The sequence below is a fragment of the Pollachius pollachius genome (assembly GCF_949987615.1).
Source record: "Pollachius pollachius genome assembly, chromosome: 6".
Taxonomy (NCBI): domain Eukaryota; kingdom Metazoa; phylum Chordata; class Actinopteri; order Gadiformes; family Gadidae; genus Pollachius; species Pollachius pollachius.
In genome coordinates this window covers 20,975,649-21,042,313 of record NC_136939.1, presented here as the reverse complement: position 1 = coordinate 21,042,313, position 66,665 = coordinate 20,975,649, and the positions used below count along the sequence as shown (strand labels likewise).

The 66,665-nt window shown below is 43.7% G+C and overlaps 4 protein-coding genes across 5 annotated transcripts; 1 reads left to right on the top strand and 3 right to left on the bottom strand.

The window, feature by feature from the left end:
• Positions 1-2,043: 2,043 nt before the first annotated feature.
• On the top strand, positions 2,044-3,498 carry pou4f3 (POU class 4 homeobox 3; the record flags this gene model as incomplete). Its single annotated transcript, XM_079738036.1, has 2 exons — positions 2,044-2,163; positions 2,557-3,498. The coding sequence occupies 2 exons, from the start codon at positions 2,044-2,046 to the stop codon at positions 3,496-3,498; spliced, it is 1,062 nt and encodes a 353-aa protein (XP_079594162.1).
• Positions 3,499-9,819: 6,321 nt separating this feature from the next.
• Positions 9,820-11,466, bottom strand: LOC307076726 (uncharacterized protein). The gene is made up of 4 exons (XM_079737816.1): positions 11,266-11,466; positions 10,948-10,989; positions 10,511-10,618; positions 9,820-10,214 (listed from the first exon to the last, which is right to left on the bottom strand). Exons 1-4 carry the CDS (start codon positions 11,407-11,409, stop codon positions 10,101-10,103), a joined length of 408 nt encoding a protein of 135 aa, XP_079593942.1. The 5' UTR covers positions 11,410-11,466; the 3' UTR covers positions 9,820-10,100.
• Positions 11,467-11,788: 322 nt separating this feature from the next.
• Positions 11,789-48,716, bottom strand: rad50 (RAD50 homolog, double strand break repair protein). Its single transcript, XM_079738945.1, has 28 exons — positions 48,605-48,716; positions 48,054-48,227; positions 47,753-47,836; positions 47,090-47,241; positions 46,498-46,683; positions 46,025-46,229; positions 45,504-45,632; positions 44,655-44,820; positions 44,094-44,152; positions 43,863-43,997; positions 43,536-43,742; positions 42,937-43,119; positions 40,890-41,047; positions 39,118-39,293; positions 38,341-38,578; positions 36,255-36,444; positions 35,427-35,553; positions 34,738-34,931; positions 34,089-34,199; positions 33,776-33,868; positions 33,539-33,652; positions 33,006-33,133; positions 30,882-30,983; positions 30,069-30,191; positions 15,895-15,980; positions 15,068-15,210; positions 14,183-14,316; positions 11,789-12,396 (listed from the first exon to the last, which is right to left on the bottom strand). Exons 2-28 carry the CDS (start codon positions 48,180-48,182, stop codon positions 12,210-12,212), a joined length of 3,939 nt encoding a protein of 1,312 aa, XP_079595071.1. The 5' UTR covers positions 48,183-48,227; positions 48,605-48,716; the 3' UTR covers positions 11,789-12,209.
• A 489-nt stretch (positions 48,717-49,205) lies between these two features.
• Positions 49,206-53,024, bottom strand: taf9 (TAF9 RNA polymerase II, TATA box binding protein (TBP)-associated factor). 2 transcript variants are annotated; one of them, XM_079737639.1, is made up of 7 exons: positions 52,963-53,024; positions 52,303-52,384; positions 52,012-52,148; positions 51,523-51,657; positions 51,181-51,262; positions 50,610-50,756; positions 49,206-50,203 (listed from the first exon to the last, which is right to left on the bottom strand). In XM_079737639.1, exons 1-7 carry the CDS (start codon positions 52,996-52,998, stop codon positions 50,046-50,048), a joined length of 777 nt encoding a protein of 258 aa, XP_079593765.1. In that variant the 5' UTR covers positions 52,999-53,024; the 3' UTR covers positions 49,206-50,045. The 2 variants fall into 2 exon arrangements, with proteins under 2 accessions (XP_079593765.1, XP_079593766.1); XM_079737640.1 differs by having other exon boundaries at positions 50,655-50,756.
• Positions 53,025-66,665: the final 13,641 nt, after the last annotated feature.

The window sequence follows — 66,665 nt, the reverse complement described above, 5'->3', positions numbered from 1 at the left end:
AATGAATCTCGTTATACGCCTAGGGTCTACTTTGATTAAGAAGTAAAGTGAGGCAAAGAATGAAATAAAATAAAAGAGTAGCCTATATCTAGGTCTTCTTGACTGATCGAGGGAAACATAAAGATGCATGAAAAGCTCACGCGTCAAACCATTAATGTTTACAGTCGTCAAAAGTGATTTGAAATAGGCCTAACCAATGCATATCCAGGTATATATGACTTTACAGGTATACTGCAAGAAGGAATGCTTTCATTCCTCCAGAGCAAAGGAGGGGTCAAGATTTTATCCGATGTCAGGATTTAACCAGAGTTCATCTACCCAACCTGCACGCAGGTTTACACAGAGAGAGGAGATCTTCGGCTGGTTTAATCTGTATAATGAATAAGGACATGCCAACGTGGTAATGGATGCCTGCCACCACGTCTGTAAATTATTTACAGTCTGGGGAACCGGAGAGGGGACCGTGAGGATCGGGTGGATCTGCTGTGTCATCGGCCCCCCTCATGTTCCCCTACGGCCGCCCCTGGCTCCTCTTACCGGGCAGCGGAGGTGCTGGAGTATATATAACAGGTGAGAGAGAGAGAGAGAGAGAGAGAGAGAGAGAGAGAGAGAGAGAGAGAGAGAGAGAGAGAAAAAATAGTTTTTACGGCATTACCATCATTCAAACCCACCCACAGTACGCCATTAGAGCAAAAGAGAGAGAGAGGACAGAGAGAGATTACAGAGAGAGACCTAAGATGTGCGAGGGCGGGGCCACTATGCTGCCCCGGGTCAAACGGAGAGGAAAAGGAGGAACTCATAGAGAATGAAGTGCTGAACATTTTGATGTTGAATGGTTCCTATAGCTGAAAGTATACAGAAAGAGGCGGGAGAATAATAGTAAAGATTTCAATATCTAGGGTGGGAATGCTTATACAGCATTCAGCTGAGTTGAGTTCTCAATAAACGGTCTTCTAGTTCAGCACAGGCATATTTATCCTTGAATATTGTTTTTGGAATTGAAGCCTATTCTCATCGCAAATGGAACAGATAACCACATTTTACATAAAGCATACAATACAAAACAATACAAGAGATTAATAATTGCATATAGTCATGATCATTTGTCTACATACATACATTCCCAAACTATTAAATATATATATATATGATATATTACTAATGATATATTTTATATATATATATATATATATATATATATATATATATATATATATATATATATATATATATATATATATATATATATATAGCGAGTTTAACTTTAAGGACTATATTATTTAATTTGAATGAGGTTAGGGTTAGAAGAGCCTATCGAAGGGAGCCGCTGTCCGAGGTTCTGAATATCTGTTGCAATATCTGTACAACCTTGAATGGGCCTAATCCTAAATGACCTGCTGCGTCCATTCAATTATCAATCTAGTGGGCTATTGCCTGTATTCCTTATCACTCCTATTCAAAAGCTTTTAGGCATGTAGGCCATAGTTGTTTGGCATAAATAAACTCTGCATATAATCTATATGCTTCATCCTGCTCACATATAGTCTATTACAGACATTTAAAATGATACAATTAACTGAATCAATACATCTTTGGGCTAGGCTGCTATGCTCGAGCTGGGAACCAGTCCACGCCTGCGCATCAAAGTCCAGACGTGGGACTTGTAAAGTGAGCAGGCTAAAGGCAGGTTGGGTTAAGAGAGAGCGAGAGAGAGAGAGAGAGAGAGAGAGAGAGAGAGAGAGAGAGAGAGAGAGAGAGAGAGAGAGAGAGAGAGAGAGAGAGAGAGAGAGAGAGAGAGAGAGAGAGAGAGAGAGAGAAAGAGAGAGGGGGGAGAGAGAGGGAGAGAGGGAGAGAGAGAGAGAGAGAGAGAGAGAGAGAGAGAGAGAGAGAGAGAGAGAGAGAGGAGGCGCAAGGCGCTGCCAATGTTAATCGCTCAGTGTGGTGAGGAGAGAGGAGAGAAGGTAGCGCCAGAGACGCTCCCGCCGGCCATTCTCCGGGTTTCATGTCAGGGCCACAGTGTTGCAGGCGAGGTGCGCGAGGAGGATGATGACCATGAACGGCAAGCAGCATTTCTCCATGCACGCGGCCCTGCACGAGCCCAAATATTCCGGCCTGCACGCGGGCTCGGAGGGCATGCGCAGAGTGTGTCTGTCTGCCCCACAGGTACGTTAAGTTCGGGAGAGAATTTGAATTTTTTTCGTTGAGGGAGGAAGATATATTGGCAAAATGTGGGTAAAGTAGGTTTGACAGGACTTTGTTCTCCCCTGTTCACTCCCCTCCCTATACTCTCTGTGCCCCCCTCCTCCCCACATCCCGGTCTCTCTCTCTCCCCCCCCCCCCCCCCCTTCCCTCCCAGTCCTCATCCTCCCCCCTCCCCTTCCTCCTCTCATCCACATGTCTATTCAAGCATTGCTCCTGCTTTCAAATTAATTTTTATGACCCGTGCGCTTTGAGGAGGGTTCTCCTCCTCGGCGCCTTTGGAAAAAAAAATGCTTTTTTAAATCCTGCAGAATTCCCCACTGACTCCAACACGCGCGCTCTCTCTTCCCGCTCCAGGGCAATCTATTCGGCGGCTTTGATGAGAGCCTGCTGGCACGCGCAGAGGCGCTGGCGGCTGCTGACGGCATCGTCCCGCACGGCAAGAGCCACCCGTTCAAAGCAGACGTGACTTACCATACGATGAGCAGTGTCCCGTGCACCTCCTCCTCCGCCACCACCGTGCCCGTGTCCCACAGCATCTCCTCCCACCACCACCACCACCACCTCCTCGGACCTCAGAGCCTGGAGGCCGCAGACCTGCTGGACCACCTCTCCTCCAGCCTGTCCGTCACGGGGATGGGGGCCCCCCCGGAGGTGCCGCCGGCCCACCACCACCACCACCACCACCCGCAGCACCAGCAGCACCACCACCACCACCTTCAGACCATGGGCCAGTTGCACCAGGCGATGGCCAGCATGCATCCACACGCGCTCTCCGTGCACGGCAACGGCGGCGGCATGGCGTGCAGCGTCAACGACGTGGAGTCGGACCCGCGCGAGCTGGAGGCGTTCGCGGAGCGGTTCAAACAGAGACGGATCAAACTCGGGGTGACGCAGGCGGACGTGGGGTCTGCGCTCGCCAACCTGAAGATCCCTGGCGTGGGCTCCCTGAGCCAGAGCACGATCTGCAGGTTCGAGTCCCTCACACTGTCTCATAACAACATGATAGCACTGAAGCCCGTGCTGCAGGCCTGGCTCGAGGAGGCCGAGGCGGCGTACCGGGAGAAGAACAGCAAACCGGACCTTTTCAACGGGAGCGAGAGGAAACGGAAGCGCACGTCGATCGCCGCGCCCGAGAAGCGCTCGCTGGAGGCGTACTTCGCCATCCAGCCTCGGCCCTCGAGCGAGAAGATCGCCGCGATCGCGGAGAAGCTGGAGCTGAAGAAGAACGTGGTGCGCGTGTGGTTCTGCAACCAGCGGCAGAAGCAGAAGAGGATGAAATACTCTGCGGTGCACTGAGGTGATGGACCAAGTCATGAATCAATACGTTTTGACCGAGTGATCGTTAGAAAAAACCACCACAGGGAATTTACAATCCGTCTGGGATTATTATCACAGACTTCGTATTTATTCCGATTTCTATTGGGGTTGATTCCGATTCGTTCACCCTTTTCGTCTTTCCTACAACAGGTGCACAGGTGCGATGTGTCCGTCGTTGTTGGAGAGGTTATATCGTGCTGAAGGAGATTGATGTTTTATTCACACCCTCCTTTTCACTCACCGTTTATCAGGGAACCTGTCTTTCTCGCCAGTCTTGGACTGCACTATTTGTCAATATTTGTGTGCTCAACACTTTTCACACATTCGTTTAATCCGATGTGATTTTTTTTGTTATGTTATACGTGGGAAAAAACCGTACAATGTGAACTATAGTTTGTTGAACGTGATGGACACGGGCATGAGGTTTGGACTCATCCACTTTGCAGACAACCCACAACGAATCTAGCCTAGGCCTTGTGCACGCAACGCGCAGTGGATATCGACACAATGTCTGTCACAATGTTTTAATCAATGTTAATGTTGGTCAATGCTGCACATCCATGGGGTCCTGTTAAAGGCTGCTGCTAATGATGTTGTGTATTTTTGATGTGACATGTTTTGGAGTATTACAGGTGAATATAGCTATAGCCCACATGGACGTATTGTAGCACTCACACTCTGGAGTATTTTTCTCTCACTCTTGGCTTTCACTTTATAAATTGTGTGTTTTACCTTAATAAATGATTGACTATTTTTTAAGATTTCTCTCAGCCAGACACGTGCTTATTTTAAGTCTTAGTACACACTTTAGTAACTGATATTTGTTACATTTGCTTGTATTTAATAGGACCTACAAAATAGACATTTAACCAATAAATGTTTTCATACTCACACTTTTCGTACTTACACACTATCCGGGCACATTTGTAGGCATATTCATGGCCCAAATATTGCATTGTCTCAAATTGGGATGTAAATAATGGCATATAGTCGTAACTAAAGTAGTGTTAATATTGGTCTCATAAAGCGAAACGATGAGAGTTATTACAATAAACATAGTCCTTTTATTTGTAGGCCTATTATTGATCATCGGTCTTATCTTCTTTTTGATACGGAAATACGGATGGGGTAGGCCTTTTACTGGCTTTAATCTTTTCAGTTACAAACCATTCCTTAGCAAAAAAAAAAGAAGTTTACCACGATATTTGGATAAGGACACGGCCTTATCCAACAACAAATTTTAAGGTATAATAATTTATTGGCTGATCATTTTGGTAGAAATGTTTTAAATGTAACAGTTTAAGACCACAATATCCATATAGCGTGAGAATTAAGCCATAGGCCTGTCTATAATGTAGGCTATTATTTATTTATCACGTAATGAGGTCTTTGTCTCGTTTACATTTTTGGGTTATTCCAAAAATTCCAAAAATGCAGTTCATTTTGGCCCAAGTATAGTTATTCTATAAGAGCTCAAAACAGAAACATTGATGATCTGTCCCCGTTTAAATATAACAGAACAAGTATTTTTTTTAATTATGAAGCGAGCATAAGAGGGGTAGAATGAACTAAAATCCTCTTTGTGTTGGACCACATTTATCCCACGAGAATGGGCCTTGTGGCGTTTTCACCCGTCCTTATTTATTCTGTATTTTTTTTTATTTTATATCGCCATGGGATCAACAGTTTACAATCGCAACATCAATTGCAATAATTAATATTCTCTTTGATGTCGAGCCCTGATAGGCTATTGCTTAATTAGCCTTAATTAGGGACGTTGTAACACAACAGCAAATGAGATGCAAACGATGCTATTCATTAATGTAGTTTTCCCACATTTATATAGGCCTAGGTCTGATATTGTATGTCCTGGGCTAAGCGTGAAGGAGGTGTGTCAGGGAGAAATAAAATCTTTAAATTAACATGTTCTCTATTTTATTTGATATTGCCATGGGATCAACAGTTTATATTTGTTGTATCATATAAACCCCATACATAAAAAGTAAATATAGGCTAAAAAGCTCGTAAATATTTTGGCACGACCTGCGCTCCGCAGTGTGAATTATTGATTGTTATAATATCACAATTGATATCATAACTCATTTGCTATGCGGTAAGTCGAGCTGAATGCCAGCTCACTCTCAGGCATGTGGCGAGTGGGTGGCGCCTCAATTATTCATCAGCAGATGAAAGGTATATTCTCATGCAATAGGTGAGGCCAGCGGCCCAACCGGCCATTAGAAACACCATTAGACCATCTAATTCCATCAATGTATTTAACACGTAGGCCTACTATGTAACCATGCCGCTAACAAATAATACATTTAACCGAACAATGAGAATAAGAATAGATCTTGAATCCCCTATGCTGGTCGAGAGGGGGAATGGCAACGTCTTACGTGGGTCTGCTTGAGATGTATTCACGCAGAGAACCTTTCTTGACAGAATGAGGATGGAAGTTGTGTCTCATTGCTGAGGAGAACACACGCGTGTGTGTGTGTGTGTGTGTGTGTGTGTGTGTGTGTGTGTGTGTGTGTGTGTGTGTGTGTGTGTGTGTGTGTGTGTGTGTGTGTGTGTGTGTGTGTGTGTGTGTGTGTGTGTGTGTGCGTGTGTGAGGGAAGGGGGTGGGAGTGGGGGTGGGGCTTAATCGGGCCAATGGTAAAGCCAAGACAGCCCACATTTAATAATTAATCAAATGCCAGCAGCAACAAATGAGAATGCGACCAGGGTGCAGGAAGACAGCTACCTCAGTGCGATCCGTTCTATCGCCTTCTATTATCATCACACGCCAAGCCAACTCAGGACACTTACTTCTCCACAGTGAAGTCAAGCCTATAGCTTAGCATTTAGCACGGGAGGCACGCAGACTACACAGACACACAGTAGAGTAAGGGAAGACAGGACGGCCATTTGTGAAGGCGCCACAGCACGTGTTGTTGGTCCTGACCTGTCCCAGTAAGACCCTTCCCAATAAGAACTGTCCCAATAAGACCTATCCCAGTAAGACCTATCCCAATAAGACCCTATCCCCATAAGACCTGTCCCAGTAAGGCCTGTCCCCATAAGACCTGTCCCATTAAGACATGTCCCAATAAGACCTGTCCCAGTAAGACCTTTCCCCATAAAACCTGAGCCAATAAGACCGGTCCCAATAAGACCTGACTCCATAAGACCGGTCCCAATAAGGCCTGTCCCAACAAGTCTTCTCTTCATGGCAGCAGATGAGTCACCTGACGGACAATTTCAGGTTGCGGGAATCATCTTACCTTCCCGGTTGACCCATTTCATACATCAGCTGTGTATGCTACAACCTCTGGGAATTGGTTTATTAGAACCGAAAAAATAATATGATAGCCTGAATATATGTGGAAGATCCAACAGGACAGTTGGCTAAGGGGAAACTAACAAAAGTGTTTTGTGAATTCGCCTTTTCATGTACATTTTCTACAAGGCTTCATCTGTTAAATGATGACATTGGGTGATAAGCATACTGTATACCTACCCCTTGTCTTTTTGACCTATTCCCTTCCAATATACCCTTTTCTCTCTAAGAGGGCCATCTTGGGACAAACAGAAGTTTCCTCATAACACTCATCATGGGTCTGCTTCTTTGATGCACCAGGGCACGGCTAGTAGACTAAACTAGCGAAGATGAGTCTACTGCCCATGCTCTATATCAGTCGTAGTCATGAGGACACCGGGCTTTGTCTTAGGATGACACCTCTGTGGAAAGGGTCTTCTATTCCTTGAGTAAGGAACCTTAAAACCCAAAATAGTAAAGCTATCCTCATTACTTTATATCAGGGATGGGTTATGGACATTTGCTTCAGTGGCGGTGGTGCGGGCCTAAAGAAAAGTATTATACACGGCATTCATTATTCAGCGCTCTCCATTATCAGAGTGCTCAGAGATATACGGCGAACCCAGCCAGAAATAACTGGCAGTGGCGTGATTTCCTCCCTACTACTAAGCACTTAGTCGGGCAGGAGCAGGCTTTCACACAGACCTGGATTAAAGTTCATTGTCGTCCTGCAGTCTGCTGAACATAATAATCCTCTCTAGGAAAATGCAGTTGCGGTGTAAGCAGACGATGGAGCCTGGTGGGAGGAAGTACAGAACAAAAAGATAGAGTCGAAGGAGGAAACAAAGAGAGAGAACGTAAACAATGTTAAGAGAAAGAGGCACAGAAACAGGACGGATGATAAATGAAGTGAAATATGTTTAGGGAGAAATGGACAAAGGTAAGAGGCAAGAGGAAGAGGCTTTAGTGAGGAGTGTGAAAAGAAGAAAGGTTTAAAACAGGTATTTGATTTGAAAAAGATAAAATGTATTAAATAAACTGGTATTCAGTGACTACTTCTTTTTGACGTAAGCCAGGTTTTGCACTTTTTTTTTACACCAAGGAAAACTCAAGCTGAACCGGCGAGGGTTGACACTAAGTTTCTGTGACAACAGAGAAGGGGGGGGAACGAACATGAGTAAGGCGTGGGCAGGAATAGATCTGTTTAAAAAAAACTCAACGCTGCTGAAGTGTTGCTTTGTTGAGGTACACCACCATGCACAGAACGGGGTCAACGTGATGACATCACATTCCATATATGATGTCATCGCACTTATGATTAGAACGTTTCAACAGTTAACCGTTATGATTATGGGCTTGTGCTCTCTTCTTCTAGCATGGCTCAGGCACACACACACACACACACACACACACACACACACAAACACACACACACACACACACACACACACACACACACACACACACACACACACACTTTGATGAGCCAGGGCACGGGATAGGCTCCTCGAGAAAGTCTCCAAGTGGAACACCCCCTACCACCCACACACACACACACACACACACCCACTCACCCACCCACCCCCCCCACGGGCCAAGTGCCCGAGGACTGCCCCGGGGCACATAGACCAGGAACACAGTCACCAGGCATCCTCTTCTCTGCAGCAGGGATCAAGGGAAGAGCTTTCAGCAAAATACTTCATCTACCGACTATGACATCAATTGATCGGCACATCTAAACCAATGAAAAGCTTGGCTACAAACTGCTTATGGGGCCTCAGTGAGGTACATTATTGGGTTTATATATTAGGCAATTTCAAACAAAAAGGCGGCGGAGTGGCTAAGGTGGGAGCAGGGGATAAAAGGTTCTACTGCCTGGGGGCGTTCAGGCTCGTTAGCATATCGCGAGCATCAGCTTTTGGGAAGACAATGATAGGTTAGTAAGTGAGGAATATTAAGCAGAAGTCCTCCAAAGACCTGCAATAAAAATGTTTCATTTTATGTATTATCAAGCGCAAGACCATTGACCCTAATTTATTAAAATTAAAAAAGGTTTTGCGATCTGTAAAATAAATGATGGCTGAGAGTTGAATAATGTGGTCGAATTTGTGGATTTATACATAGAGAACATTGTTCAATTACTAAAACAATACACTTTCATTATGGTTTCTGCAGGGATTCTACTCCCATTACAATCATAACCATAATCATTCAACCTCACTGGGTCTACCTTGAATAAATGATAGAATACTAAAACATAAATCATTTAAATATTTTCTCATGAATAGTCATGAAGATACACAGCTATAGGTTGGAAGCCGGACTAGGATTTTGAACTCAAAGGAAGCATGTTAATATGAATAAAGGAACAAGGATAATTTCCCATTAAATAAATCAATAAACCAGACAAACTGGTGTAATATGTAGTAAAATAGTCTTTCTCCTTCGATTAGTAATCCATTAGCCATCTCTAGAAAAAGCTTACACTGAAAGTTAACCCCTAACAACTCAATATTTGAGGAACATTTGGTGCGTCAAAAAGGGAAAAGAAAAGTCAGCATCACATAGAATATTTTAAGGAGCAAGTGCACAATACCAAGAAGGATTCACACATCAGCACAGCAGAAACCCTATACATTTCGACATATATACATCTTCATATATATACATTTTCAGTCGCAGAAAGCAGTTTGCATCTGACCCATGAAAAAAACGCCCTTCTCTATCTCTCGTTTCTGAAAAAGTATAATTTGAAGCAGTATGCCTATTTGATGAAGTGCAATCAGCTAAATAAATGTTATGAAATGGTAACTTTCTGCTCTGGAGAGACCCATATAGCATAGCTTAATGGAACAAGTATTTGTCAAACACATCTTTGTTTTCTTAATCTTTATTTTTGTGTGATTAAATATCAAAAAAAGAATTGTTTGAGTACATATATTAAAAAAACAGTTTTTCATTAATAAAACATTTGAATAAAATACTTAAATATATGGGAAACAATATAAATATATAGATAATACTGATACAATGAAACAACTATTTTAACTATACTTGTTTGCTACAATTGTCGGATTTTGGCAGCAGAACATTGCTGTGTGGCAGTAAAGTAACTCTTTGAAAACCAGTTAACCCCGCCAACTCTTGGAAGCAGTTAACAAGATTGCATCCACATGACCGGAACACACATCCCAGTGTAAACGACCCTGAACATTCTAGAAAGACTCACATTAAACATCCATATCGATATATGTCTACATGGCATTTCTGAAACATCTAATTACCGTTGACTAATAATTTCCACACTGATACAGTGAATAAAATCGAGAAAGAGGTCCTGGAGTTCATAGGTGACAGTGTCGTCTGTCATCTGCAGCTCAGCATTGGTGCAGTTCTGAAAAAACATTGAGTAAATATTCATGTTCATCAACAACTAATGATAACTGTTACCTGAATATTATGCTAAAATTAAGAGTGTAATAATTCCAACTCCATTTCATTATTTTAAATGTAATTTCATGACTGAATATAAAAATAGTTCCAACTGATATTGTATATTGAGATAACATATCATTTTATATTACTTTTTCTCAACCATTCTTGGCAAAGAAAAAAGTAACTGACTATGTGAAATGGTGGCACAGTAGAAGAGGCAATGGACAACGACGATAGTATGCATTGTGTTCTTACCTTGTGGGTGTGATTATTGTATTGGACCAGGCTACGGCAGAGTTGCTGGACTTCATTATTTCCTGCAAACTTGAGCAAGACGTCTTGTACTACGCAGAATGCTTTTTCCTGTGAATAAAAAACAGGCTTTGGTAAGTCATGGCCACATTCATGGACTTTTGTTATAATTGGGTGTTGGGTTGTTGGGTGTTTGGCTGTAGCTCTCTAATTCTTTACTACTACTGTACATTGCATTGATCACTAATGGCCAACATAATGACCATATAAATCTTGCTGTAACAATATCTATAGTAGCACAAAAGTAATTAAAACACTAATCGAGGACCAGTCCCTAGTGTGTAAACATCACACATTGTTATTTATTCTCTGTTTTCTCTGTCGGTCTTTATAGAAGGGACATAAAAGAAGACATTTCTTTGAAGTTCTGTTGTACTCACATCACACCTTTCTATCGTCGGCACTGAGGCGTTCCGCAGGCGCTAAAACAGGAAACACCAAAGAAAGACCATGAACGCCTGAACGTACATCTAACCCAAAAACAAAGAGAGTGAACACAGTGGAAGAATAATGAGCCTAGGTCGGAGGCTAACCGAGTGGTCCTGGGTTCAAAACCCCAGCGTTCAGCCCGAACCGCAGCGTCACTGGGCCAGTTCATTCATTGCATCTAATGAATCGTCAAGTCCCTCCGGGTGGAAGCGTCAATGAGCTCAAAGATAAACAGCACGGGGCAAATGATTGAAATGACCCGCTCTTACCTCAGGGACTGTGGCATTGGATTTTACGGCCAAATTATACATCTCGTTCAGCGCGCCGGTGACGTTGCAGGGCAGCCGCATGGCGGACAGTAGACACACCAGCTGCAGCAGGACCAGAGTCGGGGCGACCAGATGCACCTTCATTGTAGTGAACTCTTCAAGCAGCAGACGCCTTGTGGATGGTGAAAGGTGCCGAAGTGTGGCTCTGTGGATGATCAGATGTGTGCTGGGAGGCTGTGGTTATGACCTGCAGACCTGCGACCCAGGCTTTATGTACAACAGGGCCCACGCTTTACTCATGTTGGGCTTTCTTGTGAAAAAAATATATATAGAGATGAGGTTTGATTAGCTTCGTAAGAGTCAAGTTCTTTGAACAGCAGATTAAAACCCCTTAGATAAGCATCAGAGCCTTATTTATCTAACCAATAGAAACCCGCTCACAGCATCCTTAATACTCAGAATGAGAAAAGAGATAGCGGATGGAATGCTTTGTAAAGTAGTTTATTGATTTTACCACAGTGGGAACAGCATGGGACATGTCAACTGAGAGTTACAAAACCCCCATTACACATCAAAGCCTTCTGGTTGACTGACAAGTATGAAGTCTCAGTCGAAAAGCAGCTCCGCAGAAAATATCGATTTTGACAGTGACACTCTGACAAGATATATATATATATATATATATATATTATTACTGTTAACATTAGAACGTGCGAGTCCCAGAAAATGAACCCTTTAACGAAGGGCTCAGTATGGTCTCTTAATGACAGCAACAACCTCTTTTAGAACCGGTTTTAACCATCAGATGCATGAAAATAAGAACAATTGAAACATTCCAGGCCTTGAGAGCAGCTCTACGGACCGCGTCTTCTTTACAAACCCATCCAGTTGATATCATTTCAGACTTGTATTAACCATCACAAAAAACAGCCTCCACGCATGGTTCAGTGGAGGTGGGAGGAGAGGGAGGTAATGCTGCACTTAATGATCTCAGAGTTCTGCTCCTGGTTCTTGCGGATGCGGTAGAAGTGCTCCACGTAGCTGGAGCGTCCCAGCAGCTCCACAAAGTCCTCATCGTGGGTGATGATCAGCAGCTGGAAGTTGCGCTGGCGGGAGCGGCTCTTGATGATCCTGGGTGACCAGAGGGGACATGCGATTCACTGAGCATTTGAGGATTTTGCTGACGCTTTTCTCCAAAGCGACTCACCCCATTCATTCACCCATTCACACACTGACCCCCCCCCCCCCCCCCCCCCCCCCGCAGGGCGACAGCCAGCTCGTCAGGGGCAAGTCAGGGTGAGGCGTCAGGGGGGACACCGCAACGCGGTAGCCAGGGGGAGCCGGGGAACGAACGAGCAACCTACCGTTTGCGGTCTACACGCTCTACCTCCTGATTCAGCTCGGTGTGGTCGCGCACACCAACGTGCACACCAACGTGTACACCAACGTGTACACCGACGTGTACACCGACGTGTACACAAGCACACAGACGTCGGGTCCTTGCTCGACCAATCAGCGAAAGGCCAAGGCGTTCCTGTGCAGGGGGGCGATGCGTAGCTCCCCTCTTCAGAGGAGTGCCTGTCTACAGGTGGGTCGGCGGCCCGCTGAACGGGCGTGTACAGCTTTCTGCGCAGTGGCTTCATTGAGCTGTGCGGATCAAGGCCAATGTGTTCTTTCATTTGGGCTTGAAACGCGAACAACTACGTCACACGTGTATTGGACTTGTATCAGCTACGTTCGGGGTCCGATACGGCTCGTGTCACTGAAAGCTCTTCTGGATACACAGATTATTACTGATTACATTTGAATAAATGATACATTGTTAATATAGTTGAATTTACACAATCAATCCCAATTATCAATCTACAGAGATTTCTAATAGAGGATGAATTGGTTATTCGTTCACAAAGTTACTAAGCTGACAAGATATTTAAAAATGTTGCATATTTGATAGAATTTAATTTATTTCCACTTTATTTGTTTTATGATTTAACTTTAGTATTTTCTGAAGTCAGAGGAAGTCAATATTCTTGTGTGAATGCTTAGCAAACTATTCTCAGCACTATAAGAATCTTTAAACCTCATTTCCATTATTCATTGACTATTTTTATTGACCATCATCATCATCATGTTATTGTTGATGAATGTCAATGTTATCATTATGCATTTTTAGACATCTTTATAGATGTCTAAATATTTTTTTTTGGTATCTTCGGTGATTCTTCTGCATCTTAATGATCAATGAAATGCAAGTTGTGCCCGGCATAAGAATAATCTCTTTCTGCCAAACTCCCACATCTGTGGGAGTTTGCCAGCTCCCATGTATGGGAGCTGGCAAACTGTGGCATCCTCCCATCCAACTTGAAAACTCCCTTGTCCTGGATGACATTAATAGATTGGGTTATGGTGTAGTGAATACAGCCCTGTCGTAGGTTGTGGTTTGACGATTTTCTAATCATAATCGTCACATTATGAAACCCAGTTTGAGTAGGGGAACTTACGCTGACTAATAATGACTCAGAAAATGCGACTTGAGTGACATTGTGATTAACAACGTCAAAGCCCACATCCCACTCGCTAGGCTGTGCAGCCAATAGCAAACCACCACACTGGAGAAGGGCTTTGAGCCAGACTTAGCCCACTTCTTGTATTTACAGAGTCTTCCACGTTTAACAACCTCATACATATCAGTCCAACATAATACTGAAATGACCAACACTTTGTCAGACCCAAAATAAACCCCAAAAAGATGATGAATGTTTTTGGGCTTTATCCCGCTTAAGGATATTTTCATAGGAGATAAGCAATCAGGAACCAAACCAGGGCTGCTCACTGGCTTTGTTCTGCCTCTGGGGGGGACGGGACTTATAGCGGTGGACATGTGTCAATATGTGTGTGCGTGTGTTGGCACACTCACTCGACGAGGGCGTGGGCCAGGGACTCGATGTTCTCTCGGTCCAGGTTGGTGGTGGGTTCATCCAGCGCCAGGATGCCACAGTTCAGACAGAACGTCTCGGCCAGGGCCAGGCGGATGATCAGGGACGCCAGCACCTAGAGACACACACACACACACAATCAACATGTGGATTATTGATTTTAAACCAGATCCAGGCCTACATCAGCACCCTTCTGTACGTGAAACCTTGTATTTTAAACACTCGCTCCAGGCCGACATCAGCACCCTTCGGCAATGGACACCTGGCGTTTTAAACACTCGCTCCAGCGAAGAAGAGGCGCCGGAACCGAGAGCCTCAACTGAACTTGGGAAACTGCTTTTAAAGTTTATGCCAAACAGTCTCAGAGTGAACTGCAACACATTTTTATCTTTGACATGTTGATGCCTTTGGGCCTTTTGAAGACTAAACTAAATCACCTTCATACAGTGGACTGGAATTGTTTATGATTTAATCTTTTTCATACAAAATAGTCTGTTATTTATTAGCTGACTGAATTCCATTGTGATTCTTGTGGCCGTGGGTAAAGGTTTATTTTTCTGGCAATTATTCTTTTTTTAATTGAAAGAACTAAATTGATGATGAAAGAGCAGACACATCAAATAAGTCATCGAGAGAGACGAGAGACGGATAATATAAAGATTATCAACAATAAAATGCATGTACACATTAAGGACGATCATTTGTTTTGTTGTTATTGAATTTACTTTGCTTTTCTTTCTTGAACGTTGATTTTTGTTTTGATATTGTTGTTTTTGTGGGCTTTGGCAACACAAAAATATCTTTGCCAAGCATATATGAGCGAGAGAGAGCGAGAGAGAGAGCGAGAGAGAGCGAGAGACACCGACCTTCTGTCCAGCGCTGCAGCGGCCCCTCATGTCCAGGGCCGTTTCTCCCTTCATCATCACCACCCGGTAGTTGTAGGTTCTTCTCTTCACCCCCGCCGACGAGTTCTCGTCCACGTCAGACCTGATCTCCACGTACTCTATGTCTACACAGAGAGACACTCAGACCTGACCTCCACGTACTCTATGTCTACACAGAGAGATACACACTAAAAGACAGACGCAGCGACAGAGAGGGAGAGAGACAGAGAGACAGGGAGAGAGACAGAGACTGGGAGAGAAAGACAGAGAGACAGAGACAGGGAGAGAGACAGAGACTGGGAGAGAAATACAAACAGAGAGACAGGGAGAGAGACAGAGACTGGGAGAGAAAGACAGAGAGACAGAGACAGGGAGAGCGACGGGGAGAGAGAGACGGAGACAGAGAGACAGGGAGAGAGAAAAAGGGACAGGGCGAGAGACATAGATAGAGAGAGAGAGAGAGAGAGACAGGCAGGGAGAGAAAGACAGACAGAGAAAACCGCAGTGAAAGATGAGGAAAGATTTGGAAGAATGGGAGAAGTATGGGGAAGGGAGGTATAGATAGGGGAGAGGAAGGGTAGGAGGATGAGAGAGGGAGAGGAGTTAAGAGAAAGAAGGTAGAGAAAAATAAGAGGATTGAAGGCAGTGTTGTCCTTTCAATAAATGTGAACTATTTGACCACCAGGCGAGGGTATACATAGAATAGATAGAAACATGGAGGAATGTAACGAGACAGAGAAAGAGGTGGTGGATGGAAGGCAGAGAGAGGTACAGGGGGAAGGGCCGTTGGTGTAGCATGAGGCCCTCACCTTGACCCCTGTACGTGCTACGCCACAGGTCTCGGATGATCTTGTTGATCTCGTCCATTTTCATACTGTGAAACTTCATGATAGTTCTGAAAACCAAAACGGTCACAAAAATAGGATCAAAAACAGGACTTAGCAATACAGACTTGTACTGAAAGGATAGGGCTTATCAACATTAGCGCTGTCCTATCCTCATAACATCGAATTCAGTCCGAATTCTGACTTTAATCTCAGAATTCTGACTTTAAACTCAGAACTCCAAATACATGCAGATGCTGCCCTAATGCTCTTCCGTGTCTTCCATAGGTCAGCTTGTGGTTCCCATCCTGTGTGTTGCACAGTAGGGTTCTCTAGGGACTCTCACTGACCTCGGTTCCTTAAAGGTTCCTTACTCGGTTCCCATAATTCAGATTTTAAACTCAGAATTCAGATTTAATTCTCAGAACTCTAAAATAATTATCACAGGTGGGCCTGATCCCTTTTCGTATGATCTAATCCAGTTCATGACTGTTCTTTTAGTTTTGTTTTAATTCAGAAGACATAATGATATAATCACATGTTTTAGGTGACTTTAATGTAGAACTCAACACATACCTATTTACAACCATAACGAGATACAACACATAAAATAAAATCAGGTTTGTGGGATTTAGACAAATATTCTGACGTGAGCTCCACTTCATCTGGTCCATCTGGGTAAGTATGCTCGTGCCCGCCACATGCACGCCATCGGGAACCGGAGTGGCAGGAGTCGTTGTTAGTGCAGTGTGGGTTGCGCTGTGACTGAACTCCCGATGTGAATACTGGACAATATAGGGTGTTGGTGTTTTCGTGCACACGGGTCAGCCAGAATCTGGTTGACGATCAGCCAGAATCTGGCTGTTCTCGAGCCAGATTTACCCATAGTAGGTTCAATGAAAATCAGCAGAAACAAGTAGCTGGTATTTGACAAGAGGAGACGCCACTAGTCCCCACGACTCATTAGCTGGGGGGGGGCTCAGATCAATTCTAACCGGGCTGCACAGTTTGTATTAGTGGTTTTTGGTTCCATAATCCAATACATTTTTAAGACCTGTCACAAAATCGTATTTAAGACTTTTTAAGACTTTTCTAAGCCGAAACCCTGTTCTAAAGAATGAGGGATAAACCCTCAGTGCTACCATGTATTCATACAATATAACTAACATCCAAGCCCGCTTTGCTCCAACATTTGGCGTCATGATGTATAAACCCTATAATCAAATATACACATTATGATTCAAAATCCAAGTATGAAGAATATTTCAGAAATGTATATTGCACCTAAATAAATACAAACCATCATGACATAAGAATGACTTAACTTCATGCAAACATATAATATATTTCTAGTTGCACAAATATTAAACTACATGATTCATGTGCAATCAAAACAAATACCAATCACTGACAACATTGTTGCCTTCATCTTCATGTCGCCTGCTAACTTTGGTTTTGGTGACATACATAGATGGTCTAGATATTACTCATGGCTAACACTGTCATTTCCGCGTTTCACTTCCTTAGGTTTTTAGGCATTTCCTCTTCAAGCTGATGAAACTGTTGATATACTACCTGTACTGTTGCACTGAGGTGTGCCTTGAGAAAAGCACTAGGAATGAAATATAAATAAAAAACAAGATGGCCTTCTATGTATAGTGGCATGAGTACGCTCAAGACTTCTTCACCTGAATGACAGATCACACATTCAGTCGTGATTTAGTTTCAAGAAACAGGGGTAGTCCATTTTATGTTTTTACAATGATTACAGTAAGTTGACATTCACAACGGCATGTTTGCATTTATAAAGCACATCCATGTTTGCTTATTGGCATGTGTGGAGACAGATATGTTGAAATTACAGTTCCATGAATGTCATGGGCAACTACATGCACTTATATGTACCTAGGGAAATATGACCGCCGCTGCTAAACTTTTTTTTTTAACAAGAGAAGAGGAGAGGAGAGGAATCCCCCCAGATGCGCACCATTCAGTAGTATCTGCAAGCCAAATCGCCCACTTTTCCCTTAGGCTGGTGAAGCCATGACCCACGCTACTCTGCCTTTTATTGGCTAATACTCGCTGCCTTTACTGATTAGATTGGTTAACTGTAGGCCTGACGACGAATGAGCCAATCGGAGGGAGAGAAGGGCGGGTCATGCCGAGGTAAATATTGCGAAAGACAAATTTATTTTTACAAGTTTACTTTAAATGATTTGCTATAATAATCCGGTAAGATGAAGCGAGCGATCCAAACAAAAAATTCATTTGACAATTTCAAACGTCCTCGCGAATCAATATCAGCCAGCAGCTCAGCTAATCTTAGCGATGCTACACCGGTGCAGTTAATGTCGACACCCGCTCTGCCCCCCACCCCCGTCGGAGAGGATGCTATCAGTGAAGGAGATGCTGCCTCTCCGCCCACAGCCAAAGATGCCGGTACAACTTCGTATGAAGACGTCAACTACAGTAGGTGGGCGTGGGCCCTTTTTTTTTTTATTGCTGGACCTTGTAAATGATGTTGATAACATATCAGGGCTCGACAGTCACGGATATAGCTACAGCTACTTCATGTGTAAGTTAGAACGGGGGGGGAATAATAAATAAAACAAAATGGATTATGCAACTTTAAACTTTCGAATGGGTTGTGGTCATTGTTTCCCTTGTAACATTTATAGCCTGTTATTCAATCACTTTAGTTATTTTATAACCTGTAATTCAATCACTTTAGTTATTTTATAGCCTGTAATTCAATCACTTTAGTTATTTTATAACCTGTAATTCAATCACTTTTGTTGTTTTTCTGTAGATATTAATAACGACTGGCCAAACTTGTGGACTGCCAAACAAAAAGACGATTTTAAATTTTTAAATTTTAAAGAACCCCTGGTTGGGATCCAAAAACAAAAAAATGGGTAAGTTTAGGTAGATTGCTAGTTTGGGTAACTTCTGAAACAGTGGACACAGAGAAATATTGTCTGTGTGTCTGTGTGTGTGTGTGTGCGTGTGTGTGTGTGTGTGTGTGTGTGTGTGTGTGTGTGTGTGTGTGTGTGTGTGTGTGTGTCCTTGGATGTATGTGGAAGAAATGGACCATGCACACATACAGCTGTGGATAAAGTACTTCAAGTTATCTCAGGACACTTTTCAAATAGAGAAGGTCTAGACTGAACTCCTAACATTTACAGAGACCCAACAGTACCACCATGAGCAAGCATTTGGTGACAGGGGCAAGGAAAAACTGCCTTTTAAGAGGCAGAAACCTAGGACAGATCCTTCGGCTCTAGGTGGGTGGGAGAGAGAGAGAGAGAGAGAGAGAGAGAGACAGACAGTTGCACAGCAACGACACTAGCAACAACTACACTAATAGTAGATGATGACGATGACAACAGCAACGATGGGGGACAAAAAGCAGTGTCAATAGTAACTGTAGTGCTACATTTTTGTACTGTCTGTATGTATTTTTGCATTGTTTGTTTATGCTTCACAGGATGTCTGGTCTGTAGAAGTGTGAACTCCATTGGGATCAACAAGGAGCAAGGTGTATCACTCTCAAGAGAATGGATGAACTTTGAAATTCAAGTGTCTGGCCAGGGAAGTAGAACAACAAGTCTGTCTACCTTGAGAAATAAGGTGAGGAAACATGCTTTGTCCAAGGCCCACACTCAGGCAGTGAACGTGGCAGAGCAACAGGACAAAGCTGCCATTGAGAATGCAATGGAGGCTATGACTGAGTCCTACATGAAGGAAACCGAAGCTGTGTTTCAAACAGCCTACCATATTGCCGAAAAAACCAGACCCTTTTCTGACCATGAGAGCCTCATCAAGCTGCAGGAACTGAATGGTCTAAAAATGGGCACAATACTTCATTCACCTTACAGTGCAACACAAATAATACAACATATTGCCAGTGAGATGCAGAGCAAAATCGGCAGTGACATTATGGCATCATCCAGTAAGTTGGCTGTCCTAATTGACGAGGCATCTTCTTTAAGTCACAAAGCTGTCATGACAGTTTCAATTAAAGCATCAATTCAAGAAGAAAGCCCTGAGTTCATATTCATTGAACTTGTTGAACTGGAAAATCAGAGAGCAGATGGCATAGAACAGGCGTTACTCACCTGTTTAACTAATGCTGGCTTTACAGAAGAGTGGCTACATGAAAACTGGGTAACATTTGTATCTGATGGAGCCAGTGTCATGTTAGGAAAGAAGTCAGTAGTAGCAACCAGGCTGACCTCGAGATTCCCAAAGCTTTTTGTATGGCACTGTATGAACCATAGACTTGAACTCGCTGTGTCAGATGCAGTTGATGAGGTTAACTCTGTCAATCACTTCAAAACTTTTATCCAGAAGCTATATTCTCTGTATAGTACGTCAAACAAAAATGAGCGTGAACTTATAAATGCAGCAGCTGAAGTAGGCACACAACTTCTTTGCATTGGCAGAATCTTGGATGTACGCTGGGTGGCCAGTAGCTTTCGGACTGTTCGTGCTGTTTGGACATCCCTGGGAGCTCTTGTGCAGCACTTTAAAAATGCTTGCTGTGATGAGACGAGTTCCACCAAAGACAGGCAAATGTACAGAGGTTTACTAGACCGTGTTCAAAGTCCAGAATTTATTTGTGACCTTGGGCTCATGTATGACACACTCCATGAACTAAGTCTCCTGTCACAGGAGCTTCAGTCTCGTTCAAAGAGAGTGCAGGTGAGAAATATAGGGAGGCTTTAGAAGCAAAAAAGACTAGGGAGTATCGGTCTACAACACTGAAAACAATGGCAAAGCTGAAGTCTATCAATCCAGGCCAGTTCTTACAAAGCCTTGTGAACAATCTGGAGAGACGCTTGTCTTTTGAGGATGAGACCATCAAGGACCTCAGCATCCTTGATCAGAGTAAATGGCCATCAAAGCCCAGCATCCGCCATGGTGAAGAACAAATTAAGCGACTGTGCAAGCGATTTAACCTGTGCACAGACCAAGCACTAAATGGGATGCGGGACCTACTGGAACAGCCCACTAGTGAGCCCAAGGACCTAAAACCACTCCTGAACTGTATGAAAACACTCCCTGTCAGTACAGCAGAGTGTGAGAGGAACTTTAGCCTTATGAATAATATAAGCTCAGACAAAAGGGCTGTCCTACTGATCTCAAACATATCAAACTTGATGATTAATATCAAACTTGATGATGATTAATATCAACGGCCCGCTTACTTCCAAGTTTGATCCTAGAAAGTATACAAGGACCTGGTTGAAGAGCCATCGTGCTGCCTCTTCTGTGCGTTCTAGACAGTGCAGTGTGAAACCTCCTGGAGAAAGCAAGTCTGTCTGGAAAGTACTGTAGTATGAGCAAGGTTAGAAACCCAGTACTGGGTTCAGAGAGTATATCACTGTTGAGGTGTTGTGAATGCATTTATTTTTTCTTTGTAAACTAAATATTGTTGTTTTGTTACATATTGTTTTGTTGAATAATTTCAATGATGATGTTCAATCATCATATGATATTTATATATATATTGATATTATATATATCTAACCAGATGATTGATGTGGAAGAGAATGATGTGCGTTTTTTTTAATCTAAGGTGAAATATGAACAAGGATGCATTGTCAAATTCAGATCTGAAGTATTTTATTTAAATAAATGTTCAAAAAAATACTGAAACACCATGTTTGCCTCATCTATATTTTACATTCATGCAGGCTGCCTGTGGGACCAGTAATACCTACAAACTGCTCCTGATCAAGTCATGTTAATTTTATAATAGTGGCACACTCTGGCCCATGCTATGTGTTGCAAATCAGCTCTTCAAAGACACAGTTTACAAAAGAAATTACTGACTTGCCAAGTGAGAGAATAGGTGTCATTCCAGGAATAAGGAATAGTTCACTCAAAATGCATAGTTGTCTCTCACTAGTCTGTGGGCCAGTATTGGTTTAGTAATTTCATAATCCTTCCTCCCTGAGATCAAGCAGCAGAAATTATGTGACAATGAGCAAATACTACTGACGGATTTTTGGGTAAACTAAATAGAGTAGTCTCACATGTCACTGTTTCTAAAACAGGGCGTTTTTCTGGGCTGCGTTAAAAAAGGGCAAGCATTTAGACGGTTTCGGGGCGCCCTGGCGATTGCTCCCGCGCCCCCTCCCTTCTCCGTTTGTTTCGTATATTTTAATTGACTAATTAAGGGCGCCGCCCCCAACGCATTTGCCGCCCTAGGCGGTCGCCTAGGTCGCCTATGCCGAGCGCCGGCCCTGAGTGAAACATTGTTGCGACACAATTGAAACCTCTAGCTAAATGTAGTAACCAAGAGCAGCGGTCCCCAACCACCGGGTTAGGGTTAGGGTTAAAAAAAATTCATGCAAAATGCATGCATACTTAATAAACTCAATTTACTTCGCAATACTGTCACTCTTTTACATGCCATAAGTCTATATGCAGTTGTTAGATTGCATATAACATGTTTGCATTTTTGGCAAGGTCTTAACTTCTTTTCTTAGGCATAACTGTCTGTCTGTCCCGCCCTCAACACATATTGGCTTCAGTGGCTGACGATAATGAGCAAGAAACCGCAAAGAAAAAGAAAGGGTCTTTCAATCGAAAGTATGACGAGTCGTACCTAAAATATGGGTTTATAGAGACCGGTGAGTCACATGCACCAAGTCCGTTATGTGTGGTATGTGGCGATACGTTGTCGAATGAAGCTATGAAACCGTCAAAGCTTATTCGACATTTAGAATCCAAGCATCCTACATCCTCCAATGACTGGATCCGCAACCCATTTGTCAATGTCCCGAATCACTTGTCAGTGCAGGAGGAAGATCAATTGATTGAAATAGCTAATGATGGTGGTCTTAAAAGTGTGTTTGAGCAAACCTCTCTGGCGGGTTTTTGGATCAAAACCAAAGCGGAGTATCCAGAGATATCCGTAAAAGCGCTGAAAACGTTGCTTCCATTTCCCACCACGTACCTATGCGAGGGCGGGTTTTCGGCAATGACTGCCACTAAAACAAAATTGCGCAATTGATTTGACATTTCAAACACGCTAAGGGTGTCACTGTCTTCCAGTCTACCCCCAGATGGAACCTTTTTGTTGCAGGGAAACAATTACAGGGCTCCCACTGATTAAAATGAATTGTAGCCTATTCTGTGGCCTCACAAACGCGTATTAAGTTCCCTTACTGACAATTTGTGTTGTGCATGTTTACACTTGATAGATGTTACTTCAAGTTTAGTTCAATATATTTATGTTCATAGTTATTCATTTTTCACTTGTTCAAGTTCACGTTCTTTTTTAAGAGTTTGTTACCTTCACTGTTCATTAATAACTGTAACTAGTTATTTTAAATTAATGCATGCACAACACTATATGAAAATATCAACAAATTGGCAACCCCTGCGCGGGGGGGGGGGGGGGGGGGGGGCAAATGCATTGGGGGCGCCCTCTTGTGGCGCTCTTAATTAGTCAATTAAAATATACGAAACAAATGGAGAAGGGAGGGGGCGCGGGAGCAATCGCCAGGGCGCCCCGAGACCATCACCGTAGTACGCAGGACCAGTGGTCCCTGGAGAAGTGGGTATACTGTAAATGCTTTTTTTAACGCAGGAGAATCAAACCAGTCCTTGGTGCTGAAAAGGTTGGGGACCCCTGACCTAGAGAACCAGCTACAACATTGTTTTCATCCAAACGAGCCGTCTTTAGCGAACGGTGAATTGCATTGGCTTCTATGAGCTGTCGGCTTTAAGCCGCGAGTTTAGGGACCGTCTGCAAAGTGCAAAACTGAAAACGACCACAATGGTAAAATTTCAATAGTGTCGCCATAATTTACTCTAGAGCCCCAAAACTCGTTCCATAGAGGCATGGCCTCTTTATGGTCCTACTGCAACCTTTAGTTTTGAAAAATATATCTCTTCTTATTTTTGAGGATTCTTTATTTAGGAACAATTTCAATAGCGTTGCCATTATTGACTCTAGAGCCCCAAAACGTTTTCCATATAAGCATGGGCTCTTTATGGTCTTACTGCAACCTTAAGTTTTGAAAAATATATCTCAACTTATTTTTAAGGAATATCTTTTTAGCCAAAAGGTCAATATTCATTTTTTTGCGTCGCCATTATTGACTGGAGCCCCAAAACTTGTTCATAGAGGTATGGCCTCTCCATATTTCTTATTACTGTGCTCATTGCTGTGCACAAATGTACTGTATGTACTTAGGCCTCAAGAGCCCTTCTGGTGCCGGCAGACACATAGAAACCTCCCGGCAGGGTGCGCTTTGCGAGCACACAAAAAAAATTGTGAGCCGAAAAAAAAACATTTCACCTCCGCTGCCGCTACTCCGTCCTAGGGGAAACGCTGCAGTGGATTGTGGTACAACCTAGAGGAGGTTGTTCTCTTGTTAAACACTACTTTATTTGACTTCACTGTCAGCTTTAGTGGCAGCAGCCCTATTACATAGTTTGTTTTTTATTATTATTAGGCTCAACTACAACATATTACATGTTAAATCTAGCATGTTAAATCTAAACTGTCAAGAAGCATCTCAGTCGTGTATAAAGCAAAGCATATATTGGATCACAAATCATTGCATATGATTTGCAATGGTAGCAGTGAGATCTTACCTTATTTAAATGACTGTGGAGGTCTGGGGAACACGTACAAAATCTCACTGCTACCACTGGTCATGCTTCAAAAACGAGCAATAAGAATAATTCATAAAGAAGGATATAATGCCCACAGCCATCTACTGTTTTTACATTCCCGTATTATAAAGTTCAACGACCAGGTTGACTATCATGTCGCACAAATAATGTTTAAAGCAAGAATTAAAGTGCTACCAGGTCATATTCAAAAACTTTTTTTGACATAGAGGGGGGTTATAATTCGAGGGAAAAGTTACATTTTAAGACGTAAGCAGTTTGCACGACTTTAAAAAGGCACCTAAAACAATGTCCAAACATGAAGAAAAATTCAAAGCAATGATTTTCAAAAGGTATAGGGATGAGGGAGAGCTTTAACAAAAGGGTTTTCTTTATTAGAAAATAATATTAATAATATATGTAAATTGGACATATAGTACCCCATATCAAATTGTATACATACTGTACCAAACTGTATAGATATAAGGATTGTATAAATAGATAAAGTGTAAATATAGTACATCAAATTGTACAAGTAGATATATGGATATATGGATTGTATAAATATATAAATATAAAATATAGTATATCAAATTGTATATATGTATAGATTGTATAGATATATAAATATAATATAGTATAGCAAATTGTATATAGATAGATTGTATATATAAAGAGATTATAACATAAGGAACACAGGAAGTTAATTTAATAAATATTGTTTATTGAGCTGTGGAAAAGGGGTAGGATTAAATAAGTTTTATACTTCTTCCTGCTCGTTTTCAGGGATATCAATTGAATATAAGTAATGCTTTTTTATTTAATTTTTCTTAATTATGAAATAATTTGAGCATCGTATTTGTTCATTGATTTATTTTGCTTTGTATTTTTGATATGTTGGACCCTACTCCTTCCACCATTTTTCACGTAGAGACTCCATTACATTTAAAATGTTCACATAAGTTTGGAATTTAAAAAAAAAATAATTGATAATTTTTTAAATATCCAACTTTTAAAAACTAAAATTCATCTGTCCATTTAGCCTTTTAGGAAAATCCCAAAACCTTTCTCAACGAATCCATCCCTTATCCCAATTTACAGGACATGGGTTGACAGGGAATCCATGTTACCCCGATTCTCCCCAAGCACATGCTAGGTTCCACTCAGTGCTTCGGGAATGAACGCAAATAAAAACAAATCACTATTACTAAGCCAACTACTACGTACATCTGATAAGCCCAAACCTTCTCAGCAATCTCTAGAGACCATGTGATAAGACAGCATATGGTAGACTTGCTTCTGAACTCCAAATACGGGCAAGGATCAACTAGGGGGGTAGCAGACTAATCTTTACTTAGTTTTTTCTACATCCTGTTCCCTCGTACATCATAGGAGAAGACCACCAATGAGTGTTATGGGCAACACCATAGTCCCGTCGCCTCTGTGAACAGGTTCTGATGGCACAATTTATAATCAGAACCAATGAGCTCACTGAAAGCTGCATGCTCAGGGTTTGAAATTTGGAGACTTTCCAAATGTGAGTACATGGCTGTAAAAGCCAAGAGTTCTGCTTCATTTTCTCTGTTTGCACTAGTTAGAAAAAAGCAAGCACTGCAGTCAGTTTTTGTCTGTGCTTCTTGTGTAAATGAAAGATATTAATATTAAAGGATATTCTAAGTCTTATCTCATAGTAGTTTTTATTAAAGGGGGGAGGGGAAACTATCAAAAGTGATGCTTTAATTTTGCCCTCAATTTGTACGTGCTGCAAACAGATCCTTCCATTACTTTGGTGGTGTAGACACCACTTGGGGTAGACCCCCAAAACACTTGAACACGGGAAATTAATTGTGAATCTAAATATTCTGCACAGGACGGAATTCTGCGCAAAATGTTTTAATATTATAACTGAAACGCCCCACGGAAAGGAAAACACAACAAGCTCAGTATGACAAGTGAACCATATTTTTGATAATCTCACTCTGAGTCACATGTTTTGACTTTGGTATTATAACGGTGAGTCAGCTGCTCTCATATCATCTCACATCACCTATCAGGATGCTGATAGGTTTTTGTCTGTGGTAACCCCGCTTTTTCGTAACTAGAAATGGGTCTGAAAACACTTCAACCGAACTGATCATGTTTCCTGCCTGTGGTCTACAGATGGCCGATGTTGGCATTGTATCTGACCTCTTTTCCTTTCTTGTCCGTTATAATTTAAGCTCAGCTACGGGTTTCCCCGAATTTGAAAAACCTGCTGAAGCGGAGAAGGAATACATTGATATCATCCCACGCCGTAACGTGGGATGATATCAATGTATTCCTTCTCTGCTGAGAAAAAAAAAAGAGAATTGACCAACAGTGTGTGTGTGTGTGCGTGTACAGTATCTATGTACAGTATGTATGCATGTATTAGGGATACACCGATACCAATACTCAGGCTCGACCCGATACTGTGCGCATGTACGTTACGGGGTTATTTGTCTTGTAGTTAACTTAGTAATCTATGTCATTTTATCACAGTAACTGAAATAAGTCCACAATTTAGAGAGAAAGGGGGTGAAATCCTATGTTCTCCTCAAACGCTATGTGAACCAGGGATGGAATTAACACCTGCCACACGCCATTTGCGGGTGGATTTGTATGGTGGCGGGTGAATTGTGCCACTTCACCCGCCGCTGTGTCGGGTAATACTTTCCAGTCAGGTCCGATCAAATTTGCATATTTAATACATTCATCATACGGCGCTGCACAGTTCCACAACCATTACTGTCAACATCCGGCCCCCTTCTTCTTCTATGCCTCCGCTGAACTGCGACTGTCAACATCCGGGATAATATACCGGTAACCATAGAGATAATATGCCGGTATCAACATTCGGTATAGTATGCTAGGCTAATTATTGACATATAAAAAAAAAATACTAGAGAAAGCAATGCTGCATTTCCTCACCGGAGGAAAGAGAACAGCTGAGGAGAGTGTAGGCCAGGTACAGGTGGCGGATGATAGTACGGCTGTCATCCCCAAAAAGAAGCGTTGTTTTAATAAGAGATGGCGAACATCGGACAGTGGGCAACACCGTGACTGGCTGGTGTTTGACGGGATGAGCCAGACAATGTTCTGTGCTCTCTGTCGTAAACATGCTTCGGATGGCCACAGGTCCAATAGTTTAGTGAGTGGGACACAAAACCTAAAATTGGAAGCCGTGGAGGACCACGAGTCCTCAAAAAGTCACCTTCACGTTTTGAAAATGTGTCTTGCACTTATTAAGTCATTGTTTCTTGTTCTTGTTTCTTCATGGTCTGTTTTCAAATGTTTAATTTCGAAAGCATAGGCAGAGTATGAGTCTTCCTATACCGAGAGGATACATCTGTTGCATTATAGGGGCAGATTTCATTATACATCTGGTTGAATTGAAGAAATTAAAAGGCCAGTGCACTGAAAAAACAAATGTTCCTATTGACTTATGAAGGTGTAGCCATGCATGTTGTTTTATTGTTAATATGTCAATTTGTTTTTATTGAAAATACTTTGTATAGATGAATTATCCCCAAACTTGTCATCGTAACACCTTTGAAATAAACATGACTTAACATGGCAGATACCTGTGTATTGTTTATCATATGCGGTAAGAGTGTAACATTTTCAACTCAGTTCCTTGGTAGCGCCTACTTACAGTAAAATAACTTCTGATGGAATAAATGCTGGTATGAAAAACACTTTTCTTATCTAGTGTTACTATTATATTGTTTAAAATGTACGCATATATAAAAAAAATATATAGCGTATAAAAAGTGGCTGGTAAAAAAGATGAGTGGCTGGTAGATTTTTAAATCTACCTGCCACAGTGGCTGGTGGGCAAAAAATGAAATTTCCATCTCTGATGTGAACGTTCCTCTCTGCTGAACGTAGGTGGCGTCGCGACCACGGCCACCGCATGTGCGGTGTGTGTGGACGTGTGGAGCTCTGTCTGGGATGCAGGTACAACAGTCACTTATTCCTGATTCTGACCAAAGCATGCAATCTATAAGTGCCCTCACTGAAACACTAGTCTGGCTCTCTGACCCCTTCCGGCAGATGGAGAAAGGTTTGCATGCCTGCTAAATAACAACATTTTGGCCATGAGCTATCTCAGGTTGACCAGACACAGACCCAGACCCTTCCAGACCCAGACCCAGACCCACCCCAGTCCCAGCCCCCAAACAATGGCTCTATAGAGCGGTGCTGCGGTCTGGCTGTCTGCTGGGCAGATATACACCGCTAGACACACAGTACTGCACATCGCTGTAATTCATAGCGTGGATATCTGTTGAACATCTAATATCTTTCTAACTTTCTAACTAAAGATGTATAAACACATCCCCCCCGTCAGCCACCACCACAAGTACAAGGTAATTCATCGGAGAAAAGGTTAATATGTATGGCACCGTTACAGGGTTAGATCAACGCTCAACTCACTCAAAAGTTGTTTTTAGTTGTGATTGTTTCGACCACGGATAACATCTCTGCGCTTAGCCATGATTTAATTCCCCACATAACATTATCTTCAGCTGTTCAGACTCATCTAAAGCCAAGTTAGAAAGATAGTTATGTTACCTATGGCAAAATCATTTGACTGAAATGCCATAACATTAATAAACGTGAATAAACGCAAAGTCAATAGAACTGTCATACATTAAGTTGTCCATGAACATGATTCGGGCCTATGTCCTATGAGATAGATTTAGCTGGCGATGTTGGTGAAGACAAACAAGTCCATGCCCCTGCTGCTACACAAGTCACCAGGCTGATATATTTGATATTCTTCTGATTGAGAGACCCCTAGTGGCACAAACAACTTATGATCAACTTTAAGTCATAGATGTCCTACAATTAAGGACATCTATGACTTCCATTTTACCTCAATGCGGGTGTGGGGTAGGATTTAGAAAGTTCCTCAATTCAAGGGGAACCTTTGGCTTATTTGGACTGGTACTCACTGGTCCAGGGCCTTGTTGACCAGCTCAGTGTATCCCCTATGAATAGGTGACTGGTACTCACTGGTCCAGGGCCTTGTTGACCAGCTCAGTGTATCCCCTATGAATAGGTGACTGGTACTCACTGGTCCAGGGCCTTGTTGACCAGCTCAGTGTATCCCCTATGTATAGGTGACTGGTACTCACTGGTCCAGGGCCTTGTTGACCAGCTCAGTGTATCCCCTATGTATAGGTGACTGGTACTCACTGGTCCAGGGCCTTGTTGACCAGCTCAGTGTATCCCCTATGAATAGGTGACTGGTACTCACTGGTCCAGGGCCTTGTTGACCAGCTCAGTGTATCCCCTATGAATAGGTGACTGGTACTCACTGGTCCAGGGCCTTGTTGACCAGCTCAGTGTATCCCCTATGAATAGGTGACTGGTACTCACTGGTCCAGGGCCTTGTTGACCAGCTCAGTGTATACCCTATGTATAGATGACTGGTACTCACTGGTCCAGGGCCTTGTTGACCAGCTCATTGTATCCCCTATGTATAGGTGACTGGTACTCACTGGTCCAGGGCCTTGTAGTAGATGTCCAGGTCCTTGTTGACCAGCTCAGTGGTCCTCATCACTATCATCTTGTCGCGGAAACGCTCGTCTGCCTTGTTGTACTGGTCCTCGCGCAGCTCCTTCCTGCAAGCAGCAGCAGTTCAGTGATACATTTTGACACGGCTTGTAATGCTAATCAACCTCACACTTGGTGTTAACCAGGCTTATAACAGACTTATAACTGAATGTATTTGTGAAGTGTTACTAAGAATATAGATGATCAGTTCTGCGGTCAGTGAAAGAACACTGAAGAAACTGTTTCTTTAACAAAATGAAAACTAACGTGGAAAACCAAATAGTTTCTTTCTGTTTGGTTAGCATCAAAAAAATATATAAAACACCTAACCATGACCAGGCCTGAAGACATAGTTTCCATTTGCTTGGTAGTTTTATTGGTGTCCCCTAAGGCCAATGCTATATGGTGCTAACTCTTGCCATGAGATAACACTAGTGGGCCAAGCTACATGTTGGGGGTTTAAGGCAAGAATCTGGTGATAAATAGATAGAAATAATGAAATAGTATGAAATACTTATTTGATGAATCTGGCACAGAGAAGTACCTTTCATCTTTCAAAGTATCTCAGCTTTCTTCCAAAAAAAATCCCTGATGAGCAGATTCTTTCCCCTCTCAACCAGATAGACAGAGAGACAGCCAGCCAGCCAGAGAGACAGCCAGCCAGCCAGAGAGACAGCCAGCCAGACAGAGAGACAGCCAGCCAGCCAGCCAGCCAGACAGCCAGCCAGACAGAGAGTCAGACAGACAGACAGACAGACCTGCAGTGGAGGATCTCTTCCTCGAAGCCGTTCTGGCGACCCTGTGCGATGCTGCGGGTCTTCTTCAGCTCCTCCACCCTCCGCTCCACCTCTCTCCGCTCCCTGGTCCACCGGACACACACACAACCCCCTTCACTACTAGTCATGTAGCAGACACACACAGGACACACACACAACCCCCTTCACTACTAGTCATGTAGCAGACACACACCGGACACACACACAACCCCCTTCACTACTAGTCATGTAGCAGACACACACAGGACACACACACAACCCCCTACACTACTAGTCATGTAGCAGACACACACCGGACACACACACAACCCCCTACACTACTAGTCATGTATCAGACACACACCGGACACACACACAACCCCCTACACTACTAGTCATGTAGCAGACACACACCGGACACACACACAACCCCCTTCACTACTAGTCATGTAGCAGACACACACAGGACACACACACAACCCCCTTCACTACTAGTCATGTAGCAGACACACACCGGACACACACACAACCCCCTACACTACTAGTCATGTAGCAGACACACACCGGACACACACACAACCCCCTACACTACTAGTCATGTAGCAGACACACACCGGACACACACACAACCCCCTTCACTACTAGTCATGTAGCAGACACACACAGGACACACACACAACCCCCTTCACTACTAGTCATGTAGCAGACACACACCGGACACACACACAACCCCCTTCACTACTAGTCATGTAGCTGACACACACACAACCCCCTTCACTACTAGTCATGTAGCAGACACACACCGGACACACACACAACCCCCTACACTACTAGTCATGTATCAGACACACACCGGACACACACACAACCCCCTTCACTACTAGTCATGTAGCTGACACACACACAACCCCCTTCACTACTAGTCATGTAGCAGACACACACCGGACACACACACAACCCCCTACACTACTAGTCATGTATCAGACACACACCGGACACACACACAACCCCCTACACTACTAGTCATGTAGCAGACACACACCGGACACACACACAACCCCCTACACTACTAGTCATGTATCAGACACACACCGGACACACACACAACCCCCTACACTACTAGTCATGTAGCAGACACACACCGGACACACACACAACCCCCTTCACTACTAGTCATGTAGCTGACACACACACAACCCCCTTCACTACTAGTCATGTATCAGACACACACCGGACACACACACAACCCCCTTCACTACTAGTCATGTATCAGACACACACCGGACACACACACAACCCCCTTCACTACTAGTCATGTATCAGACACACACCGGACACACACACAACCCCCTACACTACTAGTCATGTAGCAGACACACACCGGACACACACACAACCCCCTACACTACTAGTCATGTAGCAGACACACACACAACCCGTTGACTACTAGACATGAAGAGGATACTTTAATCCAAAGGGACCTTTTAGATCTATTTTGTAGATGCATTTCATTAATGAGCAGGGAGGCAACTCTTCCTCAGAGCATCTGGTTCAGGGAAACTTACAGGTGCAGGCATTAGCCTTAGAACGAGGGCTGAACCATACGGCAAGAACATGCCATCTGCGATAACGGATAATACATGCACTGGATATAACTGAACTTTAATATTTCACACTATATAGACTACCCAACAACCCTGTTGCCTTTGAAACACTTTCTTTCCTGAAAACTTTACACTGCTCAGCATAATCAAATCAACCAACATTTTCAGCTGGCATTACATTCAGTTTAGTCCTACTCGATTAACTCATTTGCATCGACGGTTTGTGTTATGAAAGGGCTAGTTTAATGACGGCCACAGACGTGCCCCTCCCCTCCTCCTCCTCCCCCTCCATCCCCTTCCTCCCCCTCGTCCTCCTCCTCCTCCTCCTCCTCCTCCTCCCCCCCCTCCATCCCCTTCCTCCCCCTCATCCTCAATTCCTCCCCCTCCATCCCCTTCCTCCCCCTCATCCTCAATTTCTTCCCCCTCCATTCCCTTCCTCCCCTCCCCTCCCCCTCCTCCTCCCCCTCCCCTCCTCCTCCTCCTCCTGTCCTCCCCCTCGTGCGGGGCGGCGCAGAGTACGTACTGGCGCAGCTGCATGACCTGCATGCTGCCCATGTCCTTCAGCAGAGCCTCCCGCCGCGACAGCACCTCCTTCAGCTCCTCACCGCGCCGCCGCAGAGTCAGGTTGTCCTGCAGCCAGCGCTCCTGCACCTACACACACACACACACACACACACACACACACCATCATCCCAGATGTAAAAAAAACAAATACAGTAGTTCCAGCTATTAACACCAATAATATGAGTCCTATTTAGAAGTGGTATGCTTTTTTTCTCTTAAAGACCCCAAAAGAATTGTTATTCTTATTTACTCATAATTATGAGCGTTGTTTTAATTGTAATAAAGGTTAAGTAGGCCGATCACCCACATTTAATCTATTAAAATCATATTGTTATTGGCTTTTGTTTATCGTCAAGATGAGTCTTTTACAGCACTATGATCAGGTGGATATGAGGTGACCTGAGTGGAAAACCCTGCACCTCGGAGGCTTTGACCTCAATAAAAAGGGCTGCGGGCTAAAGAAGGGACCGCCACAAGCAGCTGAGCAGGAACCTTCTGGGTGTCTATGTCCTGCCGCACGGCGCCCATCTCCTTGGTGATCTTCTCCTTGTGTTTCTCGGCCTCGTGAAGCTGCCCGTTGGTGTCGTGGAGCTCACATTCTTTTTGCTGCAAATCAAATAAATAAGATGGTTACCATTTCAGCTTTGGTCGCTTGACATGAGTGCACACACTGCTCACGTGCAGCCGTGTGGTCAGAGTCAGTGAATGGATTATCTCCAGAATAGTGACCTCTTTGTGTTCCTGTTTGCCCTCCTCCGTGTATCTGCTGATGTCTCTCTCCAGCGTGCTGATGTTCTTCACTTTGTCCTTGATGGTGTTCATCTGGCAGAGGGTCAGAGTTCGGTCGTTTGGTTCACACGTTCAAACAAAAGACCACCAAAGCATAACCCACCGGCCCCGACAGGAAGTAAGCGGTTATAGAAACACTGAACTGTACCACTATCATCCACAGAAGTGTTGGCGTCTTTAGCGGTACAAAAGGTGACAGATGCAATACAGTTATAAATCAACAATTAGGTAGATATGACCACAAGCAGCCCACCTTCTCCTGTCCCTCGTCCTGCTTCTGTCTCCTGCGGACCACCAGCTCCTCTCTCTCCAGCTGCAGCCTCTCCAACGTGGCTGAGATGGGCGCCAGCTGCTCCTTGGCGGCCTGCAGCCATGGGTCCATCACAAAGCGTGTGTGAGCGCTTGTATGCGTGCGTTTGTGACCTTGTGTGTATGTGCTAGGGCGCTCAAGTTCTGGTTGTTCAATTTGCACACATACACTTGTTCAACCAATTTTTGTTGGTAGACATAGCTAGGGGCTAAGGGGAAATTCCAATGAAACGGAGCCCTAGTGTGTGTGAGAGAGAGAGAGAGAGAGAGAGAGAGAGAGAGAGAGAGACAGGGGGAGAGAGGGAGAGAGAGAGAGAGGGAGAGAGAGAGAGAGAGACAGGGGGAGAGAGGGAGAGGGAGAGAGAGAGAGAGGGAGGGAGAGAGAGAGAGAGGGAGAGAGAGAGAGGGAGGGAGGGAGAGGGAAAGAGGGAGGGAGAGATGGAGAGAGAGAGGGGGGAGAGAGAGGAGGCGCAAGGTGCTGCCAATGTTAATCGCTCAGTGTGGCGAGGAGAGAGGAGAGAGGAGAGAAGGTAGCGCCAGAGACGCTACCTGGACCTGTGTGTGTGTGTGCGTGCGTGCGTGTGCGTGTGTACCCGGATCTCCCTGGTGAGGCTCTGGACCTCCGTGGTGGTCTCCACGCTCTGGGCGGTCAGCGCCTGCTGCTGCTGCATGTCACTGCTCAGCTGCAGCTTCTGGCTGCGCGTCTCGTTGACCGCGCTGCGCAGGCTCTGCACGCGCTCCTGCTGGTCCTGGATCAGCTTGCGCTTCAACTCCACCTTACTGGAGGCTGCGAGGCACATACACACACACACACACACACACACACACACACACACACGTTTCATAATTGTGTATGAATCAGGGCGGCGGGGCCAATCCTTTGACTTTGCCCACGAACACGTGAGAATTGGCACCAATCACTTTGGAGACCTGCTTACCGGGAACATAAATGCCGCTGACAAATTTGAAAACTTTTGTGCAATCGTGGGGGTGAGCTAGAGACGTTACCAATCCGGAATAATAAGAATTATACTTAACCCTTACAATAACAAGAGGTATCCACAGATACTCTGTGAATACATAATTCAATCTCATCTAAACATGGAACGCTGAATACGTTACCACCCAGCCCTACAGCTGGAGGCATCTAGTGGCCCTTTCAGCGTGTGCGTGCCTGTGTGTGTGTGTGTGTGTGTGTGTGTGTGTGTGTGTGTGTGTGTGTGTGTGTGTGTGTGTGTGTGTGTCTGTAAACGTGTGTCAGGCCATGTGTGGTCCATCTCACTGGTGTCCAGCCGGTGCTGGGTCTCCTGTTTCTCCTGGCTGACTTGCTGCACGGTGCGGCTCAGGTCCACTCCCTGCAGCCGGGCCTCCTGCTGGGCGATCTTCCTGTCCACCTCCTTCAGGTCCAGCTGGGGGGCGGGCACACAGAATCAACCACACGCATACACTGCAAAGGACAACAATGCAGACGTGTTGGGGACCACACTTTCTGCATAACTTCTTACTGATGTTCTTATCTGGAACATAAACGTACATGGTTAGACGGTTCTCAAATAATCGATAGCAGAGAGCCGTTTCAAGTCGCATAGCAAGAAGCGTTAACTGGAGGATTTCATTTCAAGGATGGAACGGTCTCAATGATAATGCCCTAGGACAGAACTTATTAAATTGCAGGAAAGTGAAGTGTCTACCAGAACCGTGACACTGTAGGTGTCACGGCTCTGGTAGCTCCAGACTAATCACTCAGGCTTGGATTTTAAGTATTGCATTGACGTTATTGAAAGGATTATGCAGGTGATGGCTGGAAATGCCGCAAGAATATTGGCTGAGGGACTTGAGGAGACAGTTCCTTCCCAAGATTTCTTCCTTGCTAATTAAGGGAGTTTTTTCTTGCCCTCTGGGCGGCTAGGGACCGGGGGGTGTTATAAATATACGGCCTGCTAAGGCCTTTGAGACTGTACCGAGCTTTAAGGGCTTTACGAATACAATTGAAAATGGTAAGACAGCAGAACGGGAGAGGAATCAGAAGAACAACAACGAGGGCGTGCTCTGGGGAGAACATCGATGAGCCGGGGGTGTGCGGGGGGACGAGAAGGGAGGAGGGGGGTACCAGGAAGCGGTCCATGAGGGCGATGTCCTGCAGGCAGGCCTTGGCGGTCTCCTCCTCAGAGATCATCCCAGACAGCCCTGTCTCCTGCTCCTCCACGTCCCTCTTCAGCCTCTCGATGTCCCGGTTCACAGCCTGCAGACGGTTCCTCAGCTCGGGGAGCTCCTCCTTCTGGAGCTTCTCCATGGACACCCTGGAGGACAGGAGGGGGAGGGGGGGAGGAGGGGAGGGGGAGAGGAGGAGGGGGAGGAGGAGGGGGAGGGGAGGGGGAGGGGAGGAGGAGGAGGGGGAGGACAGGAGTGGGAGGGGGGAGGAGGAGGAGGAGGGGAGGGGGAGGAGGAGAGGAGGGGGAGGAGGAGGGGGAGGACAGGAGGAGGAGGAGGAGGGGAGGGGGAGGAGGAGGGGGAGAGGGGAGGAAGGGAATGGACGGGGAAGAAATTGAGGATGAGGGGGAGGAAGGGGATGGAGGGGGAGGAATTGAGGATGAGGGGGAGGAAGGGGATGGAGGGGGGGGAGGAGGAGGAGGAGGAGGAGGAGGAGGACGAGGGGGAGGAAGGGGATGGAGGGGGAGGAGGAGGAGGGGAGGGGGAGGAGGACGAGGGGGAGGAAGGAGGAGGGAGAGGCATGGGAGGACAGATGAGAGGAGGGGAGAGGACATGAGAGGAGAGATGGAGGTCAGAAGAACACCACCACTCGGGCCTGGGCATTATCTTTGTTTATAGTCCATCTTAAAAGGATGTAATAATAATTATTATAAAAGACAGGCTATACATAATCAAATGAGCACATTAATAATACATGGAAAGAGATGGAAAGCACCCTTTGAGAGGTGATTGGATACTTCAACATTTACATCCATAGCGGTCTGATAACTGTTTTAGAAATGGCATATAGCAGTTCGTTACTGGGATTTCAGTAAATATAACTTATTTCCATGTATTATATACCAAGTTGTAATGAGTCATTGACATATAGAATGAAGTGTTTTTATGTTGAGAAGGCTAACCTCTTCATCACTAGGCCTATTTCTATAAAATAAACTACACAAATTAATATGGAGTATATATCAATATTACCGCAAGGGCTATAATATGTATGTATAATATGTAATCTTGGTCCCAAAAGAAGATAACACCTGTGAGACTGTTTTGCAAGGGAAATATTCCATGTGGATACTGCTTGGTTAGAATGAATGAAGCTAGAACCCAGTATAGTGGAAGATTTCATTTCCCCCTGAAATAAGTGAATACCATTATCAGTTGTTAGCCCTGTAGTACTAAAGGGCCATGGCAAAACATCTGATGAGCAGCTGGGTCAATGTTTCAATGCCAATAAAGTATAAATGAGGTAGAGTAAAGATAAAAGTTTAAGTAGAAGTAGGTATAAATCTCAAAATAAATCACCAAATCTAATGAAAACCGATGCAAAATCGACAATATAAACTTTATGAGACGCAAACCGGTAGATATCTTGAGAAGCAATGGACAATTTTGACACTATTGAAAGTTCAGGGGGAATAGAGTTGAATTACACCAAGCCAAACAATCAAAATTCCACCAGATGGCAATGAAGAACCGTGTTCTGATTTAACCTAATTCACCATTTCATTCTCTTTACTATTAAACATTTATTCTAAATACCATATTGAGTTGAAAAATGGTACCCAAAAAAGTAAAATAATCATGGTAATCATGGTAAATAATTTCAGTTGTAAAAAGAATCGCCTAAAACTTCTCCAAATCCTGCTTTGATATACGGTACTGTCAGCTGACATTTTTCCATATGTTTTTCAAATCTAGTCAGATTTGTTTGTCCGAGTTTGTCATGGTAACGACGGGGGGTGTGACTTAGCGACAGTTGAATTGTCTTTCGTTTAGTTAACAATGGTTTCGATAGACTGAAGGTCGAGAATCAAATCCTTAGGGTTCTGTCAAATGCCTTAAAACCTCAGTCCGACAACAATGATACAGCCTGTAATTTCTCCTTTAAAATTTCTATTCCGGTTCTAAACCTTGGTTTTGGTTTTGGCCTGCGGGTTATGATTCGACTCCTGGGAGTAGCCCGGATCCCCAGCTAGAGCCTGCCTCACCTGACGGGCCGCAGAGCCATCATCTGGTCCCGCCTTCCCTCCTTCCTCCTCAGCTCCTGCTCCGTGTTCTTCAGCTTGTCGGGCACCAGCCGCAGCTTGGACTGCATGTCGCTCACCACCTCGTCGAGCTCCACCTCCGAGGGGAAGGTGCGCTGACACACGGGGCAACAAGGCCCATTGTCCTCCGTCAGCTGGCTGATGAACTGCGTGTACACCGCCGTGGCACCCGCCAGCATGGCTGGGTGGGGCGCAGGGATGGGTGGGTGGAGGTGGATGAGAGGGGGGGGGATGGATGGATACGAGGGATGGATGGGTGGAGGAGTTAATAAGGCAGGTGTGTAGAGGGGGAGGGATGGATGGATAGATGGGATGGAGGAGGTGGAGGTTTGGATAGTTGGGTGGGTTGGGGTTGAGGGATGGATAAGCAGGAGGGAGGGAGGTATGTGTGTTGATTGGTGGAAGTGGATGGATAGATGGATGGATGGATGGGTGGTTGCAGGGGGAAGGAAGGAGGGATAGATGATTTGAGGTAGAGGAGTAGGGATTGAGAGACGAATGGTTGGAGGAGGAGGAATGGATTAGATTCAATGGAATGTCACTAGGAATACACACAAATGCAATCTCAAATGAAAGCAATTAGAACAAAACCCTGAAGGCAATGGAAATCTCTGGGATGTCCACAATGTTAAAACATTTTATCCATCCCCAATCAAACCTTGTGTCATACCAAGAAATGATCCCAACATATAACATGTGATGATAACAACGTGAGCTCACCTCTCTGCTTGGAGGCCTTCTCCAGCTCTTCCTTCAGCTTGCCCAGGTCCTGCTCAAGGTCCTGACTGCCGCACACGTCAAAGAACTTCTCCTGGTCACTGGACAGCTGCTGTTCCTTCCTGCGCAGCTCGGCAGACATGTAGCTCTTGTTCTGCTCACTGGAGGCCAGCTCCTTACTGGACGGCACCAGGGTGGCGGGGAACACGTTAAGGTCAGGAGTAGGGATGGAGAGGCCACTAAAAACGGTTCAATCTATCTCCATGACAGTACAAGAATGCTGTAAAAACTGAATCCAAACAGTCCACGTCGGCTGAAGTCTCGATTCCAAACGGCAGAATTTAAGAAACAGTTTGATCTAGCAAGTTAATGTTGTTGTTGATTATTATTATTAAAAAGCCCATCTATACCAATCTGTGTTCGATACGTTTGGTCTCGTCCATTTCAATTGACGACACAGCAAGGAAAAACGTTTTTTGCATGATTCTGAGAATCAATTCCACCAATTCCATTACTTGGAACCATAGTCCTAATCAACCTAATGAAATCTAAAAGGTCCACCCGTAGTCATGATCGTGTTGATGTTAATGTGGATAATGTGAAATTCATAGTGATAATGTTCCTGTTACTGGCCCAGCAGAAAACGTATACATTTATTATCAGATCAATCAGATCATGACCACATCAGAGTGTGATGACGAATATTCATGTTACTTAATACAATCATTATTACTTATTATAATATCAAACCAAGGTAAGACTGATTGGTCAACTACACCTTCAGATGGCACAACTAGCTTGAAAATTCATGGGATTTTTGTATAGGAAGTCGCAAAATCTGTCCATGGGAAAACATGAAGGTTCAGTGATTATCCTCGCTATTTAGAACAAGACTGAGCTATCAACACAGGTTTTTTTTATATTTGTTGAATTTAATCAGTTTGGGAAATTCTAAGACCTCATGAAAGCATATGCCCAATTTAGCCCTTAAAAACAGGGACATAAAGCGTCTGTTGCAAGGACGTTACTTAGGTTCCCCCTATTGGCTAGAGTGGTAAACTACAGTTTGCGTTGCTTAACCTCTACATCACCGTGCGTATTTCAGAGTTTCTTTCTGAAAATAACATACCCAAAGTAAATAAAGTATATCTCCACATCTAACTAACTCCACAACTAACTCTTAATGACCAGGGTCAGTATTTGATAATTAATCGAAGTACAGCCAAGATAGAGAGGTTTTACTAGAGGTAGGTTTAGGCTAAATCTCCAAACTAAATTTGACCCCTCTATTGAAAGGTCAGGGCGACATAATGAAATGACGCCAAGCCAACCAATCACAAATCCGCCATACGGCCACCAGATGGACCGATGAAGGAAATGTGGGGCAACAGTGGCTCAGGTGGTAGAGTGGCTTGACTTTTAACCGAAAGGTTGCTAGTTCGATCCCCGGCTCCTCCTGGCTGGTGTGCCTGAGCCAGACGCCTCGCCCTGACTGCTCCTGACAAGCTGGCTGTCGCCCTGCGTGGTTGAATCCGCCGTCGGTGTGTGAATGTGTCATTGAATAGTTGTAGGTCACTTTGGATAAAGCGTCAGCAACATCCCCTAAATGTAAATGTAAATGAAATGTGTTACGATTCATTCACCTTTTTGACCTCTGAATTGACCTCTGAGACCCTCTCTTCGCTACTAAAATGGATTGGCCCGGTGGCCATGGAAAGCCATGGATAGCCATGGAAAAGGGTCTTCAGGTCTGAGGACTGGACACTACTACCCACTTGAGTCTGGCCAGCTTTTCACGGGTGGCGTTGATCTCCTTAGACTTGGTGTGGATCCAGTCCTCCAGCTTCAGCTTGGTGGGGAAGTGACCCAGCAGAGACACCAGATCCTCAGTGTGGCGCGACTTGATCCTTCGTACCTGCTCCTCCTTCTCAGTCTGCAGACACACGCCGACACGCCGACACACACACACACACACACACACACACACACACACACACACACACACACGAGAGGCCGGAGAGATGGCGGAGCGGAGAGGGTGAAGGAAGGAGAGAAACAAAGAGATTGGATTACTGAGGAGGCTGGGTTACGCTCTGAACAAAGAGAATGAATCAAATGGATAGGATTCAGTACAGTTCATTTCACTGTTCCCTGCTTGACACAGCATGGAAAGAGTCTCAAAAACATCAAAAAAGTTACCAAAAAGTGACGTATGCGGAGTGGTGCTCCCGCATGTCTAGTAAAGAATGGTCTTATTTCAAAATGTATTCTCTTATTAATTGTCAATGTTTTCCTGCACTTTCCCTTTTGACACACCACCATGTTTTTTGCAGCCACTTGAAACGTGAACCAGTAATACCAGCGACGTGAACCAGCAATACTCAATACAATGAAATGTAAACAGTGTGGAACCAAACGTTCCAGAAAGATAATAGAACAGAAATCCTAAATATTTTGGAATCTATCTGTATTGTTAACGAAATAATGATTTATCACACAATATTAAATGATAAAAATATGTATTTTATGGAGTCAGTAAACACAGTAAATTACATTTTACTACAGACCTCGTACTACACCAGAGACCAAATTACAGCGTTCCGAACCCTGGAGGCATATCCCTTGTTTTGGAATGAACAAACATCATCGTCTAGTCTTCACGTCAGTGTTTGCTTTTAGATTTCAAGTAAAACTGCTTCCAAGTCATTATGTTTGGATGGTTGTACTAAGGGTAAACAAAAACAACTTACAAATAAACAACCCTAGCCTTATTAACCTTGCAAACACATCATTAAACCATTAGGCTTGAACACACCATCAACCTCAAAGAAACATATCTTAACTTATGTCCTGTTTATACATATCAAGTGAATACTTCCTGCCCCGGGGTGATTAAATCTGAAAGCCACCTATTTACCATCTGTGATTAACAAAGTGTATCTCGTCGGTTCAATACCTCTCTTGTTGTAAATGATAAGAGATATTGGATAGAGGGATGCACGTGTACTTTGGCACCTTGCATTGGGCAGAGTGCCTTAAATGACCGGAGCTGGTCAGGGTGATAATGTGCAGTCCACAGCTGGGCACACAGGGGTATGGTCAAGGGCTGGCAACTTCAATTTGAATGTATTTTAATGTAATTAAGTTTGCTTTGCATTAAAAACAGTGGTTATCAGAACAGGTAGGTGAGTAAAACTCATCTGCATTAGTTCTGAGGAAAGACAGCTAAAAGAATTCTGTGGGACAGTACTACCATAATTTCATAATATTACCCCAACTTACTCGCTGCAAAAAGAAGCCCAGAAATTAACCAGCACATCTATGTTTCGTTTTCTCCAGTAGTGTTTTTCCAAAAACACTACTGGAGCATCAGATCACACACCACGACTCAGTGACAAATGATACACAAACAGATAGATATCTTAAGAAGCAATGTACAATTTTGAGACTTGAACACCCAATTGAAAGTTCAGGGAGTATATAATTAAATTACACCAAGCTAAATAATAGCAATTGCACCTTACGGCCATCAGGAGGCGATGAAGAACAGTTGTTCTGATTGAAGGCTGAAACCCTCTCTCAGCTACAATATATGATTGTAAACACCATGTTTAGTTACAAAAGTGGTGCCCAGACATCCATTGGTCAACATGGACGAGGGATGATAAGGTTACCGGTTTAACAGTTATCCGCAGTATACTATCATCATCAAATCATTATCATGGTGTTAACCATAATTAAACTTGACGCGGCGACGCTAAGCGCCAGGAACTCAATGTGGCAATGTGCCCCCCTCGGAGGGTGCCTCTGTCTTGCACACACCTTGTCTTTCTGCAGCATGTCCATCTGCGTGCGCGTGGTGGTGTGTGTGTTGAGTGTGTCCATCTCCTGGTCCAGCCGCCGACGCCTGCCGTCCAGCTCCTCCCGCTCCCCCTGAAGCAGCACCACCTCGGCCCTCAGGGCCTCCACGCTGGAGCTCTGCACCGCCGTCTGCAGCTCGCGCTCCTGGTGGGGGTGGGGGGGACGCACGGCGAGACACAACACAGCTCTTTATCTGCACCCGGAGAGCGGAGGCATGTCTGTAGTCGTGCGTTTGTCGTATGGCGCACGGTAAATGGACTAATGATAAAAAATATGAAATGGAATCATTTATACCGCCGCTTTTCTAACCAGCGGCCGCTCAAAGCGCTTTACGATATCGCCTCACAGTCACCCGTTCATACACACATTCACGCGCCGCCGGCGGTGTCGACCCTGCGAGGCGACAGCCAGCTCGTCGGGAGCGGTCAGGGGTAGGTGTCCTGCTCGGGGACACATCCAAACTCTGCTAGGAGGCGCCGGGGATCGAACTAGTGGCTTTCGGTGACCTGCCGACCCCGGCCACATGCTGCCCCTGTTTTCTTATGACTTTACGTGCTCACATGCTTGGCCAGCTCGTTCTCCAGCTCCTGCAGCCGGCCCGAGGAGCCGTCCAGCCGCTCCAGGTCGGCCCTCAGGTTCCTCAGCTCCTGCTGCTTGCGAGCCTGCAGGTCCCTCTTCAGCGCCACCACGCTCTCTAGCCCCGTCTTCCTGTCCCGCGTCTCGTCCATGGCCTGCTGCTTCTGCTGCTCCTTCTCCTGCAGGTCCGCCTGCGCCACACACAGCGAGGGGAACGGTTTCAGTCTAGGGGGGCGGGGCTGTTGGCCCATGAACGCCACTTTGTGTTGAGTTTCAATCCTCGAGGGCCCCAATTTAGTCGTCTACTGCACCGTGATCTGATTGGCCGCACGCTTCTCCTGCTCCAGCCTCTCGGTGACGTGGCGGTGGAAGCTCTGCAGCTGGGATTGGATGAAGGGCGTGCGGTCGAAGCCGTCCAGCTCCAGGTAGGAGGACAGGGAGCGCACCTGGCGACAGTGGGCAGGGTGAAGGCAACAACGCACGGCTCAATTCGTCCCACCGTTAACTGACACCCATGAGCCACCCCAGTCCCGGCCCCTCACCTGGGCGTCGCGGTTTGTTATGTTGGTCGAGTGGCGGTCGGCCTCCTGGTCCAGACGACCTAGACGGGGAGAGCAACAGGTCAGCGAGGGGATCTGAGCCAACCAGCCAGCTCGCAGGCAGGCAGGCAGACAGACAGCCGGCTGTCTGCCTGCCTCAGGGGCTTTTGGACTGTGACGGAAAGATGGACGGATGAAAGACTGGGTCGCTCGTTTGTTTTGTCAGGCAGACAGCCGGCAGACAGCCTTTCATCCGTACATCTTTCCGTCACCGTCCATCCTTCTTTCTCAACTAGACTGAACACTGTCCCGTGTTTCAGCAGGAGTCTGAGCACGAGCCCACTCTGGTGTCATTGTGCTCACACTGTCCAAGCTACCATGTCTCTATCAACATCAACCGCTCCCCAGACGGAGCTCCATAGAGCAACACACACACACACACACAGGGGCTTCATAGTGATGACTAAATATTGATAGTACAGGGTTCTCACCAAACCATGGGGCGCTGCTCCCTCCCAGCACTAACCTTTCTAAGGTGTGAGCAGATGGGGTGTGCGCATGTACCTTGTTCCACCAGCAGCTCAGACTTGACCCTGGTGAGTCTCTGGCACTCGCGAGCGGCTCTCTCCAGCTCCTTCTGTCCCTCAGTCAGCCTCCTCTCCTTCTCCCGCACCGTCTTCTGGTGGTTCTGGTAAAGGTCCTGCAGCTGGTCGTCAGAGCCCTGGAACACCTGTTGACCGCCACACCATAACGAGCAAACCTCTTAACGTCTTCGGCCTGAAATGACCCGGGACCGGGTTTAGCCTCTCTAAATTTCAATTTTTTTTTGCTCTGCTTCACTTTATTGACATCAAATATTAACCCAAGTACTAATTCAATGTTGTGCAATGGCCCTATAGTACTACAGGCCAACCAACTGATAATGCCCCAAGTGGAATTCACTCCCACACATGAAATATATATTCAGGTTGAATTAAAATCTTCCACTTATTTCCACACAGTATACATCCCCAGCTACAACGGCTATAATATGCAATCTAGAGCATAAGTGGAAGATTTAATTTCCTCCTGAAATAAAGGCCATGTTTTAGATTGAATACCACCCAGTAGCCCTGTAGTACTATGGGGCCTTAGTATCCGGGTTAATATATGATGCCCTTGAATTCCTTGATTTGCTGATGGTTCTATTGATTTCTTGATATTGCCATATTATCCTTTGATGTGGAGTATGTTATGAGTGCCACTCTAACTTAACGTGCTACTAACAATTCATCAAGTCATCATAACAAAAACTTTTAACAAAAAATCATGGCTGTTTTACATCTGGGCATAGACAATGTCAGCCATTATCCCAACACTGTCTTAGTCATATTGCAGGGGGTAAGATTTGCTCCTCTTTCATCCCCCCCTCACCTGTTCCATGGTCTCCTCCAGGTCCTTGTTGTCCTCCTCCATCTGTCTCCTCCGGCTGTCCAGGGCCTTGATGTCATTGTCCAGCTTCATCACCGTGCCCAGCTTTGTGTCGATGTCCATCTGCCGGTTCTGGAGAGGGAGAAACAATATACTTCTTAGTATACCTTAAAGGCTGTAATACGACATGTTTTTGCCCCCGGAAAACAAGAGCGGATATTTTAAGAAAAAGATTTCATGTTGAAATGAGGGAAACATGCGCATCACTGCAGTGGCGCGGGCAGTATTCCACTATCTGAAATAAAATGGCATGGCACTTTGTGAGAAAAAAATAAAGGGTGATTAACAGCGCAGTATGCATATTCTGTTAGGTATGATAAACAGAATGTGAGTTCTGCCTACTTACTGCTGTAGTGTCTCTTTCCATTTCTAAGCTCCAGCACTGTGACACGCCACCGCCGCAAAAGCAGTCCTTTGCACAACTAAACAGAGACGGGCCGACCGGCAGACAGAGACAGACCCACCTCGAGGGGCTCGATCTGGCCCTCGACCCGCTGCACGCTGTCCCTGGAGGCCAACAGCTGGGCCTCCTTGGCGGCCAGCATCTCCTCGATCTGCAGAGCCTTCTCCTTCATCTGCTTCAGGTAGCTCAGCTCCACCTGGCACTCCCGCACGATCTGGCCCTTCTTCAGGCGCAGCTGCCGCATGGTTTCCAGGGCCTTGATGTACCTGAGGGACGGGAAGGCCAATACCAGCACAAATGGATTAAGGCCAACAAGAATACAGTATTAACAACCAATTAACAACTATTGATCCAAGGCTGCGTTATGAGGTGGTGGCCGCTGCTAGTAATATGCTTTATCATAACTTAAAATAAAGAGAGTATATAGAAGAGGACCATGAAACAGAAACATGCTAAATAATCAAAATACTAACTCAGTTTAATCAAAATGATCAAAAAACATCTAATGAACCAGCAAGAGTTGACTTTTAGTACTTTGTGGCTGCAAAGATGGAGTCAAACTTCTCCTTGAGGGCCTTCCCCTCGCTGAGGGGCCAGTTGGACTCCTCTTGGTGGCAGAAGATGACATTGTTCAGCACCGACTTGGACACACCCAGACCAGAGATCATCTCCCGGTCCAGCTCACCACACTTGGAGGAAAGGCTTATCTTCTCACCTTGCCTACGAGGAGCAACAGCATCGTTGTAACTTCACGCCTCGATTCAGCGGATTGAGCGTAGAAAGAAACGGTCTCATCAGGTCCAGAGAGACTAAAATATGTACTTCTGAGTGTGAGGAGATTTGGGAGTGTCAATAGTAAGATTCTTGTAACCAAAGAGAGGTCACCTCTCAGGTTGCCTCTCTTTGGTTTCAGGTTGCATATTTCAATTGTCGAATTGATCAAGGTATAGGATGTGACTTTATTGATAAGATTATTGAAATCCCTTTCGATCATTGAATGCTGACTTGTCCAGTTAACTTTAATCTGTTGGCTTGTTGGAATTGTACACATTGGGACTTTAACCATGCAACATCGCAGAAGATCCCCTCCAGACCCACACACTCCATGACGACCATTTAGCCTTACTTGATGCGGGTTATGACGCCCTCTAGCGTCTTGAAGGTGTAGTTCTTTGCCTTCTGTGTGCAGGACATGGAGCGCTGTATGGCTACCTTCTCCCCGTTCACGTCGGTGAACACCAGGCGGATCTGGGCTCGCACATCTGTCTCATGGGCGTCCTACAGAGATGCACCATTTCTTTAGTCAAGACAGCTGATGTATGTCCTTTTAATTAGGTACAAGGTACATTTCATCCAACCATAGATTATTCATTTCATTTTCGTTTTGCACCTTTCTTTTCTGGAGTAAATACTAAGACATCCGTACACCCTAAACCTGCTGTTTTAAAAGCTATTTTTAGCCAAATTATCCTTTAAGATGTTGCTTTTTGTTGTTCTTTTACACAGCAAGGCTGTGTAATGGTTTAAGTGATGAGACCAATACATTTTGATTCATAGCCAAGTTAACGATGAAATAGTCAATGTACATAGTAAACAACAAGAGACTGGTTGTCCTTTTAAACTCAGGGTTGTCTGTGAGAAGCAACACACACTAATAATGGATCAGTTACATCATCTTCAACTCACGCACGCTTTAAGTACACCGGCGTATTAGCTCATCTATGAATCCCCACCAGTAATCCACTGTAAGCATTAATGGATCAGTGTGAACCAGTGGTCCATGACTCACTTTAGGGTCGTGGACGAAGGCAGCCCCTTTGGCTCCAGGGGGAAGTTCTCCTGATGATGCATATTTCAGGCACTCTATGATAGTCTGGACACCAAGGGGAACAGAGGGTATAGCTTTATGGGAAATGACAAACATCATGAGGCCTTCTGGGGTGCATTGCAGTGACACAATTGCAGATGCAGAAAACATTTGATGGGATAAGACACATATTTCTAAAGCATCAGCACGTTTAACCATCCGCTTTTCGGATACAATTTACATTCTATTATTTATGAAATATTGCGTTTTTGCGTTTTATTACAGTTTTTCCTGCTCCATTGGGTCCAACCAGAACGGTGAGAGGGCTGAAGAAGGAGATGACTTGTTTGTCTTTGTCCTCCACGCCAAAACTCCTCACCCCCAGGATGCTCATCTTATCTATCCTGGACATCTTTGCTTAGATAATGGTAAAGTTTTACTTGGAGAGAAAGGTGGGCTGTAATTGAGTGAAAGGGACACACACAAACCACAAACACTTTCAGTATGCTGTCAGGTAACATAATCTAATTGTCTTCACCCACAATGTTTAATATAAAAAGCTTAGCTCCACTTTAATTAAATGTATTCTTTAGTAGTCAAGGGCCGATTGAATTAAACAATGAAACCACACACACTTTGGCAGGTTATATAGAAGAACATGTTTATCATTTTATAAAGGTTATATTTGACGTATTGTTTACTTTTTGTAAGTTGTGTCCACTACATCGTATGCTTACAGCTAGGCATATAGCCCAACTCCATAGGACAGAACCTGCTGAGTAACCGCTAGTTTATCTAAACCAAGCTCTTGTGCTTAATGTATTTGGCTCGTACCTTACAGTCCCCCAGTGAGAAAGAAATACACCTTAAGGAACACGGGAGCGGAATTCAGAAGGAACGTTGTGGTTCTGTACGACAGATACTTCCTAACCTGAGTTTTTGCGCAAAGTGTGCAAAGAAACATTACGTCACTTCCGTATGTCCGTGCATGTGACTCGAATCAGAGCGTTGTAGAGAAATAGGAATGTCTGGTAGAGCTTTACAGAATGTAAATACAATACACAAAACCAAATAATGAAGCTCGATAAAAATAAATTAAACTTTAAAAATGTGAAGCTGCTATTATTACGAGATCAATAAATATTAGTATTACTTTAGACATACACCCCCCACATTAACATTTTAGGTGAAATGATCCGGAGTGGTCTTGGTCAAAGGAGAACTGTTTCGATCATAGACACAACTCTGCCCAAAGAAAATATTTACAGCCATATGGTTTATTTGTGTCTTGTTATGATCAGTGATGAAAGCACTGATCATAGTGGCTATAGTGGCCCAAGCCACTATGATCACTATGATAAAGAGCAGTGCCATTAAAACCTTCCTGCAACCCGTACAAATTCAGAAACGTGTGAGTTGTATCCAATTATTTTAATTTTCTTACTCATACAAAAGTTAGTGGCAAACAAGAGGAAACTAGGGTTTGGACACAATTTACACTAAGCGGTGGAAGAGTAGGCTCAAAACGAGGGCTCTTTCTGTATTTACAGCATATCTATTTGTTCACTCTCTACGTTGATGTGTCTCCGGGGAGGAAAGAAAAGCCTGTTCAAATAAATACATGTCGGCAATAAAGCTCTGGTCTGCTATTTATGTTACATGACCACTTCTTCTGTTAAGTGTTGCATACCCTTGCACACTATTGAAAAAGCCCAAGACACATGACAAAAGCAATGTTTTCATGTGGAGATGGGTAGCTATATATAAAGCTCCATATTATGCATATAGCGCTGAATGTTGTCAAGTATTATTGCTGTAACTAACAAAATATATTCACAAAAAAGGTTTCCTTCACAGACAGTTAATCATAATCTAACCATGCATTTTTAAACATCTACATTTCTGACAGGGAGAAGAGTCTGAACAGATTGAAAGGACCGTAGGCTCGTACCCCTCGTCTTTTGTTATGAGGCCACTGAGCAAGGTATTCAACTGCTACAATGTAGTACCTCAGGGGAACTGTACTGCACACAAGGGGGTATTTAGTTGTTCAACCCGAGCAGCTGTAATAATGACAAATGATCTTTATACAAGATTGAAAACACGCGCATATTATGAAGTAATCATCGTGCAGCAGCTGACTCTTTTTAATTCTTATATAGAACAGGATAACAACGTCCTTCAATGCCACCACGTCATATCGAGGTTTGACTTAAAGGAAAGAAAAAACTAAAACGAACTCCTGTGGAAACGACCCGGCCGTGTGACCTCAAGGTCATAGGTTGTCGTAGTCGTCGTCGTCCTCGTGCTTCCTCTTCATCGACTCGCTGGCGGAGCTCTGCGACACCATCTTGGTGGTGATGAGGATGTTCTTTGAGCCAATCAGAGACGGGTTGATCAGGACGTTCTGCACCGTGGGAGTCGAAGGCGTGACTGGCATCGGGGAAAACATGGAAAATATGAAATACTACTACCACGCTTATCTCTGTGACATATAACGGTGAATAGAATGTATTTTAAAATAGACTGTATTGTAAAAAGACATGACAACTAAATCTTGTTTTTTTTAATGCACTTTGTAGATATTGACCATTTACAATCCAGATATTTAGCATGTTTGGCTGTTCAACCAAGAGCAGTTCAAGATACATTCAACCAGATCTGAGCCCATAAGAATCAGGCGGATGTTAGATATGTTAGGTTCTGTGGTCCAACTTAGAAAGTAAACCTGTCAAGCTGGGAGTCAAACTCCATAATCACTTAATCTATCCTGTCCAGTTTATCCTATACGGTCTACATTGCACTCATACACTCAAGTGCTCATTATTAGTGTTATTACCTTGATTGCGGGTTGAGAACACAAACTGACTAGGCTTGGTGGTACCTGTTTTGGACACGGCAGTCTGAGAACTGGGGATCTGAACAGTGAAGCGCTGGCCAGACAAGGACAAAGGGGTTGCGACCTTGGGGGTGACAGAAGGGGTGCCTGGAGGCATGATGGGTAAAGTTAGACTGTTTATAGACAACACACCAAAATTAACCAGCTTTACATGAAGGCATGATTATGCATACCATAAATAATTGTCACAAAAAGTTTGCTGTTAGCAACGTTGAAATTTAATCAGAAATAGTAAATAAAATAAATATGATATGATTGTATTCTTCTGTCTACTGGCCTTTATTATTTGTTTCTCTATAATAAAAGGATCAGGGATGGTGAATAAAATGTGACATCACTACAAAATTATAGAAAGAGCTTGAAATCTTGGCAGATATCCAGTCTGCCGCATCATTGACATCTCTGTAATCACCCTGGGCATCACTTTTTAGTTAAAAACAGCTTACTCTGGTCGGATATGACATTGTGTGTGCTAGACAATTGATGTGTGTTGTGTGTGTATATGTCTCACCCAGGGTTGGTGTGCTGGGCCTGCTGGACACCGATCCGACACTGAGGCGCGGTACTGTTATCCTGCCCCCCGACGATGAAACCTAGTGGGGACCCAAGTGGCCATGGCAACCCTTTTTAGAAAACATTGTTAAAATTTTGTGTGCTTGGTGCAGTCAAACTGAATTGTGTTTGTGTGCGTCGGTGTCAATTAGAGCTATTTCAGTTCAGAATGAGACATGTTTTTATATTGCCCTCCAAAAGCACATATAAATAGTAACAACTTATGTGGTGATAAAAACAAAGCAGTTTAACGTGGGAAGAGCCCTGGATCAGCGATAGCCTCAGTTTATTGTCTATGTACCTTTTTCTGGATGGACTTTAGTCTGTAGTTGGGGGCGGTGAGGCAATAGCGGTCGGGGGGCAGCCGGGGGCCGGTGTACGGCTTGATCAGAGGAAGAGGCGTCCCATTCTTCTGCCTGGCAACCTCAAGAAGAAACTGAGGACAAGAAATAAAAGGCTTATTATCAGTATATTATGGAAATATAATAATTTGAATGAATATCAAACAATTTACAATTCAGTATCATCATAGTCATTTATTAGGCTTTCATACAAAGTACCATAGCGTGATTTAGTGTATTCATACGTTACTAACTCCTACTATGAGCAAGTAGGAGTTAGGCCTCCAGTCAAACATCCTAACCACTAGCCTATCCTGCCTTAAATGTGTGTGTATATATATATTAGATACATATTATTTATGAATTCAATTAAATTGCAATTGTTGGTGTTTATGTGTGAGATACCCTGCATTAGTCCACTAATCTATCAGAAGAAGATGAAGACTTACGTCTCTGGGCGGCGGTGAGGTGAACGACTGGTCCATGCGACACTGGATGGCCAGCTTAATGTCCTCTGCGTCTACGGTAGATTTCTTGGCGTGCGTTGCATAGATTTTAGCATCCTCAATAATGGTGGTTACATATCCTATGAGACAATGTATATTAGTTTGAGCAGAACTTGGAAGACAAACTAAATGCATTTTCCAAACAGTGCTTGTATTCCTTCCAATCTGTATGGATCATGAATAATCATCTCTCTGTGGATGGTTATGATACCAGATGTCGTATGACTGACTTACTGTATGTAAACTCCAACATCTGGTTGATGACTCTGGGCTCGTACTCTGTTATTCCCATATCTTTGAGTATTTGTATCATCACCTGACAAGAAAGTAAATGGACTCATAAGAACAACGGTAATAAACACATTAAGTCCATGTCATGTAGAGCCTTTGTAAAGGATCATACTAATATGATGCTTTTCAAAGTTAAGGATCATATTAATATGATACTATACATTTTAAAGGATAATATTAATATGCTCCTTAACATTGTAAAGGATCATATTATTAATATACATTATGCCCCATTGAACCGACAACGCGACTGTCCCTTTCAACGTTTGGATAATAAAACATCACAGATGCAGCTTAATCTTCCAGCGAGCAGATACTCCATCTCGAAAGCATATTTATCCGAGTGCCCGACAGTAAGGATTTAAGCTCAGGAAACAGAAACAACAACATGACAAATCAAGACTGAACTACTGCCAGAGATCCTGCAAAAAGGCTAACAGCTAATGCTAACACCGGAGCTAGCAGGACCAGTGAGAACAGAGCTGAGATAAGTCACCAACAGATAGGATAATTTATATGGCTGATCGTACACACATTTACAACAAATATCTAATATAACTACCCATTAACATGATTATATCAATACTCTATAGTAATAAAGACCTGTGCATCTTTGGGAAGCGTTTTAGGGGAAGCCATTTTCCTTGTTTTGCGCCTCCAATTCTTCTTCGTCTAAAAGTTTGAAACAGACACAGCGCCCCCTATCACCTCCTACTGGCCCAGCGCTCCCTATCGCCCCTACTGGTCCAACGTCCCCTACCGCCTCTACTGATACAGCGCCCACTACCGCCTTTTACTGGTACAGCGCCCCCTACCGCATCTACTGGTACAGCCCAAACCCCAACCACAGCGAGACATACTAGCATCCAATGCGGAAGTGACAAACATTGCAGTAGCACCGGGTAGCCACTACGAGGTGGTACCAAAAGGGAGCAATTCTTCGTTGACTCACATATTAAACAGGCCGTATTCACAGTCTTATTAAACCTATTTACAGCCTGGTCCAAAAAAACATTCTAGTCAGTATGTTTAGTTCATATCTCCATGACAACACTGAGGGGGGTGAATTTTTTTTAGGAGGCTAGTTTTTATTTTATTTGAGGTTAAAATGTATGAATAATTAGGGACGCGGCCTCTTGAGTGACAGCTAGCTGCTGACTCTCACTCTCTGTACGTCACCTAGATGGGCGTATCTTCCGCCCCCAATCAATGGGGGGCGGGAGATACGAATAACTGAGGTCTGCTCGGATGCTACATTCATTTTATATACTATCTATGGTACAGCCCCGAGTAGGGTCTGTCGGCGTCCTGCAAGAAGAGGCGTAACTTGTAGTAGGCGTAACTTGTAGGAGGAGGCGTGTCTTGCACTTTTCTAAATCGCGGTCGACGCGACATCTTCCTCTTTTCGCGGTAAAAAAGCCTTGTAAATCTGTAAATTCTTTTCTTAAATGCATATGACTCAGGGATGTCAGTTTCACGTAAGCCAGTAAAGCTATGATGAAGCTAATCAAGAGCATATTTTTAAATGAGCGGGTCGGATGCATTATTTTTATATAAGGCCTAATATTTGATGTCCGAGTTGCCGTCATTTATGTACCCGCGCACCACTGCTACATACAGATCACTTCCGCGATTTAGAAAAGTACTAGACACGCCTCCTACTACAAGTTACGCCTACTACAAGTCACGCCTCCGTCTTGCAGGACGCAGACGGATACTATTGACAGCCCCCCCTACCGCCTTCTACTGGTACAGCGCCCCCTGCCGCATCTACTGGTACAGCGCCCCCTACAGCCATGCTGGTTTAGTGCCCCATACCGCCCCCTACTGGTACAGAGCCCACTACCGCCCCTACCACCCTTACTGGTACAGCGCCTCCTACCGCCTCTACTGGTACAGCGCCCCCTAAAGGCCCTACTGTTACAGCGCCCCCTACGGGTACACAGAAGAAAAGAGAGTAGAGAGAAAAGGTGGCCGCTAAAGGGCTGATTATGGTCCCACGTTCACGCAGCGCAAGGGGGTTACGGACCCATTTCGGCCTTTGCGGACCCTCCTTGCGTCCACCGCAAGGGCCTGACGTGCGCCTCCCAAAAAATGTAACTTCCAGCAGCAAGGGCTGTGATTGGTCCGCTTACGCCTTGTTCACGCTACACGCGTCCATCGGCGGATGACCGAGGGCGTGTCTGACGTAAAGGGGACTAGTCTTTGTAGACGGATACTGCAGCCAAACAAATCGCTTCCCGCTACAAAGCCGATGTGTGGATATAAACACAAAAGAGGACACAAACAACAGGTGACTAAAAACAATCCTATCATTCCACCTTTCTTTAAAAAAATATAACGGCCGGATTTTTCCTGCTTCTTCCTGCTTGTTATTGCAAAATGGATCCAGGAAACGCGTGGAGTGTATTTGCATAACCCAGGCCCCCTGGAGCAGTGCATACTTCCGCAATCCACCAGTGCTCAGCGGCCAAACCTGGTATTGCAGCTGTTTAAGCGGGCTATGGATGGGTCCCTCGATTCAAGGGGCCCAGAAGTAGACCGTTCCTTCCAATACAAGTGGGGAACTGGAATGTGTCTCCGAAAAAATTGTATGGATATCAATCAAAGGCTCATAATTATCTTTATACCATGTACTAATAAAATGTATGTTTTCTCTTTTCAAAACGCCACCTCAAGCGTTTTATTAGCCGTTTATTTACTTTTTGCAGGAGAAGGAGGGGTGGGCAGTTGAAAGGAGTCGTAGTGAAACAAATGTTTAGACCCGGCATCCGAGAGGGCTCAGTGCACGGCTACGTTAACTTCTAGTGTCCGAGGTTTTTCCTTTTACTTAACATGAATGACGTTGATGGTTTTTAGGCACTGTGTTGATTTTTTATCACTTAAAAGTCGCTGAGGGATGTGTAAACAGACCTTCTTATGATGCTACAATGCTAACAATGCTAGACAATGAGAATATTTCTGCATCCGGCACGTCATGCACTAAGGCGTGGCTGGCTCCCATGATGCGGAAGCAAATCTCTCCTTGATGTTGCTCTGTGCCATTGAGCAGTTTTCATAGAAATGAATGGGCGCCATTTTTTAATCCGCTGTCCTTTCTTTAATAGGTCCATGGCATAACCGCGATCTGATTGGCCGACGGATCCGGCGCTGCCTGAAAAGTTTAACATTTCTCAACTTTTTGACGCAGGCCACGGAGCCGAATGGACGGACGGAGCCACAATGCATTTCGCGAGCGGCCCATGCAAAGTCACACTACAAGCCCTGACGCCTTGTTCACACTACATGCGTCCGTCGACGGATGGGGGCTTTTTGACGCATCCATGTTTTTTTCCGGGTTGTATTACAATGGCGATTTCATTGGACAGTGTCCTTGCGTATATTTGCATAACGCAGTCTGATTGGCCGACGGATCCGTCGCTGCCTGAAAAGTTGAACATCTCTCAACTTTTTGACTCAGGCCACGGAGCTGACAGAACGGATGGACCCACAATGCATTTCGCGAGCGCCCCATGCAAAGTCAATTAGATCTGTCGACGGACAGAGGTAGTCCGAACAAGGCATGAGGGCTTGTTCACACTACCTCCGTCCGTCGACGACGTCGTCGTCAACGTACAAAGACTAGTCCCCTATACGTCAGACACGCCCTCGGTCATCCGTCGACGGACGCATGTAGTGTGAACGAGGCGTGAACAAGCCCTGAAACCCGACGCAGAATCATAATGCCTTGTTCACACTACATGCGTCCGTCGACGGATTTCATTGACTTTGCATGGGGTGCTTGCTAAACGCATTGTGGGTACGTCCGTCGGCTCCGTGGCCTTAGTCAAAGGCTGTGTCTCAATTCAGGGGAAGCATCCTTCGAAGGTTGTCAAGGCTGTCCCATTTCGTCAAGGCTCCTTCAAATGCAGCCTTCTTTTCCCGGATTTGAAGGATCCAACGGCTGGGTCCTTCACTGCCCAGCGTATCCAAAGATTCATTGTGCATTGGATTTTTTCAGAAATGATGTCGGAGAGAGCGGAAGCGGCAGTTGCAGCAAATTACATATTTAATGAAAAAACTATGTAAAGACTTTTTTTATATTAAAATAAAGTTGGGACTATTTTAAATTTATAACTTTAACTGTAACTTTATTTGTCAAAGTTCAATGACATTAACGCGAGCCATATAACGTTAAACTAATTAAAGTTATATTTTATAGAATTATTATATAACAGCTCCATATTTCTCCTCCGCCGTCCGGTTTGAACCGCAGCTGTCAGGGTTGCTAGGTGACAGGAGCAGCGCGTCGTCACGCAAGGTAAAGGGTGTTAACTGCTTGTTACGCAAACTTGAAATGTTCCCTAGGCCAGACCGTCTCATTTACAAACGTTCTTTCGGCCTTCGGTCCGGCCTTCACGGACTAAGAAGGCCACACCTTCATAGAACGCGTCCTTCGATGGATGCGTCCCCTGAATTGACAAAGTCAAAAAGTTGAGAAATGTTCAACTTTTCAGGCAGCGACGGATCCGTCAGACAATCAGACTGCGTTATGCAAATATACGCAAGGACACTGTCCAATGAAATCGCCTTTGTAATACAACCCAGAAAAACACATGGATACGTCAAAAAGCCCCATCCGTCGACGGACGCATAGGTTCACGACTGCGTCGAAGCGTCTGCGTGTTCATTGCGTTGCGTGAACGTGGGCCATAATCAGCCTTATCTACCGCACTGGCGGAACCACCTCCACATTTCCACCTGCGTACAGGAGGCCAAATCACCCCTACTCCTCTGTGTCAGTCTTTTAACTTAGCTTTCTCTGCCCATTCGCTTACCAGTTCTGTCTAAAATATTCCAGGCCTTCCTTCACTGCCAATTCCAGTGCAAAAACATTGGCAGGAATAACTACAGCCTGCCAGTGGCATACCGTTTCACCACTTTACCAATATGAACCCTCCAGGACATTTTCCTCTCAAACTATTTTTTGCGAATGTCAAAAGCAGAGGCGTGGTATTCTTTCAGTGACTTTATTGTATCGCAACAAGAGCCTACACCAAGACTTAACTTAACCAAGAACCTGACATTGACTAACCAAAATCCTAACTGTCCTCCTCACGGTTGGACTCTCAAACCTTTTTAAAGGCATGCTGGGCAACAAATAGCAGTGGTATAAAAAACACAACGAGCATAGCCCCGGCGCTACATTATTTCAAAAGCTTGTACACATTAGGGTTACTGTTGCCATTACTGACATCCATAATGCAACCCTCCTATGAAATGTATTCGACCACCACATTTATACAACCACGTGTTCACTGATTGTTTTACAGAATGCGTATTCAGATTTTTGTATTGATGGATTTATGATTGATAATTGTTAATTGTTAATGATTGGGTTAAAGTATGGATGTGGCCCGTGTTATTGGACCGACGAAAAATAAACAAATAATTTTTTTTTAAATAAAATCGTTTACTATTTTTCAAGCGCTTTAAACAATTTGTAATTTTGTCGCTTATTTGAGAATATCGGAAATGTTTGTAATTTTATCTACGTACATGCAAAACGCCTGCAGGTGGCAGTCATATCTAAATTACGAACGCACTCACGAACACACTCGTTCACTTTCAAATTTGTTCAGAGAACAAAAACTATTGATAGACGTAGTCCTCTCTTATCCCGCTCTGATCCATAATATTTATACCGCTAAGAACATTAATTTGGAAGCAAGGCTTAGATCGGCAAAAGAAAGAGAGAGAGAGAGAGAGAGAGAGAGAGAGGGAGAGAGAGAGAGAGAGATAAATGAAAGGAGGGAAACACAAATATATTGGTGTTGGTGGGGTTCAAAAGTAATCAGTCTAATTGCTTTGAGCAGCTCAGCGTTAGTTGACATCAAACTGGGCACTGTCCTGTCATGCTATGGAGGGCAATAGGCTTGCCTCCCTGATCGGTTTTACATGTGGGGGTGATAAGGGATATGTGTCAAACTCGTTGCTAAGTTAATGAATCATAGGTGCTCAATGGCAGCGGGATCAAGTACCTGGGATTCTGTTTTATTGCGTGTGTGTGTGTGTGTGTGTGTGTGTGTGTGTGTGTGTGTGTGTGTGTGTGTGTGTGTGTGTGTGTGTGTGTGTGTGCGTGCGTGTGTGCGTGTGCGTGTGTTCTGGTGCTTGTGAACAAGTCCCATTTCTGACTAGGTAAAATAAGGTCCTAACAAGAACTATTAGCAGGGGTCAGAATGCTATGGATCCGGAGCCATACATGGATCTTGCATTGATTACATATGGCTGATCAACAACATTCAAAATAGGTATTACCAGAAATGACAAAAAACATTACACAAAATATTATGCATACTTCCTTCTAGGATATGCAAAGCTACATTTTCATCAGTTGAAGTCACAAAGTTCAGGTCAATTCAAGGTCACACTCAACATTGTGTGTGTTTGTATGTGTGTGTGTGTGTGTGTGTGTGTGTGCGTTTGTGTGTGTACAAGTGTTTGTATGTGTGCGTGTTTGTGTTCTCTGTTAGTAATACTCAAACTCAAAAAATTCTTTGCAAGTTACACAACACACATGTTTTATGAGCAGCGACTGTCCATATATGAACTGATAAGAAGTATTCTCATGGATCATAAATGACACATGTAGTTAATTACTCATACACTAAGCAAACAAGGCCCTGAAATATAACAACTGCCAGTTTACAGTTGACCAATATTTTCAAAGACTTTTTTTGTTAATATACACCCTTGATATGCATATAAATGCATTCTTACCAACTAAATTTGTTTGATTTCTAAGATCTCTTATTTCTTCTCAATGTCTCTTCATTACTAATTATTATTATTATTATTATTATTATTTTCCTGTCTTTTTCTTTCTCTCACACTCCTTCTCCCTCTTTTCTTGCTCTCTGTCTCTCGCTCTCTGTCTCGGTCATGCAGAGTCGCGGTGACAGGGGAAGTGCTTTGATGTTTGCATCATAGAGAGCCCATGGCCCGGGGAAGTCACACAGGAACATCACAATGGAGGACAAGCTCTCTCTCCCAACACTGTAAAGAGAGAGGCTTCCCTGACACAGGTCGCGGGAAAAACTAAAGTAAATATGAACCCCTATATACATATTAAATAAAGGAGGCTATAATGGGCACATCTTGAAGAGTACAATGTGGCCTGTAGTTTCCCTTTGCAAATGTTGAAAGACTAATTTCACTATTGCGTCAGCTAATGGCGATCCTATTGTTAAAAAAGAAAATAAATGAACAGTAAATAATTTAATTCAAAGGCTGGGACTTTCAGATTGTGGCTTTGTGGGAATATGTTGGTGTGAAAATGGAGGTGCGTTTAAAGAGGCAAGCATATGGACTGAATGAAACACACAAACCCATGATCAATCCTAATGAGAATTGAATATCAATCAAGCAAACAAACAATGTGATTTCATGATGTCATGACTGTAGGCCTTCATGTTGGTACCTTGGCCACGGCCTGATGCTTGATATCAACAGGACTTACATGATTGAACAAATGTTAAACTCTGGCTCGTCATCAAAACAGCTTTGTAGAAATCCTATCTTTCTCCTTATTTTTATCTCAGTTTCAAACACACAGACACACACACGCACGTATATAAATACAGACACACACACACAAGATCACACACACACACACGCACACACACAAACACATACAAACACACATGGTGAGTGTGTGGGTAGGTATCCCTGTGTACGTGCCTTTCCGGGTTAGACAATTGACAAGGTACGAGTGCGTTCTTAAAATGATTAACATTTATGGCATGCCACCTCTTCTCAGTACGCTCTGATCTCTCTTGTAAAAACCTGCGGCTTGTTCTCTTCTTGCTTGCTAGTTCATCTCTCTTTGCTGTCCTCGGAAAACCACAACACCCAATAAAGCACCCTTCACCTCCCTATGACATCCCCAGCCAGGTCAGCCTACAGTCAATTTAGTAAGACGATATTAGGCCTACTACAGCCAGTGTGCTATTTACTATCGCCATGTGAATGTGGTTTAATGGTTTATGCTGAGCCACTTCCGATGGATTTGACCTGAATATATTCAGTTAGGCATCTTGCTCAGGGTACTGCAGGTCGACTGCAGGCACTGGGGTTCAAACCCAAGCGGGGAGTTCGATCATGCTTTAAGTCATCACAACTATTTTTAGAGCATTGTTGGGCAATGATATTCATAAAATGGAGGAAAATTAAGTTTCTGTTGTTTGAGAAGGTTTTGTTTAATTCTGGAATCGAAAACACATTCTGAAATCCCTTCTGAACAACCAGTGTGTTGTGTGTGTGTGTGTGTGTGTGTGTGTGTGTGTGTGTGTGTGTGTGTGTGTGGGCGTGTGCGTGTGTGTGTGTGTATGTGTGTGTGTATTTCGGTGTGTTTGTGTGTTTTTGCGTGTGTGTTTATGAGTGTGTGTGTGTGTGTCTGTGTATGTTTGTGTTTGTGTGTGTACTGGCATCCCATCCATGGTGCCCTGAATGAAAACAAAATATGAAATAATTGACCGACTGACTTGACAATAAAGTGAAATGACTGTTATCCCAGAGCCGGGGCCACTACTGCAGATTGTCCATATCATTAGAAGTGGGAGACATCTGTAGTGACCACAGAAGGGCTGGGAATTTCAATGTAGTCATTAGCATGCAGTCAAAGCCAGGAGTAGGGAGCGTTTAAATATTCTGTTTACAAGTACTGTATTTAAAACTTGGCGTCAGGATTCACACCTGGCCGCAGTCAAACTGCATATGCCCCGGTATGCGTGTGTCTGTCCTATGTGTGTTTTTTTAAAGGAAATTATCCAACAAGAATTAAGATTACGTGATTGTTGCAGGTTTAAAACAGTAACATTATTGGGTTTTTATCTCCTCGACAATAACCCAATAATAGATTACAAATAATTTGTAGAATGTAGTTTGTGTAAAGTGCAATTATGCTTTCCTTGATTCGTATGTTTATGGGTGTATGCACAGCAACGTCTGAATGTGTGTGTGTGTGTGTGTGTGTGTGCGTGTGTGTGTCATTAGTTCCCATGGTTGATGAGCCTGACGCCTGGTGGGTCCACCGTCCCGGAGCCCGCGGGGGCTGCTGGGTGGCTGCCGACAGCCCACTGTCCCTGGCTGGAGCGCCGGACGCCGATGTGTAAGTCCTGGATGTAAGGAAGCCCACATGTTGTCTTTCTATGTGTTGAAAGAACATAAAATACATCAATTTTGCCCTACAGGAAGTCTGTGTATGATCCACTACATTATCATACACAGACACACACACAGACACACACACTCACATACGTACACACACATACACACACACAAACACACACACACACACACACACACACTCACACATACACACAAACGCAGATACACGTTTAGTGGCATCATCCGCAGCCCATCCCTGCTCTCTCTATTATCGGGTGAGCCATTCAGGCTCCAAGCTGATATTTGCAGTCCCATTAGAGTCTTAACTGCAGTTGTGTTATCACGTCTTCGTACGTTTGTCTAGTAATAGTTAGAGAGCCCCTAATCTCTCTTCACAACTCATGAAAGATGGTGTTTTAATAGGACATGATGGACAGCAGCTCCATGGTTGTGTGTGTGTGTGTGTGTGTGTGTGTGTGTGTGTGTGTGTGTGTGTGTGTGTGTGTGTGTGTGTGTGTGTGTGTGTGTGTGTGTGTGTGTGTGTGTGTGTGTGTGTGTGTGTGTGTGTGTGTGTGTGTACAAGTTACCTCTGTTGTCTTGGCCCAGGTCATAATTTGACTGTTTGGATAATGTGCACACACACAAGCCCACTTTGTGTGTGTTTGTGTGTGTTTGGGTGTGTGGCAGTGAGACATCACAATTAAACGCAGACACTATCCCAACATGGTCTTTAGAAGATACTTCTGTGAACCTTTCCAAGAAGGTATTTCAGAAGCCATGCAAAACCATGCATGATCATGAAGACCCAATTCTTCACTGAGCCGCCCTGAAGGCTGAGCATGTGCTCATTTACCGGTAACATTAGATAACAGACTGTAAATATGTCTCCCTTTCAGGCAGATACATCAAGTGTTTGTTTGCTATGTATTCCAGAGTTTGTTTCCCAATGGGCTCTCTTGTCAGATACCGATTTCATAACACCAGCAACAACCTGACCGACCATGAGAAGAAGCTACACACTTTATGCAACAATAACATTGTTCACACCATTTTATTCTTGTTTTTATTTCGTTTATTTATGCTTTTATTGGGAGACTTTTTTTATGAAGGACTCCAAGATGATTTGGGTATTTGGTGATTTGGAATTTTCCATTTTTTTATAGATAGGCCTATAAATATATATATATATATATATATATATATATATACATATACTCATGGTTATATTATACATATACCGTCAATAAAATCATTCAAGGTACACTTTAGATATAAAAATTATATTTATAGTATATATATATATATACAATCTTAGGTATCATATTTCTCTGTATATATTTCTATTATATATATAAATATTTGGAATATAATATTTATATAAACAAGGCATATATAAATATATATACTTATATATATAAATATATATATATTTATATATGTATAAATATATACATTTGTATATGTATATATTATTTACGTGTGTATATGTATTAATATATAAACGTAAACATCTTCATCTTATATTATTATATTTAATGATTATATTGAGAATCTAAAAATGATTCAATTTGTAAGTTTGAAGGGCTGATTATGGTTCCACATTCACGCAACGCAATGACCACGCAGTCATTGTGACGTAGCCGTGAACATTAATGGTTCTGCGGCGGGTTTACGTGTCACTATGCATGTCCGTGGTATAGAGAGAACAAACAGTTGGTCTTTGTCTGTGCATGCTATCACTTTACAATTGGTCTACTACAAGATGTTTTGATTATGGTATGGTATGGATTCTAGCAACTTGAATGCTGAATACGACTCAAACAAACAAAGTAAAAACAGAAGATAAGCTGCTAGTTGGTCGTCGTCCATTCTGGTCATTACATTCAAAGTCCACGGTGACCGACTACAAAACGTCTCCACTTTTTACAGATTACTGGCGATTAAAAAGAATATTACAGCTATTAATGCAAAAGTTACATGTTTTGCCTTTGATTTTTTACATACAAAGCATGTTGCCGGAAATTATGTAGATTGCGGACCATCACAGCCCTTGTGGCTGCGTCGCCTCGACGCAAGGCTACAATTTTTGGGAGGCGCACGTCAGGCCCTTGCGGTGGACGCAAGGAGGGTCCGCAAGGGCCTTAACGGGTCCTTAACCCCCCCGTAACCCCCTCCATCAGTGTGGAACAATAAAGAGCCCTTTAGATTCACAGAATTCACTATCCAGAATGATGTAGATGTGAGTGCTTGACGTGGTGGCTGACCCCGACCAGTACATGTGTGAAGTGTGGCCCGTCACCTCTGTGAATAGGGCGTGAACTTTGACACCACGAGAAAGAGGGAGGGGGAAGCGACCAGAGACGATGATAGGAAGAGTGAAGAAAGAAATGAAAGAGAGACATGTGTCACCATCACGTTGAATCCTTTATCCACTCCATCTCACTTATGAAGGATTTTCTATTTCATCGTACATTTGCAAGATGTTTTAAATTAAACATCTAACACACAATGGTAGTATTGAACCACTTAAATGGATGCTTGTCATATCAACTGGCCCTTTCAGAATACAATGATAAGTGAAGACTGTGTCCTCCTCAACCCCATCTGTTGGGGAGATTCTGCTGTCTCTTGTGCTGTCTCTCTGTTCTGCCCAGCCGGTCTGCCGGTGAGCCAGTATCCCCTCATCCAGCTACAGGCCACTAAACATACGCACCTGATTCATTCAATATATATTGCATCATAAACGCTGATTACCATCAATTCAAAATAAGCATTTATCAAATTTTGGATTTTAAAAAGATAGATTACAAATGTGACTACAAACACTGTGAGGGCACACTATAAAGTTAGACAGTACGTATGCACGACACAGACATAATGAATAGACTTTTATCATATTATACATTTTGAAAGATGAAAATCTAACATTTAGGCACCAAAGAAAGAATAAAAATATTAATTTACCAGCTGCAGAAACTGAAACAATCAATATCAACCTGGTGGCACCTGATTTAAATATGACAGTTCCCAATAGGCACTCTCTCATTCACCAACTAAGTCTGAGACCATCAAATCATATGCCTCCTATATTTGGCCCGACCCTATAGTTTAACATAGGCTTCATATATAGGTATATGTGTGTCTGCTATTTTAACTGGTTGGTTTCGGAACTTTCACCTGAAGTATTCCGCTATTGGACCTGCTAGCTTTAATTCCTTTGGAATACACCCAGTGAGTCACCTGGCTTTCATATTACTGCTGACTCTGGATCGCATCTTGACCTTTCTCATTTCCGGTTGCCTCTGCCAGTAACGGGAATGTGATGATACCGGCCAGCTTTTGACCCTTGCACTTCTTATCCTTGCCGTTGGTTCGTGCTGACAACCGTCAAAGGAAGGCTTCCACTCTAGTCTCCACCGTAATGGAAACTCACATTGGATTAATCAGCATTTAATGTGTTGTGAGTCTCCTGAGTGTGATTCCCTCATAGCAGTATATTAGGGTTAGGGTAAGCTTGTTAATCCTTTGTCGTCTCATCTCCATTTGCAATACATGAACTTGGAGTGTAATCCGAGTTCCGTAAGAGCGTGTTGAAATCTGCAGTGATTATCAACAGGCTGAAGGTTAATTGCCGACGGGGGGAAAGGTGAGTCAGTCAGAAGTGCCACGGGGATTTGTCCTAGCTGCGGGTCAATGTGTTTCACCCTGGCTTATATGACCTCTTAAGCAATTGGTTCACAGTGTACACAATCACACACACACACACACACACACACACACACACACAAACACACATACACATGAACACACTCAGGCACACACAAACACACACACATTCATACACACATACACACACAGACACACACACACACAAGTCACAGACACATACACACACACACACACACACACAAATACACTCATACATACATACAGACAGACACACGCATACACGTAAACAAACAAGTACACATGCAGATACAAACAATACCGTTGCTAGCAAATACACACACACACACCTCCATACATACACTTGTAGTGAATGTAACACACACAAACATGCACACACTCACATATATTTCTTTGTACTTTATTTATACAAAATGAATTGATGCCTTTATTTATTTTTTAATGTTTATATTTATGTTATATATAAAATATTTAACATAAATATAATATACATATATATATAAATGTACATATATAAATATATTTTTATATATGTATATGATTTTATTCATGTTATATATATTATATGTTATATAGTAGTAAGCTTGATTTGTGTGTGTGTGTGTGTGTGTGTGTATGTTTTTGTGTTTGTGTGTGTGCTTACATTATGGTCTCTTTCGGATGTAGGCTAATGGGCCTGAATCCTGCTATATGACCACTTGTATTTATAGACAATAACAATGACTATAATCAGTGTCTGACTGATAGAAGGCAATCACACTGTTCATAAAATGCTCTCTTTTACACCGTAATTACCTTTCAGAAGTGTTGACATTGATTATGTTTATTTGGAATACAAATAATTTACTGAGTTATGATGGCATACATCTGTCTGGCAACTGCAATAATTAAATCAATAATAACAAATATCGTCATTAATGATTCAAAAGAACTATTCACATCAACATACTTTGAAGAAATACATTCAATGCAAATTTGCTTAATTAAAAAATGACGTCCGCAAAAGTCTGCAAAAGTAATTGCAGACGCCTAATTTGTCCCCTCAAGTAATTCCCGTATAAAAATATATGCAGAAAAATGTCTTTGTTGGATTACAATTTTTATTTAACACAACATATTTAACATGAAATTAATTTTGTTGAATAAGAAGATAATTTCGTACTCAAGCACAGATTCTAATGAATAGTCAGTCAGGCTCATGTTGTGTCTATGACATATGGGATTCCACTGAAATACCTTGAGTCTCCCATTATCCATTTAGGATTATCTGTTCTTTACAGCGTGCTACCGTTCTAACACTACCACTTTACAACACTACTGTTTATTCACAATCAATGTAACCAATACAAGGGGGTATTAGGCTGCAGTAAGTATATTGTAAATGAAAGTTTATGGTAAAACTGGCCCATAAACAGACGGTTGTATAAGTCTGAACAAGCTCCGACGGGACCAATTAGTTTATGGACGCAGGC

Coding starts and splice junctions, on each gene's coding strand:
- LOC307076726 (XM_079737816.1), bottom strand. CDS start 11,409: ATGAAGGTGCATCTGGTCGCCCCGACTCTGGTCCTGCTGCAGCTGGTG. Junction 10,990..11,265: donor CCAATGCCACAGTCCCTGAG/GTAAGAGCGGGT, acceptor TTCCTGTTTTAG/CGCCTGCGGAACGCCTCAGT. Junction 10,619..10,947: donor CGACGATAGAAAGGTGTGAT/GTGAGTACAACA, acceptor TTTTATTCACAG/GAAAAAGCATTCTGCGTAGT.
- rad50 (XM_079738945.1), bottom strand. CDS start 48,182: ATGTCCAGGATAGATAAGATGAGCATCCTGGGGGTGAGGAGTTTTGGC. Junction 34,200..34,737: donor GCCTCACCAGGGAGATCCGG/GTACACACGCAC, acceptor CCATGGCTGCAG/GCCGCCAAGGAGCAGCTGGC. Junction 33,134..33,538: donor AGGACATAGACACCCAGAAG/GTTCCTGCTCAG, acceptor GTGTGTGTGTAG/GTGCAGGAGCGCTGGCTGCA.
- taf9 (XM_079737639.1), bottom strand. CDS start 52,998: ATGGCTTCCCCTAAAACGCTTCCCAAAGATGCACAG. Junction 52,385..52,962: donor CGCTTCCCAAAGATGCACAG/GTCTTTATTACT, acceptor CTTTCTTGTCAG/GTGATGATACAAATACTCAA. Junction 50,757..51,180: donor GCCCAGCACACCAACCCTGG/GTGAGACATATA, acceptor TCATGCCTCCAG/GCACCCCTTCTGTCACCCCC.